This window comes from Brassica napus, chromosome C9 (assembly GCF_020379485.1).
Source record: "Brassica napus cultivar Da-Ae chromosome C9, Da-Ae, whole genome shotgun sequence".
NCBI classification, from domain to species: Eukaryota; Viridiplantae; Streptophyta; class Magnoliopsida; order Brassicales; family Brassicaceae; genus Brassica; species Brassica napus.
The window spans coordinates 40,078,995-40,147,790 of NC_063452.1; the positions used below are offsets into that span (position 1 = coordinate 40,078,995).

At 38.0% G+C, this 68,796-nt stretch overlaps 6 protein-coding genes across 6 annotated transcripts; 2 read left to right on the forward strand and 4 right to left on the reverse strand.

Annotated features, from left to right (window-relative positions):
• The first annotated feature begins 10,883 nt into the window (after positions 1 to 10,883).
• Positions 10,884 to 15,267, forward strand: LOC106347808 (homeobox-leucine zipper protein HDG7-like). The gene is made up of 8 exons (XM_048768459.1): positions 10,884 to 12,175; positions 12,269 to 12,386; positions 12,472 to 13,020; positions 13,102 to 13,203; positions 13,287 to 13,499; positions 13,899 to 14,061; positions 14,166 to 14,521; positions 14,595 to 15,267. The coding sequence occupies exons 1-8, from the start codon at positions 12,006 to 12,008 to the stop codon at positions 14,970 to 14,972; spliced, it is 2,049 nt and encodes a 682-aa protein (XP_048624416.1). The 5' UTR covers positions 10,884 to 12,005; the 3' UTR covers positions 14,973 to 15,267.
• On the reverse strand, positions 15,033 to 16,615 carry LOC106347809. The gene has a single exon (XM_013787409.3). It carries the CDS (start codon positions 16,509 to 16,511, stop codon positions 15,186 to 15,188), a length of 1,326 nt encoding a protein of 441 aa, XP_013642863.1. The 5' UTR covers positions 16,512 to 16,615; the 3' UTR covers positions 15,033 to 15,185.
• A 12,174-nt stretch (positions 16,616 to 28,789) lies between these two features.
• LOC106347810 (protein phosphatase inhibitor 2) lies at positions 28,790 to 30,709 on the reverse strand. Its single transcript, XM_013787410.3, has 4 exons — positions 30,565 to 30,709; positions 29,908 to 30,020; positions 29,348 to 29,536; positions 28,790 to 29,247 (listed from the first exon to the last, which is right to left on the reverse strand). Exons 1-4 carry the CDS (start codon positions 30,579 to 30,581, stop codon positions 29,039 to 29,041), a joined length of 528 nt encoding a protein of 175 aa, XP_013642864.1. The 5' UTR covers positions 30,582 to 30,709; the 3' UTR covers positions 28,790 to 29,038.
• A 13-nt stretch (positions 30,710 to 30,722) lies between these two features.
• Positions 30,723 to 32,616, forward strand: LOC106350366 (ADP-ribosylation factor-related protein 1-like). The gene is made up of 7 exons (XM_048767124.1): positions 30,723 to 30,900; positions 31,323 to 31,428; positions 31,513 to 31,653; positions 31,734 to 31,842; positions 31,921 to 31,982; positions 32,062 to 32,165; positions 32,245 to 32,616. Exons 2-7 carry the CDS (start codon positions 31,336 to 31,338, stop codon positions 32,351 to 32,353), a joined length of 618 nt encoding a protein of 205 aa, XP_048623081.1. The 5' UTR covers positions 30,723 to 30,900; positions 31,323 to 31,335; the 3' UTR covers positions 32,354 to 32,616.
• On the reverse strand, positions 32,503 to 33,299 carry LOC106347811 (putative uncharacterized protein DDB_G0287975). The gene is made up of 3 exons (XM_013787411.3): positions 33,096 to 33,299; positions 32,814 to 33,006; positions 32,503 to 32,723 (listed from the first exon to the last, which is right to left on the reverse strand). Exons 1-3 carry the CDS (start codon positions 33,246 to 33,248, stop codon positions 32,713 to 32,715), a joined length of 357 nt encoding a protein of 118 aa, XP_013642865.1. The 5' UTR covers positions 33,249 to 33,299; the 3' UTR covers positions 32,503 to 32,712.
• A 199-nt stretch (positions 33,300 to 33,498) lies between these two features.
• On the reverse strand, positions 33,499 to 36,684 carry LOC106347812 (methyl-CpG-binding domain-containing protein 13). Its single transcript, XM_013787412.3, has 5 exons — positions 36,196 to 36,684; positions 35,638 to 35,733; positions 35,418 to 35,564; positions 35,227 to 35,338; positions 33,499 to 35,155 (listed from the first exon to the last, which is right to left on the reverse strand). The coding sequence occupies exons 1-5, from the start codon at positions 36,271 to 36,273 to the stop codon at positions 33,735 to 33,737; spliced, it is 1,854 nt and encodes a 617-aa protein (XP_013642866.2). The 5' UTR covers positions 36,274 to 36,684; the 3' UTR covers positions 33,499 to 33,734.
• Positions 36,685 to 68,796: the final 32,112 nt, after the last annotated feature.

The window sequence follows — 68,796 nt, forward strand, 5'->3', positions numbered from 1 at the left end:
AAAGATTTATTCTTACGAAGAGCCCTGCAGAAGAAACACGAGACATCGGAGAAAGGCTCGAAAAAGGTCGCAAGCTCGGTCACCACGTAGCGACCGAGCACACGTCCCGCTCGGTCGCTACGTAGCGACCGAGCGTCCGTCCCGCTCGGTTTCTACGTAGTGACCGAGCTCGAACCAAGCTCGGTCGCTACATAGCGCTCAAGCCAAGCTCGGTCGCTACATAGCGACCGAGCGTCCGTCTCGCTCGGTCGCTACGTAGCGTCCGAGCATCCGTCCCGCTCGGTCGCTACGTAGGGAACGAGCATGCGTTCCGTTCAGTCGCTACGTAGCGACCGAGCTCTTGCGAAACGTCGATACGACACGAATCCATGCATTCTCGTCTACCCTTCGATGCTGTCTCCCGAAGACCGTAGCGAACCCATTTCATGTTTTCCGCCATTCGAAGTCATCAATCAAACTTTACGATAAAAACCGCGGAAAGTTCATATTTATCGAAAGAAGTCGTAATAAACGCTTCAAGTCGAAACACGGCCCAAAGGGACCTAAGGCATGACTCGAAGCCCACCTTACGATTTTTTAACCAGCAGCCCGTAAACCGTGGGACAGTTTACGCTTGGTTCGTAAGGAAAGATAAATGTCAAGTTACCGCAGATAAATACGAAATTTTGAAGATAATTACAAAGATCGGGAAAAATGGAATATCTCCATTTTTAGGCTATGACGGCTTAATGGCAGAAGGAGAAAAGCGTAAACCGACCTAGGAGCGAGTATATAAGGAGTCCTAGGCGAGAGGCATGAGGGACAACTTTTTAGACTCAGAACTCTCGGCACTTAGAAACTCTGAGGCATTATTCTCGACATGCTCTGTTTCCATGACTGGCACCCGATTACTAGACGAACGTGCACAAGCAGTTCGATCTCTTGGTTCACTCTTGAAATACGTTTGGCTTGATCCTCGAAAGGGGTACGTAGGCAGCCTTTCATAAGGTTCAGTCCGAAATCAATCAAAAACCTTTTCTGTATTTTCTTCGTCGTTTGTTATGGAGCTGCGAGTCAACTAGGTTTGAGCTTTTAGGCCGCTAGAACTAGGTAACACGTTTTCCGAAAACATTTCGGAAGGGTAGAACTTGTTCTCCCAAAAACCACAGAAAACCCCTAGGTTAATCGCGGAAAAAGGAGGAGCAACAAATCGATTACACAGCTCGGTCGCTACGAGCGACTGAGCAAGCACACGGCTCGGTTGCTACGTAGCGACCGAGCTCAAGCCAACTCTTCCATTCGCTATGTAGCGACCTGTCAGGCCTCGGAAAAGTCCTCCTTTGCGTTCTCTTTTGAATCCTCATCGAAAAGCTTTTCGTTTTGTCTCAATCGGAGTTTCCGTTGAGATTTTACGTCGAAAAGAAGTAGGACTCTTCTTGGCTTACTTCTACTCGCTACATAGCGAACTGTCAGACCTCCAGATTACTACATAGGGACCTGTCAGGCCTCAAAAAGCTCCTCCTTTGTGTTTTCTTTTGAATCCCGATCGAAACGCTTTTCGTTTCGTCTCAATCGGATTTTCCGTTGAGATTTTACGACGAAAACAAGTAAGACTCGTCTAAACTCCTTCGCTTGCTCCTACTCGACCTTACCTCCATCTTTGTGTTCTCTTTCAAATCTCGATCGAAATGTCTCTTGTTTCGTCTCGATTGGAGTTACCAGTGAAACTTTACGATAAAAAAAAAACCTGCAAAGACTAGTTTTCTCGCGTGGATTCAGATTAATCGTATAATACGGCAACGGTTAACTTAACACCTTAGCCGCCTCAACTATACGATTACGTTGAACCTTTTTATTGACTTCGTATCAGTCAAGTTCGGAAGATAAATGTCAAGTTTCAAAGGATAAACACCAATATCGAAAAAGACGAACATACACAACAAGAGGAAGGGGAAATGAGCAAGCAAAACTGAGAAGAGACAAAACTGCATACAATGCGATGTCTCGTCGAGAGAACTAAGGTATTTGCGACTTGAAATTTTTGAAATCAGACTTGGAGTTTTCGTAGAAAATTACTAAGAAATAAAAACGTCTTTGAGACTGCCTTAGAATTTTAGGGAACGTAAAACCTAGGTGGATAGTCTAGCGAACTAAGTCTTAGGTGATTTTTCCTGTCTCGATATATTGTCCCATAACTGTTCGTCCAGATCTTGCAAACCGATCTAAACTCTCCAAAAATCGAGAAACGATCGCCACGCATATCAAGCTCGCTTCCTAAGGAGAGAAAAAACTAGAGACATGAACGTCGTCTTAAAACCGATTTGTTTCTGGCAATTCTCTCGGAACTGACATATTACAAGTCTTCAACCTGGAAATAACCAAATCACTGTCCAAGCGTCGTCTTCAAACCGACTCGGACTGTCGATCATTCTATTCCTCGAGAAAAAAAAAGGACGGAGTAGGTGTGTATACTATACTCGTATACTCCCATACTTCAAAAACATATTCAAACAATACGATGTCTCGTCAAGATCAAGAAAACGCTTTCGACAAGAAAACGCTTTTGACAAAGCAAACTCTCGTAGAAATATGCGAAAAAATATTCATACAATGCGATGTCTCGTCAAGATCATCCTAAAAGCAAACGATAATCTGAGATTCGTCTAAACGCTAGGAACTGATCCAAACCATGTTGGAAAAAATCTCAAAGACTATACAGTATCTATCATCGCAATCATTCGTTTAGAAAACCTCTGCCAAACTTCAGAATGAAAGTCGATGATTTGCTGAAGTCATAAAGATCTTTTCCGATATGATAAAACGAGTTTTGTATAAGAATCATTATACGAGAAATCTTCGGGCATCAAACCATCACTCTCATTTTCCGTTGAACCAACCGACTCACGGAAAAACATCAAAAGCATTTGCAACAAAGCAAAATCAAGAACAAAAGTAACAGAAAATACGACAAAGAAAACATGTCCTCCCCGCTCGTCGACTAAGTCTATCGATGTTTAACTGATTCATTCAAGAAACTTGCGAAAACGTTTCGCGACTAGATCTCGGTGAAATAACATTTGGTAAAACTCCATGAGTGACTCAGAGAAACTTTCACCGAATAATAAAAACAAAAGCGAAAACGTTTCTCAAAAATCTGCGGAACCATCGTTATTTTGACATTTCCATATATCGCGTCAATTTAATAAATTCGTAAAAACCGGTCGCCCGTTACTTACGTAAAATATCCTTCGTATAATCAGATCATGTCATACGAAGTAACTTTCGAAAGTAAACGTAACAGGTTTTACGAAAAAGTATTTTCCTTATAGCAAAAAACCAAGTTGTATGATCCGACATTGGACGACCAATATAAACTTTACTTCCTCGCACCACGATCTGAAAGGTCTCATTCTTTAGCCCCGCGACTCACTGGCATCCGCTCTCATTCCGCTTGGTCACGTCCGAGCAGGAAATCACCCCGCAACTGACTCTGCACGGGCTCTGTATCGAGCTTCTTAGGCTTTATCTCCCTCGGAAACAAAGGAAACAACTTCCATACGAATAAAGGAAACATTATACGAAACTTTCATCGTATAAATTAACCCTAAAGTGGAAAAACGTTTTCTACCACCATGGGCATACTCGGCCAATCAATCTCGATAAACGCCATTCTTCACTCACCCAATTACGCCTTTCCTTTGAAGCCGAACTAGGTTACAGCATCCCCTTTAAGGACGATTCTAACCAACTTGACCTTATTGACAGCACAAAAGTGTCATGGTCTAATCATTTGGCAACAACGTCCTTGGCTATAAAGCTGAGCACGGCCTTCATGCAAAGCCAAAACAATTGAGCGACCACCGCTCCAATAACTTGACAGCTAAACTGTAATCCGGAATTTGTCTTGAAACGCCAAGTAACGATTACACAAACAATTATCGTACCACCCAAAAACGGGAATCATACGGTAAATTCGTCATAACAAAACTCAGTCCTAACAACCAAACAATTAACAGAAAGGTTCCACTTGTCAAAAATCGACCAAGTTCCATATACTACGATTCACTTTAAGCCCACTGTGTTTTACTCCTATAGCTATACGGAACATCCTCAAATAGACACAAAAGAAATCTCGGAAGACCAACACCACACAAAGCACGGTATAGGAGGATGCCTCTTTCCGGGGACAAATTTACGCGACCCCTTGGTCCTAACTCCTCGATCGCAAATCAAATACAAACAGGAACAACAATTCTGGCTGCGAACATCCGTAGTCAAACCAGAATGTTTCCCAAACGCAGGGCTAAGACTAATCCCTTGCAACATCACAAAACATCTTCAAGCCCACGAACATTTCAAGCACGAAACGCGGCATACGAAAGAATAACAAATCTTCAGCATCGCGAGACGTCGCAGACGCTTGAAGATTCGTTCTTCGAAGAAATTTTGTTCCTCGATAAAAACACTTTCTTGGAAGACCAGACAGTCATACGCACTAACATCTTCTCAAAACATATCCTTCGCGAAGACTCGAAACGGTAATTTTAACCATTAAGTTTGTTGCTGATCACAACAAACTCTTAACGTCCTAAACAGACTTAGCCATCTCGTAGAGATGACTCTCGTACATCCGACACAAGGATAATAGCGCTATAAAAGAAGCCCAAAATTTTTGGTCAGCACTTCCAGGAGGCTGAAAAATTGTCCTTGGAGAGATGCTCGGTTCCAACCATATAAGTCATATAAGCCGAGAACCTATCGCGGACTTTAAATCGGTATGGAATCAGAATGAAACTGAAACGGGATATGTAAGTCGAATTAGTCATCGCACCCTCTAAAACCAGGAGTAAACCTAGGTCTTGCCCTAAACCCAGCGCACTGGTCTCTAACATCTCTAGATCCCAAAATTTGTCTCTTTGCCAATATTCGAGCGTCTTCAGAAATCCCGCAAGTTTACACACTGCGGAAAACTCTCGAAACAGATCACGGATATAGCAGTTCACACATAGTTAGATTACGAGATGACAACTCGTAGTCTTCCTTCTACACCCATATAAAATGCCATCGGCAGCAACACGCCTGATAACCTCAACATAAAAACCAGACCGTAAAGGTCTCGCTGGAAAACTAGTCATACAAACCTTAACTCCAAGACAAACTACGAAAGACTTGATCCCTTCAACAAGGGTATGTAGGCAGCCGTCATAAGGCACAGCCCCAATCTTATCGCGTTCAACTTTTAGAAGAGCGAGAAGATCACTTACCACGGACTTTTTCGACCATAAATTCTGCCTAACTCACCTAACTTGCCTAACTTGCCAAGCCACTCGCTAGAACCTCACGCTAGAAGCTCATGGTTCTAACAAGCTGGGGGGCTAACCCTTGGGGTCAAAATCGGTCACGACGGAATCAATGTCTGAAAGTCCGTAAAAATTGGCATGAACGTTTTTACGAAAAATAAATCTTCGGAAAAGATTTATTCTTACGAAGAGCCCTGCGGAAGAAACACGAGACATCGCAGAAAAGCCCGAAAAAGGTCGCACGGTCGCTACGTAGCGACCAAGCTCGAGCCAAGCTCGGTCGCCACGTAGCGACCGAGCACATGTCCCGCTCGGTCGCTACGTAGCGACCGAGCTCTAGCCAAGCTCGGTCGCTACGTAGCGACCGAGCACAGGTCCCGCTCTGTCGCTACGTAGCGACCGAGCGTCCATCCCACTCGGTAGGTACATAGTGACCGAGCTCGAACCAAGCTCGGTCGCTACGTAGCGACCGAACATCCGTCCCGCTCGGTCGCTACATAACGCTCAAGCCAAGCCCGGTCGCTACGTAGCGACCCAGCGTCCGTCTCGCTCGGTCGCTACGTAGCGACCGAGCATCCGTCTCACTCGGTCGCTACGTAGCGACCGAGCTCGAGCCAAGCTCGAGCCAAGCTCAGTCGCTACGTAGCGACCGATCGTCCGTCTCGCTCGGTCCCTACGTAGCGACCGAGCTCGAGCCAAGCTCGGTCGTTACGTAGCGGCCGAGCGTCCATCCCGCTCCGTCGCTACGTAGCGACCGAGCTCGAGCCAAGATTGGTCACTACGTAGCGCCCGTCCCGCTCGGTCCCTACGTTGCGAACGAGCGTGCGTTCCGTTCAGTCGCTACGTAGCGACCGAGCTCTTCCGAAACGTCGATACGACACGAATACATGCATTCTCGTCTTCCCTTCGATGTTGTCTCCCAAAGACCGTAGCGAACCCATTTCAGGTTTTCCGCCATTCGAAGTCATCAATCAAACTTTACGATAAAAACCGCGGAAAGTTCTTTTTTATCGAAAGAAGTCGTAATAAACGCTTCAAGTCGAAAGACGGCCCAAAGGGACCTAAGCCATGACTCGAAGCCCACCTTACGATTTCTTAACCAGCAGCCCGTAAACCGTGGGACGGTTTACGCTTGGTTCGCAAGGAAAGATAAATGTCAAGTTTCCGCAGATAAATACGAAATTTTGAAGATAATTACGAAGATCGGAAAAAATGGAATATCTCCATTTTTAGGCTATGACGCCTTAAGGGCAGAAGGGGAAAAGCGTAAACCGACCTAGGAGCGAGTATATAAGGAGTCCTAGGCAAGAGGCATGAGGGACAAATTTTTAGACTCAGAACTCTCGGCACTTAGAAACTCTGAGGCATTATTCTCGACATGCTATGTTTCCATGACTGGCACCCGATTACCAGACGAACGTGCACAAGCAGTTCAATCTCTTGGTTCACTCTTGAACTACGTTCGGCTTTATCCTCGAAAGGGGTACGTAGGCAGCCTTTCATAAGGTTCAGTCCGAAATCAATCAAAAACCTTTTCTGTATTTTCTTCGTCTTTTGTTATCGAGCTGTGAGTCAACTAGGTTTGAGCTTTTAGACCGCTAGAACTAGGTAACTCGTTGACAGCCTTTGCGGCCAAAGCTTTTATGATCTCTTGTAATGATCGCAACGCTCTCACGCGGACTCGAAATAAGATCTACTCTTTTCTCTAAACTCGTTTGTTATCTTTTCATGATTTCCGCATATATTTGGTCACTTGCCGTTGGCTCTCACAGATATCCGGGACCTCTGGGAAATTAGGATTTTCCTAGTTTCCTAATTTAAACGTAAATCGACAGTGCGAATTTTGGTTCCCACAACGAAGATATGCAAACATAAAACTTTTGCATGCAATACTAAGTATTACTATATGCTGAGCGACTGAAATGAGAAGACAACTCAAACTCTTTATCTCAACGCGTTAACCATGACCATAGCGGTGATTCTAGTAAAATCCAAAAGTCCAATAAACAACATATAAGGCTAAGATTGAGACAACCAAAGGACTGACATAAAATGTCATCAGCAACATCATGCTTGAAAACCTTAACATGACACAGAACTAGGAAGGTCCCACGAATTCTGATTGAAAACAGGTCTTACAATCCTTAAATCCAAAACGAGCTATGAATTGTTGATCCCTTCAAAAAGGTATGTATGCACCCTTCATAAAGTGCAGCCCCAAGAAGGTATGTATGCAGCCTGCAAAACGCGAATTAAGTATTCATTATAAAAATAAATTTGATTTCTAATTGTACTAATATCTTTATTTTCTATTAAATTTTTTTATCAAAACAACAATATTTTTTTGATAAAAACGCACTATTTTTTCTATGAAATCCGCACTTGTCCCGCAAAAACCGCATGAACCGCAGTTGCACCGTACCGCTCTCTAATTCCGCACCGCTTATATTATCAAAACCGCTGTTACCATTCGGACCCTTAGTTCTAGGTGTTTTTTGGTCTAGCAAACCTACGATAGACTTGTTTCTGCTAAGCTTTATTTCTTTACTACTTGTATTTTATTTACTAGACGAACTTTGCGAAAGTAGTTTGTTCTCTTTCAAATCTGTGTAAATTGAACTACATTCGGCATGATCTTTGAAAGAGGTACATAAGCAGTTTTTCATAGGGTCCAGTCTCAAATCTATAAAACTCTTTTACATGTTTATCTTTTTTTATTTGTGTGTTTGCCGTGATTATCGCAGAAACTCCGGTTTCCCAAAAAGTTACGTTTTCTATTACAAATTTTGATTTTGCGAGTTGCAGCTCTCCCAACATGCAGAAGTTGATGTGCTTATATGGGTAATGCAGAATATGCTACATCACTCAAATGTTAGAACTTTGGTACATATTATTACGAGTTATATCAGTGATTTAAGATTCCGTTGAATAGCAAAACTTCTCAACAGAATTAAAGAAATTATTGAGAATAAGAGGACGCTTCATAATTTCTCTATCAGCTACATTCCTTGGGCAAATAACTCAGCAGCAAATTCGTTAGTAAAAATGAATAGATCTTTTCATAGAAAGCTTTGTTTTATTGATTTTTTTGTTCCGATTTGGTTACACATGCTACTTAAAATTTAAGTAACATAATAGTCTTCGGATGAAAGAAAATACACAATTTAAGGAAAAAAAAAACTGTTTTTGTATGTAATCCATGTAAATTTTTCATTTTACAATCTCAAATGATCTCCAATAAATTCTCTGATCGCCAAAAGAGTTATAAAAATAAACAAAACTTTAAACCCTTAATATCATGACAATTCCAAAAATTAAACCATATTTGATATTGAAAACAACTAAATTTAGTGTTTTGTTGTTCTAATATGTTTTTTTAATTCCATTCATAACACTAAAATTTACACTAAAATATTTTATATTAGAAAAAAATATTTTCAGTTACACAAAGGATACCCCACCATATGACTACACATCTGAACAAACTAATATGCCGAGAAGTACAAATTTTATCCTTCATATGACAACATCCTCGAACTATTGTGTGTTATGTCGCTAACACCATCAATATCTGATAGTTTTCTAAAAAATGTGTCGGATTTGGAATCTTCGAACAACTGATGAAAGTCTTGACAATCAAACTCTTAGAAACAAAACATAATGCACATATAAAAATCAATAAGCAAAATAAACAAATAAATTAATCATTCAAATTCAATTATATACAATCGAGAACATGTGAAAGATATGTCAAAACTTCATTAGAAGTTGCCGGTTTCCAAATTTAATATGTTTTTACCTCCTAGAATGATATTGTAGTGCTAGTAACATAACACATAGCAGTTCATGGATGTTATAATGTAAAGCATATAATTCGTTTAGTTTTCAATACAATACTTTTGTCCATATGTGTAGCCCATGTTACCTAGATCTCTACCTCTCCCTTCTCACAACGGTCATGAAGCTGAAGTAGAATAAGCAGTTGATAATCAAATGGAACAGAATGAGGCAGATCAGAATGAGGGAGGTCAAGAACATGAAGAAGTTCAGCAAGCTGAAGCCCCAGTACTCCCTGTTAACATTCACCCTATGCAAACCAGAGGGAAGGCTGGTATTCAGCGACCTAACACTTGCTATGCACTACTCACCTCGAAGTATACAGCTAAAGTTCCTAAGAACATTGCAGAGGCAATGGCACATCCTGGCTGGAACGAGTCTGTGTCAGATGAAATAGGAACAATACATATGTTGGATACATGGGACTTGGTACCAGCATCAGAAGACATGCATATTCTCAGTAGCAGATGGTTATTCACGATCAAGTTTTGGCCAGATGGTACTGTAAGAAAACTGAAATCTCGCTTGGTAGTAAAGGGGTATGAGCAAGAAGAGGGGTTAGACTACTTAGAGACGTTCAGTCCAGTGGCCGCACTACAACAATACTCTTGGTGTTGAACATAGCAGTCTCTGAAGGATGGAGTTTGAGGCAACTTGATGTTACGAATGCATTCTTACATGGAGAACTGGATGAACCGGTTTACATGTACCAACCTCCTGGATTTGTTGATCAAGAGAAGCCTAATCACGTCTGCAAGTTAACAAAAGCGTTATATGGGCTTAAACAAGCCCCCAGGGCATGGTTCAATACCTTTAGCCACTTTCTCATTGATTTTGGCTTCACTTGCAGTAAGGCAGATCCGTCTCTCTTCACTTATCATAAGGATGATCAGACACTGATGTTGCTTTTGTTTGTTGGCGATATCCTCTTAACTGGGAGCAGTGTAGCCCTCCTGGAAAGTCTACTACAAAAGTTAAACAACAGATTCTCCATGAAAGATCTTGGTAGTCCTGACTATTTCCTTGGAATTGAGATCCAACGCCACTCTGAAGGATTATTTCTTCATCAACGAGCCTACGCTGAAGACATATTACATCAAGAAACCATTACCTCAACGTGTTGACATTGTAGATGACACTCCCTTCTCGGAACCTACATACTTCAGGAGTCTAGCGGGTAAGCTTCAATACCTTACCATAACTCGACCTGACATACAATATGCAGTCAACTATGTATGTCCGCGAATGCATCAGCCTACTGTTGGCTTATTGAAAAGAGTATTGCGGTATGTTAAGGGAACTCTACATTATGGCTTTCATATCAAGAAAGATTCACAGCTGCTTATGTCTTCATACTGCGACAGTGATTAGGCGGGATGTAAATACACTAGGCGATCAACAACTGGATTCTGCATCCTAGTTGGCCCTAACCTGGTCTCTTGGTCAGCTAAACGTCAACCAACCGTGTCCAGGTCCTCAACAGAAACAGAATACAGAGCTCTTGGATCCTCAGCTCAAGAGATCACTTGGATCTCGACTCTTCAACGTGACCTCGGGGTATCTCAAGATCAAGCTACCGTTCTCATGTGTGATAACCTATCAGCGGTCTACTTGAGTGCCAATCCAGCACTACACAACAGATCAAAACACTTTGATACCGACTACAACTACATCAGAGAACAAGTTGCTTTGGGACTGATAGAAACTCGCCACATTCCAGCCTCTCAACAGTTGGCAGACATTTTTACAAAGTCACTGCCAAAAAGATCCTACACTGAACTAAGGAGCAAACTTGGTGTAGATACCTTCTTCTCCACAAGTTTGAGGGGGAATGAGAGTGATACAGACATGGGTCGAACGAAGGAGATTGAGATGAAGGCCCATCACGCTGAAACCCAACAAGAGAACCCTCTGTCTCCACAACGGTCACCTAAAGAAAGTAGAAAAACGACAAAACAAGTAAAGTGTACAACACAGGAGCTGAGACTCCAATACCGTTTCGATCCTATCCAGTCTATGTGTGATGTATAGCTCCCTTTCCAGCTGTGTGTCCACCTGTAGTAATAAGGATGCCAGATTATTCCAATGGGTCCTTATATAGCTAAATCATTGTAAACGTTTGAGGTTAAGTTGAAAGTATACAGTTTTCACAATATCTCTGTCTAATTCTTTCACTTTCATAAAAATGTTAATAACTCTTTTAGTCGGTTTTTTTGTCCGAAAATGTTTATAGCTTAAATTGATCGTATCTTCAAATTTATTTTATATATTTTATGTTACAGTAACTGATAGGTTAATAAAATAGTATATAAACTGGTGCGGAGTCAAAATAGATCTTTTTAGGCTTTTAGCTCGGGACATTTGCAAAAGTTGCCGTTTTTTTGTTTTTTTTTATTTTTTTAAAACAGCTTTGTTTCCATTTTGTCAAAATCTTGAGGGAAAATGACAAAATAAGTAACCAAATTGGTCAAATCTGAAGATATTCTTCGAAGAAAGAAGATGAAAAGGTCAAAGTTATAGCCTGATTTCTTGGGACCTTCTGAGTGAGACAAAAAAGGGACAAGTCATATGATATAACAAAGGAGACACCTTTCTCTTTCATTTTGCTGATCTCACTCTTACGTTAAGAAGACAACTTTTCTTGTCTAGTCACCAGAAAATCTTGAAAGGTACGAAACTTGATGAATATACTACACTGACAAGAGCTTTCGTGTAGTGTGTGAATGTGATGATGAGTTTCGATGGTTTGAATAGTACAAACAGTGATAATACAAAATATATGTCGATTCTTGCACTATCTTATCTTATGTCCTGCCATTGGTGACTTCTTTTTCAGTCTATAACTTATTGTTTTGGTCCTTTTTATCTTCTGTTGCAGAGAGTGAAAAAATGAATGGTGATTTTGATATTTCTAAAGGAGATGATGAGTTTGAGAGTGATAGCTTCGAAGCAATGTCTGGCGATGATGATGATAAACATGAACAACGCCCTAAAAAGAAGAAGAAGAAGATGTCAAAGTACCGTAGACACACTTCTTACCAGATTCAAGAACTCGAATCGTAAAAAGACTCTGTTTCTTCAGATATTTTATCGGTTATATGTTGATGATATAAACTAAACTATGTGTTTTGTTTGCTAATGTTGTGTTGTAGTTTCTTCAAAGTGTGTCCTCATCCTAATGAGAAGCAAAGGCTTGAACTTGGAAGCAAACTTTCTTTGGAGGGTAAGCAAATCAAGTTTTGGTTTCAGAACAGAAGAACACAAATGAAGGTACTAGAAAACTTGTGATTTATTATGGAACAAGAAGTTTTATTTTTTACAGAAAGAGTTTTTCATTTTTTTTCATTTTGACCAGACGCAACTAGAGAGGCATGAGAATGCGATTCTCAGACAAGAGAATGAAAAACTGCGTGTGGAAAACGGTATCCTTAAAGAAGCAATGAGAAGTCCTCCTACATGCAACAACTGTGGTGGAGCAGCTACACCTGGTGAGGTCTCACATGAGCAGCAGCAGCTTAGGATGGAGAACGCTAAGCTTAAGTACGAGCTCGACAAGCTTTGCGCTTTAGCAAACAGATTCATTGGCGGTTCTATCTCACTCGAGCAGCCTTCAAACGGTGGGGTTGCCTCACAGGATTTGTCTTTAGGACATGGTTTCACCAGAGGTAGTTCGACCTTTATGGATATTGCCGCGGTGGCTATGGATGAGGTGATAAGGCTAGCTGAAGTGGATAATCCTTTATGGACAAAATGTTCAAAGAGCGAGAGGGATTCAATGAAGCACGACCAGTATACAAGCATTTTTGCGGGAAGTAAGCATCCAGGTTTTGCAGCTGAAGGTTCAAGAGAAACTGGTTTAGTTCTCATCAATAGCTTGACTCTAGTGGAAACTCTAATGGACACGGTATGAGAAACTTGTATGCATGTCAATACACAAAAACACACGCTCACTAATAAACATATCTTGCTTTTGGGGTTTTTACAGAACCAATGGGCAGAGATGTTTGAGTGTATTGTAGCTGTTGCATCAACCGTTGAAGTGATATCTAACGGTAGTGGTGGATCTAGAAACGGCGCTCTTCAGTTGGTATGTTCGTCAATAACCATAAACGTTTATATTTTTTTGATTCATTGGTGATGACTCATGATGATTCTTTTTGTTTGGGACAGATGCAAGCAGAGTTTCAAGTGATGTCTCCATTGGTTCCAATCAGACAAGTAAAGTTTCTTAGGTATTGCAAGCAACATGGAGATGGTTTATGGGCGGTAGTGGATGTTTCTTATGATGTAAACAGAGAAAGTCAGGACTTGAAGTCTTTTGGTGGCTTAAAGAGGCTTCCCTCAGGATGCATCATACAAGACATAGGCAATGGTTGCTCCAAGGTAACTTGTTAATTTTCTTTCAACTTTTTCTAAGGTGTGAGAGTTAGTTGTAACTTGGATTTGTGTGAGTTTCTTTATTGAATTGTTTATATCAAAGATTAACAAATGAGTCGACAGTGAGCCTGAGAACCTGAAGCCTTTGTGTATATCTTATCATAAGAATCTTCTTTTTATTAAAATAAAATATCAACTCTGATCAAAGGCTTCATTTTTCAAGGCAAGCCTGGTTCTCGTCTGGGCTAGTTCTAGGCTACTATATAATTAATACAAAATATCTTGGGTCCGTTATTCATCTTGGGATTAATGAATCGGCTATGTAACTTTCCTTAGTAAAATGGGTTACTTTGTTATTAATTATTAGTTACTACATTTGGTTTAACACTTATACGAATTCAACAGGTGACGTGGACTGAACATTCAGAGTATGAAGGGAGTCATATCCATCCTCTTTACCAACAATTGCTCGGTTCTTCGGTTGGGTTAGGTGCAACCAAATGGCTTGCAACTCTGCAGAGACGATGTGAAAGCTACACAACCCTTTCGTCTTCTCCAGACCAAACAGGTTTTTCTTTCCCTCTCTCTGCTTTTTGAATCTTGAAATGTTCTGAGACTTTATAGAAAGAGTCATAGTAAGAAAGGATTGTTTTCTTTGATGTTTTCTGATAGATTTGTCACTTGCTGGCACCAAGAGCACACTAACACTCGCACAGCGTATGAGGAGCAACTTCTATTCAGGCATAACTGCATCGCCCATTCACAAATGGGAGAAGCTTGTCGCTGAGAACGTAGGGCAGGACACAAGGATACTGACCAGGAAGAGCCTTCAGCCTTCTGGCGTTGTCTTAAGCGCTGCAACGTCTATGTGGCTACCGGTGACTCAGCAGAGACTGTTTGAGTTTCTGTGTGATGGTAAATGCAGAAACCAGTGGGATATTTTGTGTAATGGTGCTTCAATGGAAAACATGCTTCTCATCCCACAAAGGCAAAGTGAAGGAAGATGCATCTCTCTTCTTCAACCTGCCGTGAGTCTTTAATCTAATGTTAATCTCACTACATAAGTACTTGAGTACTAATTAGACCACTTCTAATTTGCAGGGAAAGCATCAAAATGAGAGCAGTATGCTAATCCTGCAAGAGACATGGAGTGATGCTTCTGGTGCGCTTGTGGTTTATGCGCCCGTCGATGTGCCATCTATGAACATGGTAATGAGCGGTGGAGACTCAGCTAACGTTGCACTTCTTCCATCGGGGTTCTCTATATCGCCTGATGGGTCATCATGGTCGGATCAGATCGATACCAATGGACGTTTGGTGAACCATGAAAGCAAAGGATGTCTCCTGACAGTAGGGTTTCAGATCTTAGTGAACAGCGTACCGACCACAAAACTCAACATGGAATCTGTTCAAACTGTGAACAACCTCATCGCTTGCACCATTCACAAGATCAAAGCCGCTCTTAGTATACCTGCTTAGCTAAATTTCTAGAGACTTATTCTTGTTTCTCTTTCTGGAATATTTTGTGAGAGAGTAGAAGACAATAGAAATTCAGTAAACTTTGAGACAAGTAGTAAGTAGAACAAACAAACAAACAAACAAACAAATGGGCCAAAGTCGTGCAAAACTGATTCTTTGTTTTGTTACTGGCATTTTCCTCCGAATACATGAAAAAGATTCAGAAATTCCATCTCAAGAAACATATAAGACACCACGCCGATAGAAAACAAGACTTGCAGAAGCAAAAGCCGACCAAACAAAAAGAACCCACCAAGACATCAACAAACCAACTTGTCCCACGAACTCGCTGCAAGGCAAAGAACCACATACCAGTTGAGAAACAGCAAAGGAGCGTAGATCAATCTGAGACAATCCGAGGAAAATGATCACAAGAACGGACGGCGCCACAAACTGCAAAGCAACGAGGCACAAGTAGTGGTTATGAAGAAACATCTTCGCCCTGCTAAACTCCAAATCAGGAGTCTTACTCCCATGTAATCGCTGATACCAAGATAACACCGCTTCGTTCAAAAACATCTGAAGGTTAGGACGAACCGCCATAGCCTGTAGCAAACCGGACAGCAACAAACACAGAACACGAAACCTGCCGAAATCACTAGTCGAGAAGCCTACATTACCAACCAACCCACCAGCATTGCCGCTTCTCTTCACTAGAATCTCAGCCAAAGGATGGATCCAAAGCAACGAAGTGAAAACGGATACAATGTAGTTCACATAAAGAATCATTCTACCGAACCATCCACAAGATATGATCGAGAGATTACTCCTAATCTGATCAGTTCCAACCCAAAACGACCTCGCACTTCTCCCCGCAGGCATGTAGAGGAACCCAGCGATGCACGCCATGGAGAAGGAGATGAGTATACAGCAGAAGGCATCAACGGAGCCTAACTGAAAGTCAAACCCTTTAGGGAAGACACCAGCACTGATTATAATCCCGAAGACAAACCCTAACGCCCCGAAGATCAAGCTAAGTTTCTTCTCAGATCGCTTGGACGCAGATCTCTCGATCGAGATCTTAGCTAACGCAACGAAGACTTTGCACAAGGCGATGAATCCGAGAACAAGAGGGAACAAAAGGCCCTTATCATCTACGGAGAAGTACTTCTGGAGAAGGAAGGAGGAGAGAGATAGGAAGGATACAACGAAGAGGGAGTTGTACTCGGTGAAGTACATGCGGGATCTGAGGTGGTCTTCGTCGAGTTTGATTCGGAAGATCTGAGCGTTGGTTTCGTCGAATTCGGATTTGTCCTTGGATCTGTTTCTTCTTCTGAGTTCATTGTTGGGTTTGGGATCGTCTGTGTTTGAAGGACGTCGGATCGCGGCTCTGACTCCACTTCCGGCGCTGTTCTGGCCGAGATTCTCCGGTTGGATGTAGGTGCAGAGGCCGTAGAGGAAGATGATCGGGATTCTGAGGAAGTAGAGGATTAGGGTTAAGGAGAGGGATAGTAGGGTTTGGAGGATGAGGTTCCTGTAGGTCCCGAAGAGGTCGAGCATTGTTCTTTCCTGCTCTGCTCTGCTCTGCTCTGCTCGATCTCCTCTTTGATCTTTTTTTTTAAGTTACTCTCAGATGTAAACTAAAACGGTCTCTGCGAGTGTAATTTGGGAATAGGTGCCCAGTATGGAGAAGTTAAGTCGTTAATGGGCTATTAAATTGTCAAACTGGAAACCCATTCTTTTTAGCCTGGCCCAATATTCAAACCAATCAAACCTATCGTATTAACTATTAAGAAGGCGGAGGAGATAGGTTTTCAGCATTATGACCTAAACCCAGTTCGGATTTTGGCACTCTATGGATATGAGCAGTGCCGGTCCGGACCGAAAGGCCGCCTAAACCATATTTAAAAAATGGTGTCCCTAATATATTGTTAAATTTTTAATACATTTAAATATTAAATTATAATAGTATATAACTTTTTATTTTATTTTACAATCTATGTCTCTACCATCTTATATATACAAATAATCTTATCTTCAGTTTGTTTAATTATTTTCAAAAATCTGCATAAATACCTGAAATCAGAAAAATATAAGTGATTGAAAGACAATTATAATGTACACAGAAAGAGAAAAAAAATGCAATTTTAATTATCAATTCAAACTAACATTAACTTTAATGTGCATAATTTTATCTACTTTAATATTTTTCGGAAACATAACTTTATGATAATGTTATATTTGTTCAAATTCCATAAATCCTAATACAAATTATAAAAATTCTAATAAATGAATAAAGAACAAATAAAAAAAAAAGAAGAGGAAAAATTTAACATGAAATACTGGAAGATGCAACAATTCCAGTGAGCATCAACAATCAAATAATCATAGAGGATACAATTTTTTCAGAGAAAAGAAAAGAATCTGCTTGAGAAGAATTGAAAAAAGACCTGCAGCTGTAGGTTTTTTTCCAAGATAGTGTCTCTTTTATACTTTACATTTAATGTGTATATATAAACAAACTAAATTACTTAAATGACAGAAACTGAAATCTTGTAAAACAAAACCAACGTGTCATAACTCTTGACCCGTTGTTGTTATCAAATGATTGAATATATATATACATTTTAGCCCAAGCTGGAATCGAACGTGTTGTAACTTAGTCTGAAGCTCATTTATATTGTCCGCTAAAGCCACTAGACTAAAGAGACAATTGTGTTCAAAAAAAAAAAAAAAAAAAAAAAAAAAAAAAAAAAAGACTAAAGAGAATTAAGAATTTTGGCGCCCATAATTTATTTATTTATTTTGGCGCTCAAAGCCTTTGCTTTAGCTCAAGGCCGTGCCTGGATATGAGCTTTCTTTATTTTATCTAACTTATGTCACGAATTGTTTGATATTTGTGTTATTTACATTTTTAGAGCTATTATCGATTAATTTGTAATTCAACACAAATTTGTAATTCAACTGATGTGTCTTCTATCTGTGTAGTTACACCAGTATATTTAAAGTGTAATGGAATTTCTTCATAAAAGTTATAATTTTTTTTTATGTTGGACAGGTGCTAGGTTTCTTCTACTTCTCTAGTGTTTAATAATGTGTAATGAAAATGTGCATTTTACTAACAATATTTTTCGGGTAAGTGGATATACATAAATAGTTATGGTAGCAGACTGATAATATATTTGAATGGGGCGAACATAAATTCCGTATAGGTCAATTGCATCAAGATACGATATTTTATCATTTTAAGTTTCTCGCGGATAAACATTTTGTCATTAGATCGTTATACCTTGTCAGAGAAGCAAGTGCATGGATAGTCAATGGTTTGATTTTCATATTCTTGTAAACACAATTGTTTTTAGCAGCTTCGGACAGTATTGAAGATGATTGCATGACATGACGGGTGGTGGTTCTTGACGATTACGCCACTCTGGAGATGATATTTCCTTGAATGCCATGAGGGAGTTCTTCGAGGGTTGATATTTACTGATATGCATTCATTTTGTAAGCTATATGGTGGAAGAGATAGTTGTATTTTTGTGTGGGATATTTTGATTTATATATTGGGAAAATGCCATTTAATTATACGTTAACTCGTGGGCATGAGTTGTTATTAAAACGATATACCGACTAAGGTAATTTACTGGTTATGTTTGTAACGTTAGTCTGCCATTAATTTTTTTGGGTCTTAACTATAACCCTTGTATATTGGTAACGGATTGTAAATATATTTTTTGAAGGTTTACATGGAGTTGCCTTAATCCGCATGATATAGCAATACATTATACTGTCATTATTTTTTAAATAGTTTTAATTTTTTAATTTGTTTGTTTTTACTTTTGATTTTATAAATTAACTAGGGGGTGTCCACGCTTCGCGCAAAATATTATTTTATTGTTGTTAAGTATGATGTTTTTGGATGATGTAATTATGTGGTCACTATTTATTTGTGAAGAGTATGATTTAGTATTTTATTGTGCTATGCTGTATTAGGTTATAGGTTAATATATTATGTGTTTATCTTTTTAGTAAAGTGTTGTTGTGTGTATAGTAGTATTTGTTAGTGATGAGTTGAACTTCTGGTGTAAAGAATATTAAATTTCAATAAATTTGCATTTAAGCTTTTGTTAATTCTAACATTTACGGTTTCAGCGTCAAAATTGTATTTCATATTTTTATATTTTGATCATCATTCTTTTTTTTTTTTAACAGCGTCGAACATTATTCTCCTAAGATGTTTTTTTTTCGTCTCCGCATATTTTGACTTGAGCCGTCACCATCTATGTATTTTGTTAACATTTCCGGTGTGGGTGTTTCTTACCATCACTGGAAAAAGACTCACCTTCGTTTCTCTTGTTTTTCCTCGTCTTCTTCTCTTGTGAGATTATCTGAGATTTGTTGTAGATCAGGTTTATGAGTTCTTAGTTGTGCGGTTGTTTCTCATGATGTTGTACGCTGTTGTGGTCAATATTTGTCCTATTCTTCCTAAGATTTGGCTAATGTTAGGAACTACATCTCCTTGGGTTGGGTCAGAGTTTGGCTGTCTTTTATGTTGTCTTCCTCGTAGTTGGCTTGTCGTTGATAGTCCATGCTCGTCTTGGTTTTCAAGATCTGGTTTTTGGTGATCTGCTTTTATGTTCTCTTAATAACTCGAGGATGACTCCATAGTTTACTTATTTTGTGTAGTCTCCTTTTCTCTCTTTGTTTTCTCATCTTGTTGCACTTTTCATCGCTGGTTGCGTCTCTGGTGGCTCTCCATTTCGCTATGTTTGCCACTCCATGTTTGGATAGTGTTTTCCTTCATGTATGTTTTGTGGGCTTGGAAGATTATTTCTTGTCTCAAACTTGATCTTTGGTTTCTATGTGGTTGGCTTCCATTCTCCCTCCTTTAGGTTGTTTTTCTTCTTCTCATGCTTCCCCTGGTATAGGTGTTTGGAGTTAGTCTCTTGGAGCTTTCGTCTCTTCAATTCAGAGCTTTTTGGTTCTTCATTGGCATGACGCCTTGTATGTGGTTGTTTTGTTTGTGAACTGTTTCTTACCTCTTAGCTGGTGGTTGTGCTTTAGGCATGTGTTTTCCAGCTTCGGGATAACTTTGGTCTTCCGGTGATTATTTTTCCTCTGATCCGTTTTTTTGGTTTTTTAGGGTTGGTGTTTGATCGCATTCATTTGTGTTCCACAGTTTGCTGATTTTGTGTAGTCTCTTTTTCTCTCTTTGTTCTCTCATCTCGTTACACTTTTCATCGACGGTTGTATCCCTCGTGGCTTTCCATTTCGCCATGTTTGCCACTCCAGGGTTGGATAGTGTTTTCCTTCGTGTATGTTTTGTGGGTTTGGAAGATTATTTCTTGTCTCGAACTTGAGCTTTGGTTTCTATGTGGTTGGCTTCCATTCTCCCTCCCTTAGGTTATTTTTCTTCTTCTCATGCTTGCCTTGGTATAGGTATGTGGTTGTTTTGTTTGTGAGGTGGTTCTTACCTCTTAGTTGTGGTTGTGCTTTAGGCATGTGTTTTCCTGCTTCGTGGTGACTTTGGTCTTCCGTTGATTATTGTTCTTCTGATCAATTTTTTTTTTTGGATTGGTGCTTGATCGCGTTCATATGTGTTTCATACCTTTTTTGAGTTAGTGTTACTATAGTATTTTGCTTTTTCTTTGTGATGCGGGAGATTTAGGTTCAGAGACGTTTGTACCATGGACGCTACTTGAGAGGGCGGGGGTACAGAGACATACTGTACTAGCGACGCTACGTATTATATATCCATATGAGGAGATGTGGGGTGTATGGACTAGCTATATGCTATCATCGCATTGTTTGGTTTGTGTGATGCGCTAGGCGTCGTGTGTGTTCATGTTAGAGCTAAACTTCCATAGTGGGAGTTCTATTTACTCAAGTCAGTGGTTTGCGTGTTTAGCATCCAATACCTAACGGAGTAACTCCCCTGTTGCTCACCCCTCTTTCTTCCCTTGCAGGTGAGCTTGATGAGTAGTTGGATATCTGGACGGTTTGGTGTCTTTGGGATCATTGTATTTTATTTCGATTTTAATTAACTTTTCGATTTAAGGTACTTGGTTTTTAAATTATAAACTCGTTTTTATTTGGAAATTATTTGATTAAAAGGTTCGACATTTTATTTGATTTTATAAATCGGTTTAATTCGATATTTTACCGTAAGTAACACGCCGTTCTCCATATAGGAGGTGACGGGTTTTACAATTTGGTATCAGAGCGGGGTTCCGTCCCGGCTCTGACCCGGGACAGCGATTTATGGGACTCGGATTTCAGCGGTTTTCAATGTTTGTTGGGGATTGGGAATTTCAAAATAAAAGTGACACCCTTCTGTCCAGAATCATTCGTTTAGTAGTTAGCGTTTCTGACTTTTTCTTTTGGTGTGGATGAAAATCAAGTTTCTGTTTGTTTCCTTTTGTTTTCATCTCGTGTTCTTCTCTCCTTCGTATTCGTTGAAGTTTTTCTCGGGTTCCGTCCCGAATTCCGATTAAGTGGGGAAGAATTGTAACGACTGTGACCCAATGTGGGAAAGCCCATTTGTTTTTATTAATTAAAACCCAAAACCCTTCTTTTTATTTTGTCCCACATTGGAAGTTTAGAAAACCTACCTCCCTTCCCTTCTCTTATATAAGAAACTCTACCCTTTCTCTTTATTCTCATCAAGTCAAAGTATTTCTTTGCGTGTGACGAGTTGTTGTTGAATTATTCGACGACCAGTCACTAGTGAATTTTCCGGTGGGATTTCCGGGTGAGCTTCCGGCGGGATTTCTGGACGAGCTTCCGGCGGATTTTTCTAGTAAGTTTGTCGCCTCCTTACTTCTAGTTACAGAAATCTATTTTAGAAAGGTTGTTATTTTAGGAAAGTTTCTACTTTAGGAAAGTTTCTATTTTAGGAAAGTTTCCATTTTAGGAAAGGTTCCATTTTAGGAAAAGTTTCCATTTTAGGAAACTTTATTTTTGGAGAATCTGAGCCTAAGTCGTTGATTGTCGTGTTGCAGTTGACCTCAGTTGACAGCATCTTCCGTTGTTTATTTCCTGCCAGTGGCTAAGGTGAGGGTCTATTCCGTAAATCCCGTACCAGTGTAGAATTCTCTCTATCGTAGTTTAGATTTCGAATCATGATCCGTCTGTATGAATTGAGTCTGTTTGAGTCTTGATTGTTAGCCAGTTCGTTCATTGTAAACTGGAACTAGGGGTCTAGAGGATTCAACCTTTGATTGGATTGTGTGATGTTAAGAGATGCAATATATATATGTATGTATACATAGTTATTAGTAGGGACTATGTGCGCGGACGGGGGCTCAGAGATGTCTGGGCTAGCGACGCTACTTTGATTGTGCGGGCAGGGGTTCAGAGACGTCTGGACTTGCGATGCTACTGGTGCGGGCGTGTGGTGCAGAGACGTTTGTACCATGGACGCTACTTGAGAGGGCGGGGGTACAGAGACATACTGTACTAGCGACGCTACGTATTATATATCCATATGAGGAGATGTGGGGTGTATGGACTAGCTATATGCTATCATCGCATTGTTTGGTTTGTGTGATGCGCTAGGCGTCGTGTGTGTTCATGTTAGAGCTAAACTTCCATAGTGGGAGTTCTATTTACTCAAGTCAGTGGTTTGCGTGTTTAGCATCCCATACCTCACGGAGTAACTCCCCTGTTGCTCACCCCTCTTTCTTCCCTTGCAGGTGAGCTTGATGAGTAGTTGGATATCTGGACGGTTTGGTGTCTTTGGGATCATTGTATTTTATTTCGATTTTAATTAACTTTTCGATTTAAGGTACTTGGTTTTTAAATTATAAACTCGTTTTTATTTGGAAATTATTTGATTAAAAGGTTCGACATTTTATTTGATTTTATAAATCGGTTTAATTCGATATTTTACCGTAAGTAACACGCCGTTCTCCATATAGGAGGTGACGGGTTTTACACAAGCTATCAACCATACCAAAGTCAAAGTACAGTCACACTATCCTAAAAAAAATACAAGTTATTAAAGCAATAAGCGTTGCTCTTAGAGTTTAACGATACCATTGAGTGTAAGTTGTCTCAAATGTGTTTTCAGACCCAGCGACGTCGTGGAGTGGACGACCATTAGGAAGAAGAAGAAGATTATGTTGTATTTTGTATATCCATGGATATCTCAGTGTTGGGTTGGTGAGTTCACTAAGATGTACTTAGATGTTACTGTGACATATGTTTATTGTGAGTGAATCTTAGTGGTCTTTGACATGGTTGGAATGAAATACAAGAGTAGGCAGAAACTAATACTTGCCATTTTGGCATCTCCTTTGTCATCCCTATCTTCATCTTCATATTTCTCATGATTTTCTCTCAGGTCCTTTACTTATTATCTGACTTTTCTGCTAATTATCATTCTCCACAAATAAATATTTGTAATTCTCTCGGCAGTGAAGGAATGATGCTACTCCCATCTTCTTGACACAAGTATCAGAGATCAAACGAAATACTAAAGCTATCATACAAATACTGGACGCCATCGTTCAACTTTTTAGCAAACATATTAATACTTTTTCTAATGATTGATTTATAACCTTTCCAAAACTATGTAATTTCCAAAATATGGTCTCAGTTAGCTTTGACACTCAAAGTCGTTAGTTGTTATAGTTGAAGAAAAAGAGGGACATTGTAACCAACATAGATGAGTAAGTCTACAAAAGTTAATGTTGACTCTCTATCAACTTTATATATATATATAGAGAGAGAGATTTTAATTCTAAATAATTAAGTTTACATAAATTTAATTTAAAGAAATATAAAATAGTATTTGTCATTTTTAATTATAAAAAACTAGGTGTAGAAATATATTTAATTTTCTTATTTTCAAGGTTTGTTTTAATGTATGATAAATAATTTTGGTGAATAAATATTGTTTAATCTAAAGTTATAGTAAATTTTTATTTTTACATGTTATATATATAAAGAAAATTATTTAAATAATAATAAAATCTAATACATAAAACAAAAAGATTTTAAATAAAAATATACAATAAACTTCACTAAATATACAATAACTTAATTTTATGTGATAAATTTAATGTTAAAATTAATCAGTAATATTTATTTTGAGATTATTATATGTTATTTGGGGCATACAATTTATTTATTTTTTAAATATAATACCATATGAAATATTCAGTCAAATATGTTTCTAAATAGTAACAAATAATATTATGTTTTCATTATGCCTACCAAAATTTAAATAATATTCTTTTCTAATAGACCAACTATTCACTTTTCCATTATTTTAAAAGTGATTAAAATAAAAATTTTTCAAATTTATATAAGAGAAAATAATTATTTTTTCCGTATTGAACTTAACCATATTAATAAGAGACTCCATTAGAATAAGAATATAACAAATTTTAAAAACTGTAAAACATTTACAATTAAAAATTCTTTTATTTTTATGATAAAACATACTTATGATTTTTAATAAGAATATCAAAAACAAAATCATGTTTATGTTTTTAATTTAGATGCATACGAAGATGTGACAAAATTCTTACTAAATAAAAAACATAATAGAAATTAATGATAATATTATTTTCTAAAAAAACAAAATGATAATAATAAAAATAACTACATCAAAAAAATATATTTGATGCTAAATAAAAAATGTCACAAATATAAATAAACACTAAATATTAAACAAAAAAGTAAAATCATCCGCGCGAAGTGCGGTCATACCACTCGTATCTATCTATAATAATAAAGGAGAACATGCTCCCTTCTCATGCTGCCACCTCAGCAGTTGATGTTCCTTAGCATGACACGTGTCGTATTCTTCAAATCTACTATTCGCCAAACGTTTCAATGTCTAAGAAAAAAGATGGCTTTAATTCTTTGCAATCCACTGGGCCGTCTGTTTGCAATTTAGATATACAAAAGGCCAAAATATTACAAGATTTGTGCACCTATCTTCTAATCTACTTTATCGACGGGAAAAAGAGCAGCTTTCACTGTTGATTGATATTAAGGATCAGCCTTGACTGTTGATTTATATAACACTTCCAATCAACCAACGGCTTGAAGTGTTATATAAATCAACAGTCAAAGCTGATCCTTAATATCAATCAACAGTGAAGGCTGCTCCTTTTCGCGTCAATAAAGTAGATTAGAAGATAGATGCACAAATCTTGTGATATTGGGGCTTTTTGTATAACTAAATTGCAAACAGGCGGCCCAGTGGATTGCAAAGAATCAAAGTCATCTTTTTCTTAGACATTGAAACATTTGGCGAATAGTAGATTTGAAGAATACGACACGTGTCATGCTAAGGAACATCAACTACTGAGGTGGCAGCATGAGAAGGGAGTATGTCCTCCTTTATTATTATAGATAGATTGTATGTAGAAATGGAGTATTATGTTTTTTATCATAATGGAGTATTATATTATTAAGAAGTATATAGAAATATAATATTATTGGTCATTAGGTAAAATTAAAAGCATATGGAAATAACAAAAAAAATTCTACCACGGCTCACGGATTTTATAAATGAAAAAAATTCAACAGTTTGTCAATACTGTAATGACAAAATATACTAAGAGCATCCCCAAAATAAACTCTATAACTTCAAATATAGAGTTTTTTGCTCTCAAAAAAGAAACTTCAAAACTTCAAATTTAGAGTTTTAGTATTTGAAGTTTCACTACTCAAAACCCTAAATTTGAAGTTTCATCTTTTTATTTGCATCTTGGTCCTTATAATTAATTATATCTCACATTTATGATTTTTAAGTATTTTCTCGTTCATAATTTAAATCCTTAAAACTTTTGTATACTTTAAATATTTCAAATTTATTTAAATTTAAATTTTACACATAATTGTTTTACTAAAATTAAAATAAGATTTATAATATTTTAAATGTAGAATTAGACAACAGGAATATTACAAAAGAAACTTAATAGAAACATTTTTAAGAAGATATATGAAGACATAATTATTACATAAATTTAAATATTACAACAACATTAATAATCTAGTAAATTTTCTCCGGCACTTCTAAAATATGTTCCAAACAAATTTTGTGTAACCGAAAATGGAGCATTAAAAATATAATTTTATGTAATAATATAGTATTTTGCTTGTAGTTTAATATTTAATTATGTATTTCTATTTATAATTTTATATTTTAATATAAGATTTTATTAATTAGTATTACTATAATATTTTTATATATGTGCTAGTTATCTATAAAATTTTTATAGATTTATATTAATTATGCAAATATAAGGAGCATAGTGTAAATTACAAATAATTTTGAAGTTAAATTTGAAGTTTTACTTTTGGACAAGAACATCTTGAAACATCGGATATAGAGTTTTGCAAACTCTATAATAGAGAGTTTTTTTGGAGATGCTCTGAGCGAAGAACACATAAAATGGGTAAAATACTAAATATCTGAGGTTTTGTTTTTTCATCATCATATATCAGATTCAACCAAAGGTACATCCTTTGAAAGCCTAACATATATATATATATATATGAAAGTATTTATACCAGTGTATATCCGTCATATATGTTAAGAAAACAAATGGGAAAATGTTTACGTAAAATTTCTTGATTGCTTAAGTGGTGTGAAAGAGATCACCGTCTCAAGATCCATGGAGTAGTCTGCATAGAGATCCCTACATGGCTACATGTCACAAAAGAATAATTATTAAGTTTGATTAGTTATATAATATAATCTATGATGAATGATTACATTTTTACTCAGCCATACTACATATATGAAATGTATAACTTTCAGTTTCATCAAAGACTTACAAAGAATGCTGAACTGCTTCTTAGGCTGAGGTCATCGTATGAATCAAATCAAAACATTTCTATCGAGTATGGATAAAAAGAGCTTGTGCTATCTAATAAGCTTCTCTCATTGCTTTTCTAAGCATTTTTCTAATTATGAGCCTCCTTTATATTCATCCAAATAATTTGAGTCCACCAGATCCGTTAATCTCTCTACAATGGGTTTAATGTATTTAATAAAAAAATAAACACACGAATATATAAACAGTAGAATATACGACGGCTAGGCAGACGTACCACTCTTGAGAAGCTTTTCATCCATAGTTATTCATAGCTAAACTTCTGACGCATACGTGCGTACTACAAAAAGCTCTAAAATCACCAAAATTTTCCAAGACGTACCTAAACCTGAAAATACTCTAAAAGAGATTCTAAGCACATATAATAGACTCTAAATATGACCTATACCATTATCTAAATGTGGTAAAATCCATGGTATATCAACTCTTCCAGATTTACTCTTTTGTTTGTCCTAATGCAAAACATAGAATAGTCTCTGAAAAGAGGTTTCAAAAGAAGATCGACAGAAATGAGAGGGACACGGAGAAACCCTAGAGAGAGCTACACACACATCGACCTCATTTCACTTCGCTTTAACTCTTTTCTCTTATCGATCTCGTTTGTAACATCGGATCTCGTTTCTCTTATTGTATTCAATCTTATTCATCAATAAAATTCATCTTTGCCTACTGGAATCTGATTACATCGTTGTGTTATAAAGATATTGTTGCCCACATCATATTTTCTTCCCTAGATTAAACCTTCGATCACTATCAAATACTTAGTGTAGATTTTAGGATCTACAGTGTCCTTTTGGTAATTTTATTAATATAATTACATTAATTATCTTTCCATATTTCACTCAGTTTAACCATCTATATTACTAAAATTGAAGTACATTTTGGAACTGTTTGGAAACATAGATAACAGTATAAATGAGAATTGTTTAGAAACATGTATAGAAGTATAAATAAAAATTGTTTGGAAACATGGATAGTAATATATAAAAAGATGTATAGTGTCATTTTAGTAATTTCATTAATATAATTACATTAATTGTCTTTCCATATTTCAATCAATTTAACCATTTTTATTAATTATATTACCTTAACAATACCTCACATCATTAATTATATTACCATAATAATAATAGTGCAGATTTTTATTTATTAGTTAATCAACATTAATTTTGTGCCAATTATAAAATCAAAAATGTAAAATAATTAGGTTTTGCATATGGTTGAAAGTTCGGTTTAGTTTATTTTACTAAACCTTTTTATTTTATTTTAGTTTCAACCGGTGAAAAATTACTTAGCCAAAAACATAATTCAAAGACATATTTTTGTGAATAAAATAATAAGTTAAATCAAAATAATAAAAATGTATTATATTTATTGTCACTTAAATTTTCACTCCATATAATTATTTTACTAAATAAAAAAACTCTTTCTATTTCACTTAATTTAGCCAAACATATAGAACAATTTTTTTATTAGTTTATAAAATCAGTTAGGCATGAACGTTGACTATCCATTTAGGTATTGTTTGTTCTTTTTGGGGTATCATTTTTTTTTTTTGAAATTAGGCTCCGCTTGAATATTATAAATTTATGTGTGGGTTTTAAGTTGGGTCCTTCTAGGTTTAGATGATTTTTCTGATGTATAGAAACCTAAAAATATCTAAGCAACAAATGTATCTGAAACAGGTTCGGATATTTGAACCAAAAATAACTATATTATCTTATTCGGTCTAGGTCTTTTGAATACAATTAGTTATATTACGACACATCTAAAATATATACACTAATTATAAAAACAAATATCAATGTATAAAAATATAAAGCACTAATTATAAAAAAACAAATATCAATGTATAAAATATAAAGCGGATGCGCAGGTCAATCTCTTAGTTTTAATTAAAAGACAATAACACATCATTCATAGAGAAATTTTAAACGAAAACACAACCTTCAGAAATTGATAAAACAAAAAGTATTACGATGATACTGACGAATCAAAGTGATTTTAAAGCAATTGGACTCTCTTTCTTTTTGTTCAACAGCAATTGGCCTCTAAAATGCTATATAAAGACAAATAACTTAGAATGTTTTTTTGCTCTTTTTCTTTGTTGTTTTCTTTTTAGAAAGCTAAACATTAATGTAAACCCCAGCTTAATCAAGAAATCACTCCGTAAAACATGGAGGAGAGAGTACACATTTGACTGAGCAGAGGTTGATATCAACTCGAGGATCAAGCTGTCGTGGCTGCATCGACCTCTTTTTTAACGCCTTTAGTGTGACGTGAGGTAGTTGCCACTGTTTTACTGCCTTTTGCTCCATCATCTTCTTCCTCTTCTTCATAGAACGACCCTGAAGACCTCATTTCCTTCACCTTCCGAAACTCATCGTAATGTACTCTTCTGAGTTCGTTGAAACGTGCGTTTTTCTCACCATCCACATCTGTGTCATTTGCACAAAAACAGAAACATATGGAGATGAGATCAAACAAAAGAATAAAAACATGAAAGTTAATATTTTGTTTGGTTTCGAGGAGGAACACCTTCATCATCTTGATCCATTGGATCTGCTTCATCCTCCTCAGACGAGCTCCAGCCACCAGAACCAGACCCCTGGCTAGTATTCCTACTTGAGGAAGCTGCTGCCTCGTTGAGAACGTTCCTCAGTTCTTCCGTACGTTGCATATCATCAACGCATTCGTCAAACGACCTGCCTCTAGGAGACAGAGAACCTGGCACAATCAATCAGGAAACACCCACAAAGAGAAAAGACAAATGTTAAATTATGTTTCGCGGATTTAAAAATATCAGAACGATCTCGAGTTAAACATACACCTAGAAAGAAAAAATTTCAAATCAAGAAACCAATAGCGCAAGCACAAGTTTCCTCCAGAAAAGAGTAGTAATTGTTTAGCTTCCTAGATTCATATAATTGTCACTTACACATGCTTTAGATCTGATTAGGTTAAGTTGATGACAAGCATAAATACGCAAATTTGGCATAAGCATATGGATACTTAAAAGAGTAGCATAGTTCACAAATTGTGCACACACACACATATATAGACACAAACAGAAAGCAAAGAAAGAAAAGTAGAGAAACCATCATCATCGATCATAGGGTGGTAGGGTGTCTTAGGTTCAGTGATCTTCTGCCTAACAGGCTTGTTAGATTCAATTTCCACTATATTAGCTTCATCCCACTGCACACGCCCCCTGCCACAAAAATGAACATCTTTAATGCTGCAAACGAGAGACTAATATTCAGCAGAAAAACATTATACAAAGGTCATATCTTATTTAACAGAACAAGGCAGGAATATCTGAACGCCTATAACAGAAGACGAAAAAACTAACACAACTCTGAAATTAAGCTCACAGACGCTTATGCAAGGTAAGTTTCTGAATCAGCAAGCAATCAAGCATGGTTAGCTCTAATAAACACAAGCAAAAGAAGGAGAAACATACTTCATACTAAGCTGGTTGTACTCTATTTCCAGCTAATCAAGCGAATAAACAATCCAATCTGCTAACTTTTCAAGCTTAAATCATAAACCTCTTAAAGAGAATCGAGCAGTTCACACCATTTAGATTCAGAAAAGAGAGATTTATCACAGGAAACCACAAGGAGAAAGATTTGTAAGAAACCCTAGCTACCACTTATTAAATTAAAGATGGAATTGAAGAAGAGCAAAGAGAATGAAGTGCGAAACCGATCCATCCATCGAGCATAATAAATTCCAGAAAAGACGGAACTTACTTTTTTGAATCAGCCATCTTCTTCAACTTCAACTTCAACTTCTCGATCGCAAAGCAAAAGTTTTGAAGACTCCGGCGGGGGGTGTTGAAGACGCACAATTACCTAATAATCAAAAAGAGAAGCAGCCGTCCGTTTCTTTGACTTTTGACTATTATTGTTGCTCTTTAGATATCGCCACGTGTCACCCTTACAACTCGAGATGGAAACGCGTTGGAGTAAGGGTAGTTTTGGAATTCGGGATTCGAAGTTCTATCGAAGAAGACCAACAACAACACAGAGTTGAGTGCAAAACCAGATCTTTCTCTCCTTGTCCTTCTCCAGATCTTCCTCAGACATGTAAGGATCTTCTAATTTGCTTGTGTGGTTTTCAGATTCGAACGGGGAGAAGAATTCTGCTTTGCTGATTTTATCAATTTTAGGGAGCTTCTCTTTGTCCTGATCATGTTTCGATAATGCGACTGGGTGATAGTGTGATTCACCTTCTTTTTTTCTAGCGATCTACCCTTTTATTTTGTTTAGATTTGTGTTTGGACTCTGATCTAACTCTTCGTAATGATTGTGTCTGGTTTTGGTGGTTATTTGATGTCTCTTGCTACTTGGGGTAACTAGTGTAGCATTGTGTTTGTGTATTCTCTGACTTAGATCCATTTTCTTCTTGTGTTTATACTCTGATAAGGAAGCCAAGTTATGTTCTTGATTTCTCGGAGAATGATATGCTGATTCTTAGCTCCATTTTTCTATTTTTGGTTGGGTGAAAGATCAAAGGAAGTGATGTTTTCTCTAATGCATGGATTGTGGACTTACATGTTCAGCAAAACTGAGTTCCATGTCCTCATTCTTGGTATCGACAAAGCTGGCAAAACGGTATTTATTTTCTCCATTTTTTGTATCTCATCTTTCAAAAAAGGCTCATCTCTAATGCACATTTCTCGTATTTGGACTGTGTAGACGTTCCTGGAGAAGTTGAAAACGATATACTCAATCTCAGAAGGTCTCCCACATGATCGGATTGTTCCTACTGTTGGCCTTAATATTGGTCGTATTGAAGTCGCCAATGCTAAAATCGTCTTTTGGGACCTTGGAGGTCAGGTTAGTTGGAAATATTCAATCCCTTCAGTTTTGTCTTTGTAATCTAATAATAACCATGCCTTTTTTCTCCCTTATGGCAGCCTGGTTTGCGTTCGATTTGGGAGAAGTATTATGAAGAAGCACACGCATTGATATATTTGATCGACGCAGCTTGCCCATCCCGCTTTGAAGACTCAAAATCCGCTCTAGGTGAGTTTGCACATTCAAGTTGACTTCAAACAGCAATTATGAAGCTAATGTTAAAATATAAGTTTGCCTTTCCACCAGAAAAAGCACTGCGGCACGAGGATTTGCAAGGAGCGCCTCTTTTGATATTGGCAAACAAGCAAGTAAGAAACTGCATTGCCTCCTTTTGTTTGCTTAATATGTTGTTTCTGATAAGTCTTGAATCTGGTAACCGATGAGCAGGATCTCCCAAATGCTGTCTCAGCTGAGGAGCTAGACCGATACCTGGATCTAAAGAAACTAGACGAAAGGGTGTACATGTTTGAAGCAGCTTCTGGATATGATGGGTGAGTAAAAACTGACTTTAGCTACGCACAGGAACCTTGTAGCTCTGTTAGAGATGCTTAAATGTTATTGTTTGAGCAGGCGAGGAATCAAAGAGAGTATAGAATGGCTGGTGGGAGTGATGGAGAGAAGCAAAAGAACGGAAGCATTAAGAGCCCGTGCAGGATATGTTCCTGTCCCAACTTCCTAGACTTGGAAAGGAGCGCTCACAAACTCAATTCTCAAACCAACTAAACTGTTTTCTGTGAGAAACATTTGTAGATAAAAAAAAAAAAAAAAAAAAAAGGAATGGACCAGAATCGTGCAATGTTTTGTGTTAGCAGCAGATCACATGATAAGTAGGGCTAGTAATATCATTATTATATTGCCTTTACATCCTTGCTAATGCTATGATTCAGATTGAGACTTAAGGTAATAACTTCCCAAAAAGTAATAAATTTCCTTGAAAACAAAGAACAGAGTACATCAGTTTATCTCTTCCGTAGCTTACAAGACAGGAAACAGGCAGAACTAAGAAGCAATCCAGAGGTATCACTTTGCACTTGCAGCCTAATTTGTTCCTGAATCAAACAAGTAACTCAGAAATGTCAGAGCAAGTTTGAGGCTTAAAGTTTCAGAAAGCAAACAAGAACAGAAGAGAGAGGTTATACCTGAAAAGAGAGGCTTAGGTCTGGTCTTAAACAAGATCTTTGACCTTATAATCCCGACAACTTCCAGTTCCGTTTCTTTCTTTGAAGAACCATCTGTACCCTTTTGAAGCTTCTTCAAAACCAACAATGGTTTCTTCAGAGTCACCTTGGAGCCCGTGAGTTCATGGTAACCCACCGTGAACGTGTAGGTTTCCTGCAACCATCAACAGGATCTTCAATCTCCGGCTATTTCACAGTTCCGATTCGAGAAAATGCGAACTGAATTAAAAGACAAAAAAAAACCTGGGAGGAATCGGAGTGACAGAGATGACCGATCTCGAGATTCTGAACAGAACCTTGGAACGAAGACTGAGTTTCCACGACGCCTTGGAGTTCTACGATCATCCACTCGCTACACTCCTCTTCTCCACACCCACACTTCACTCGAATCTCCATCTTCTCCTCCCTTCTCCTTCTTCTTCTTCTTCTATACTGTTATATTACATTTTTGTATATATATATATGTTGTATTATAAACATTTTGGCGGCAAAACACTAGATCTTTCGCGGGCTTCTTTGTCCGTTTTAGTCTTTTAGATGACGTCACAATTATCTCTAGTAACAAGTCAAAGAAGCTTTTTTTTTTTTTTTTGGTCAAACAAGTCAAAGAAGCTATCTTTGAGAAGTTTCCATTGTTACATAGGAAGAGAAAAAAACAGGATATTAATAGCTTATATGAGTTTGCAGGTTCTGTCGATACATCAAAGTAATACATATTGTATATACAGAACACAAAGAAGCAGGCATTGCACATGGATGATGGATCTTTAAACTACTAGTGCAAAGAGAAAACAACCTAGTCCTCGGAGAAAAAGTTGTGGAAACCTTAGATCTCCCCCAGGTTTCCCCATGGCCTTGTTACTATACTGTTGAACTACATAATCACAGATGCTGCTTTTGCCTACCTTCATGTTCCTGTCTTGATGATGATGTCATCGTCATCCCTTCATGTTTTGGTCTTACAACCGGGTCATTTGACACTATAGGGATCGCCCCCGTCAGGGTTTTTATAGCAAAGTCGATACACGGGTCTTTCCACATATCCATACCCGGCGCTGATTCACTAGACACTCCTGGTTTGCCAGAGTATGCGTTAGCGTTTTGAGGCGTCTCTGGGAGAAATGTGACTCCTTTCTGCTTGGCATGATTGCTCTTTGGATCAGAAGAGATTGCGGCAGTGTTGTTGGGAAAACGAAGCGTGTCTCCGGTCAGTGTTTTGATAGCAAAGGCAATGCAAGGATCTTTCCAAAGATCTGCAAGAGTTGCTGCAGAGGAGGAGGAGAAGCTGTTGGTATTATTACTCATCTCCATCACTTCTGAGCATGTGCCTCTAACAACAGATGATTCAAATAAGTTGCTGCTTAGTTTATTTCTCCTCTGAGTGGAATTTCCGTTATCATAAGGATGCGTATGCGGATGCTCTTCTTTATTTGATGATGAGATCTCATTTGCTTTCGGACTAGTAACTTTATTAGCATTTGCACTCGACCGTCCCAATCTTTTGCCTCCTGCTGTCTTCTCACGCTTTGTTGCAGAAGTTTTGCAAGATAATGGTGACACTGGCGACATTTCTTCCTTCTGCTTGTAACCCTCAAGACGAAAAACTGGGTTCAGTTCCACCTGGGATGTCACCTGTGGCATCTTCATCTTCTTCTTGTCTCCAGAGACTTTACTGCCTCCTGGTTTACCCATCTTTTCTATCTGCATTTCCAATTCTAATTCTGCACTCACGCGATTCATGCTTGTAGAGGAAGCAGCAGCATTTGGTTTTGGAAATGAATGCTCAGTATTATAGCTTTTGGCTTCTTCCTTAGTGAGAGGTATATCCATCTTTTTCAATCCGCTGGTAACAGCAATAGGATCCACAGGTGGCTTGCACTTTCCGGCCGTGCCATCGTCATCATTATCAGGAGGTGCTACTCGTTGAGCTTTGGTTATTGTATCCAGTTCAGGGGTAGGTTCAAGCTCAATACCAGCTAATCGTTTTGATGCTCTTCTTGCTACACTATTAGCTAACTCATTCTTCTTCACTATAGCCTTACTCCTCGTGATCCCTTTTTCAGCAGAATCTCTTACATCTTCCTCCTTCATCACAGATCTCTTCTGTGGACTTTGTGAACTAGCACTTCTCAGTCTGGGTTTTACATGTACGTCTACTTCCTCAGTCTCATTTGCTTTAGTTTGGCTCCTAGTAACACGTTTTGCAATTGGCTGGTTCTCGACAGGATCATTCACATCTTTCTTCTTCCCCAAATCCTTGAGAACTTGTGAGATTACACTGCTCACTTCGGAATTCATTTTACCTGCAAGTATAGTAAAATGTTGACGTTTAACATTACTCACTGCATAAGAGAAAGAGAGCATTTGTGCTTACAATTCTCAGAATGTTCACCAGAAGAAGAAGATGAGTTTCTTCTCCGTTTACTATTATTAACATCAATGTTCTTCTCCTTTTCCAGTAAAGCATCAGCAGACTCCAGAAGAAGCTAAAACCGAATGACGAAAAAGGATCACAAAATCAACCATTCAACTATACAAAACCAAAGAAGGGAGAAAGTAACTGACAACGTTCTTGCCATTTCCGGAATCATTATCTTCAGTATCGCTTTCCTTGAACTTGCGTGCATAATGCCCAATATCGCCAGTCTCAACATAACGTGATGCAGCTCTGAAGGATGGGAAGATATACTCACTTTGAGGGTCAATGAAGAACTGCAAAAGAAAATGACATGAGAGGACTTTCAATGTAGAATAAAATGCTAAAAGACACACAGAGAGTACAGACTGGATCTCTTCTTTTACGGCCTGATCTGTTTGATATAACAAGCTTCTTGATCCATCCTTCAGGTAACCCTTCAGCTGCAGATTTCTCAACTATAACCTGTATCACTTAGACAGAGAGACTTTTTCCTTTAAAAAAACACGTATAAATGTCAAAATCTGAGGGATCTCAAAGAACAAAACAACATTGTTGTCTCCAAACATTTAAACAGCAGAAAACTTATGAATGCGAGAGAGGTAATAAAGTTTCACAACATAGCTACACAAGTACAAATCAACGGAGAAAATGTAGCTTCATTACAAAGCTTCAATCAAAGTCACCATCAAAGGTAAGAAACACCCTTTTAAGTTAAAATGATTCAGTAAAGCTAAAGCATTGCATGCAGGAGATGACAAAAGATTTCACATTTTGCCATGATTACATAATCATAATAACATCAGAAACTAAGAGTGAACGAGATTCAAAGAATTTGACACTTAAATAAGACACTGCAAAAGAGCTAAAATCAAAACAAAACATGCAGAAGACAGGTCAGAAAAAGGGTTTATCACTGAAAATCACCTTTCTCCCGTTCTTATTTACTCTGATTTCCACTTTCCTTTCCGCCGATAACCCATCAGAGATCCCTTCTCCATCCATCTCTTCTCGCCTGAAAACCACTTCCTTTTTTCTCTCTCTCTGGATTCGGAACAAAAGAAATTAACATAACCACCCCAGAATGGTTTCTCAACTCAAAACGCCAAAACCCATCACGAATTCACCGTAAATCAACGCCCTCGTCTTCAAGATCGGAACCTTTTATTCTCTCTGTGCCTCTCCACTAAGCTGAATAATAAGAAAATAGGTTTAATTGGGAGGAAGAAAGGAAAGGGTTTACACGTGTACAAGTGAAGAGATTCGATGGTGTGATTCCCGATTTGAGAGGAAAACCAAACTCAGTCCACCACCAGCATTGCGAGTCTTCTGGACAGAACATCCACTATTTTCTCTCTTCTCCTGCTAAATTTCTCAAATCCATTGTAAACTTTAGTTAGTTTTTTTTTTTTTTTATCTCTGTAAAGTTTTGTTATTTGTTCCCTTTTTCAACTGTCAGAAATGAATAAATCTAACACTAGATTTACATAAATAAATAGAAAATTTTGCTCAGTTTTGGATTTTTTTTCTGTCTTTGGTCAAAGATCAAATTTTGTTTACAAAATCCTATATAAATGTGTATTTAAAAATGCATTTTTAGATGTATATCTAGGAAGACCTTTATGAATATTGAGTCCTTTTTTCGTGCTACGTGTGGATTATGTGTGTTTAAATTTATTTTCAATTTTATTACTATGTAAATAATTTTGCTCTGCTTCTGTATTATTTTAATTTTATAATTTAATAGTTTAAAAAATAATTTTATTGTCTATTCTTCTAATGTATTTATCATTGTATTACACACTTAAAAATTAAGAAAATTACATTTTCTACCAATTTAAAATTATGATAAACTATGTGAGCTAAATTATTTTAGATTTTTGAGTTGATAATTTATTTTACTTATTATATTATAACAAATTATCGCATTAAGTATCAACAAAGATTTATAAATTGGTTTTGCAACTTAGTATTTACTGGTTATTATTAATTTATAAGTATGTGTCTTCATTAATGTTTTGATTAAATATCATTAATGTTCAGTAGTATATTGAAATTATTTTTTTGGCCAATCAACTGTAATTATCTTTCAGAACTGTTTATATTCTTTTTTCATTGCTAGCCAAAAAAATATATGAGCATATATTTTTATAATTATTTTATTCTCTTTTTTTTTTTTTTTTTTTTGTCACAACAAACAGACTCATATAGACTCTGCGAACCAATCTGGTAACTCCGCATCCATGTGAACGACGAAAGACGATTGTTTCCTGGCACATCGTGCTAGACTATCCGCCTTTTGATTTTCCGTCCGGGGTACATGAATAATCTCTGAGCTAGTAAAACGTGTCTTCAGTAGCTTTATGTCGTGCAGATAACTCTCAAACGCCGGCCATTCCTCTGGTTCCGAAACCATCTTCACCAATTGAGAACAATCTGTAGCAAAAGTAACCTGAAACTGATGTAAATTCCTCATACATTCCATAGCCCATATCAGTGCTTCCATCTCTGCATGAAGAGGTGAAATACATGCCCTAGAATTCCTTGCACCCATCAATCCCTGAAAGCCCTCGAGTATGCTATACCATCCTTGACCTGAATAAGATTCTTTATCTTTCCAGGAACCATCTATAAAGCACCAACGACCAACTCGCGGCTGACGATTCAAAACCTCGGTCTGTTGTGGTACCTGCTTAGTCTTCATCACCTGAGCCTCAGCCCAAAGTGTTGATTCAGTTTCTGCAAGCGTAAGTATATCTCTTGGGTCAATATCCAAATTACTAAAAACCTTATTATTCATTCCTTTCCAAATATACCATAATATCCACGCAAACTGATGATCTTCCATTTTCGGGAGTATCCTCCAAAAAAGATGATCCATATTCGTAAATAGAGAACTAGTGGGGAAGTAGGTTGGGTTAGACGGTATCTTTGACAAAGCCCAAACTTGACGCGCAGGAGGGCACTCAAAAAACACATGGTTTATTGATTCCTCCTCAGCTGCACATCTAACACAACAAATATCTCCCTTCATTCCTCTTGCTTGCAAATTCTTCTTAACAGCTATACATCCGGATACCATTTGCCATAAAAAGTGCTTAATCTTCGGAGGGCATCTCACCTCCCAGCAGAACGCTTTTAGAATATCCACTGTGGGACCATAAAACACTGATGGTTTTGCCTTGTCTGGATAGACCCGTTCTAACTGATATCCTGATTATATTCTCTTTTAAATGTAAATTCGGATAAATGCATAAAATCGAATTATATATACCTTAGAAGTTAAAATACATTGGGTAATTTAAATAAGCAAAACAAACATATGTCTTTCCAGTTAAAAAAAATTGAGGTTATAGATTTCTCAGCTTGGCTCGGCACAAACCCTAATTTCCCACAATATCCTACAATTTATATCTGTTTAAGTTGTTATATATTTGTTTGTGAACACATACATACTTTAAAAACTCTTATAAAACAATTAAAATCAGTAATTTGTAAAACTTACTAATTTACTGATGTCCAAAACTTTTAAAAATATAACATGTTAAATAAGTGGTAGATTTGTATAAGCCGCTGGACTTACCAAATCAAAATAATACTATTTTTGTTTTTATTTAACGCTTTGGAGTTGTGCACAAATATTAAAATATTTACTTTTATATATTTTATAAACAAAACATCATTTAACCATATTTCAGTCAAAACAAAAATAATATGGAAAATATAAAGTGTTATATAGCATAAAGAACAAAATTTTATATTGAAAAATAAAACTTCTTGTGATTTTTTTTTTTTAAACTTCAAAACGTCATCTATTAAAAAGAGTGTACAATAGAGATATATTTTACATATGTGGATATATATATTATCTTACATATGTCGATATATATTATCTTACATCTATTATAGAAATATTACATAGACAGTTCTATATTTGACAATGCTACCTAATTTATGAAAATTCATGTCTGGTTATGTGATCACTCTGAACTGTTCTATAAAATCCACGTCCGACAATACCTCATGCACCATGTCGAAAAGCTCGTTTAAAACCCTTTTTTTTTAGAAGGGGCTTAACCAGCTCGTTTAAAAAATTTCTCCGCTAATCTAAATAATTTGTCTTTTTCTTGGATTCGAAAATGGGACTTATGGTGTACAATTAGTTATTAATGAACCATTAGGAAACCACATGATAAAACCACTTCCACTTGTGGATATACTTTTTTATTCCTATTGGATTAAAGGGACATCCGTTTCTGGTGTGTAATATATATGTGTTGTTCATGCTTAATTCTGATGGAATTAAAATATGTATAGATGGCTTGGTCAGCTTGTAAAAACATTTATTACACTTAAGATTTTATTTGTTTGAATATGTCCATGATTTTACAAATGATGTAACATCTACATATTGTATCTGTGGTATAAACTAACGTACTTAATTTGCAAAATCACTTTCTTACTAAAGTGTTAAATTAATGTTAGGGTCCGACTGGCGTTACGGCTCTGAGTGCTTTGTGAGATTAGAAAGTTTCTAAAACTTCCTTTTTACCAATCAATTTTTTTTTTTTAAAAAAATAATAATTCTAAAGTATCTAAGGTGATTATAAATTTCTCTCTTATCTTTTGTGTTGTTTTTCTTAAAGCCTACATTATGTGACTTTTGCAACTTCATTTTTTTTCTCTTTGTAACTAAATCCTTTATTTAAGTTTGTAACAATTTTATTAAAATTTAAGATTGACAAATTAATCATTGAATTTTTTTCTTGTTCATTTGAGATCCATATTGTACTATTTTTACAATCATATATATTTAATTTTTTAATAGTAGTATAATTTTATTTTTTACATAAAATATTTTAAATATTATTCAAAACTTCTATAATTTTAACTACCAATTTAATTTTAATAAAATTTAAACTAACAGCCAAAGTTTTAACATCCAAATTTTCTATAGTTACTAATCGGATCCTTAATTTGTTATATGTGCAACTTCTAATTTCATTTATAAAGACGTGAAGAGTCAACAAAATCACAAATATTATCCGAATAGTAAAATAAATATGAATTACTTACTGCATCGCTAATTGTTGTATCATTAAAATATGTTGATCATTCCACATCACAAATCGTGTTATCTTTTTCTCAACCATCACATGCAGTAAAAACTAAAAAGAATATTTATTCACACAACACCAAAACAATTTATATTTTCTTCAGGTTATGAAAGAGACATATAATTTACATAAGATATCAGGGGTGTGACTGGTAACCATCAAAGAACATTAGGAATGATTAGGAAAAGAATGAATAGGAATAAAATTTTGGGAACGAGAGTTCCTTATCAAAATTAACAAAGAACAAATTTGCATTACAATTCTCTACAAAAATGGGAATGAGAAGGAATGAAGAGGAAAAAATATTCTTCACGAATGGTAACATTTTTGAGGAACATCAAGGAATGCATTGTTCCTCTTCGTTCCCTTGGTTACCATTCAAACCACAGATGTTTGAGATCAGGAAATAAAGAATTTGGTTGTGGCTTTTGCTTCCTCAGAGATTAATCTGTGTCTCTTTCCTTCAAAGTCATAACCTGCAATTCAACAGAGATATCAGAAATGGTTGTAGATTTGCCGATAAATCTGAGGTACGTGGATTTGCCGATAAATCTGAGGTACGTGGAGAACAGTACATCGATTCCAGTTCCAGCGGCGAGAGCTGCGTCCATTTTGCTGAATATTTTGTCAAATTGAACTCAGAAGTATTCGAAAGAAGATCATTCAACTCAGCATTGCTATTTGAGGAGAACTGAACATGAGTCATGACCATTCAGTTTCACAGAGAAACCTGGATCCATAATATTCTACACCAGATCCAAAACCGTCTTCCCTAATCCATGTTTCAAGTTAAGAATCGAGGAAACGCCATATGGTAAGAGTCTACGACACACACATAAACATATGACTTATTGCATATCACATAGTCTCACCCATTTAAATTGAGAAAACTTAAGTCGAGCTGGTCGATGTAACCAGTGACTCATTACCTCGAGCTGCTCACGGAGATGTTTGTGAACTTCCATTTTGTAGCCTTAGAACTTTTGTGATCTCAGTGCTCCTGGTAAAGGAAGAGTGAAAAACACATATAAGTAAGTGACCATATAACAATCAAATTTCTAAACAAATACGAAGAAAATATTTCAGGTTTGTTATGCAGTTAGATTTGATGCATTCGATCGATATCATCTTCTCTTGAGGTTCTTCTGTGAAAGAAAGAAACACGATTATACAAAGATACTACTGCCGAGCTGATTAATAGCTTCAACGAATGCCTCATGAAGTTCTCGTATCCCCACCTGTTCATCAAAACCCAAACCATTAACCCTCAAGAAAAATCTATGATATAGTAACTCCATTATGGAATCCCACAAGAAAAAACTTTATCCCCACCTGTCACGTATGATCCCCTTCTCTCTTTTGCCGTTTACACCTTCTGCGGTTCTTCTCCCTAACGTGTTCTTATTTCATATATAAACATTCCTCTTGTGGCTCTTGCCTCTTTGTAGTTCCAACTGGTACATTTCTGTTGCTTCATAATTTTTTTAGTAATCCATTTGGTCTCTGGTGTACTCTCTTTTTGTTGTCCTTCCATAAGTTGACTCATCGAGACTTCTATTGACAGAAAAATAAAAACGCTCAGATAGCAACATATATTGTATAATCAACATGAAAGAGATCATGAGTGCTTCGAGTGAGTGATTGTCAAACCTTGAGTCCTGCTGATGATCAGCCTTCTTTCCTCTTTATCAGTTTGGTTATGTTGGCTCCATGAGACTAAGCAATCTTGGTCCATGCACTGTGATTCATGATGCTGTACATAACTAAATATAACTCAATTTATCTTCTCCCCCCTGAACACACTGCATAACCTAATATACACAGCCATCAGAAACAAACAATAATAATAGACAGAAAAAATTTCTATATACAAATTCAATCAAAAATCAAATCATATAATCGACATAAGGCACAAAATATTGCACACTCCCACCTTTCGGGTGGATTTAGCAGACTTCATGGTTATAGCCCCTGTTCTAAAAATCGGCTGCCTAGCCGCCTAGGCAGCCGCTTGGGCGCTACGCGTCACTCTTCCGCCCCGATTTATGCCAAATCGGTTAAAAAAATCGGATATCTGATTTTCTCCGCCTAGACCACCTAAATGACCGCCTAGCCGCCTAGGTGGCCGCCTAATCTATTTTTTAATTATTTTTTTTTACTTTTTATTTTATTTTTAATAATATTTTTATTTATTTATTTGATCTAAAATTTATAAATATCATTTATATTCATAATTTTGATGAAAATTACACTATATTAAGTTTATATATTCTATTTGTATGTTTTATACGACCTTAAACATGAAAATGTATTAATGTTATACACAATTAAAGATTAACATGTTTTATAACATAGTAAACAATCTAAAAATTCCGCCCCGCATAATTTCCGATTAATCTTCGATTTTCTCTTTAGGCGCTAGGCCCAACCCGACCGTCCGACTAGCGCCTAGCGCCTTCCCAAACAGGGGTTATAGCGTGATCTCTTTCCGTGGAGGTTTCCAATTTTTCTGAATTTAGGTTTAGATTCAGTGATTTATATAGGAGGAGAATGAAGGGATTGAAGAGCATAATTGATTGATCAGGGGGTCTGTTACGACGATTAAGGGAAATGGAGACGTAGAAGACGAACTGGAAGAGTCATATTGATAGATGCTTAGGAGATAGACCTTTGGTAGTTGGGTTTTACATGGGCCATGATTTAATTTTTAGACACCACACGAAGGTCCAATTACTTGACGAAGTTGTTGTGATATGGCAAAATAATGTCTTCTGATTGGTCTGAATTTCCAATCCGACGTGGACAGTTTGAACATTGAGTATTAATAACTTTTAGTATTGTAAGATATATTTATGATTAACCCAAATATGAATTTATGTCTATTTAGTAGGATATTCTTGAATATGTGTAACATTTTTCTAAAGTTATGATATCTTTTTGAATTTGACTTATATTCATATCTAGAAAAATATTACTGAATATATAATATTTTCTAAGATTTACGAAATATTTCTAAATATGTATACGATATTTATGAAATTTAGGCAAACATTCATAAATGTTGTATAAATGAAAATCAAAATATGTAAATACATACTTTAGAAATTTTTAGAAATGATTTTCTAATATTTGGAAAGATGTCATAAACATTTACAAAGGTCTTCCTAAATAGACATATAAGTTACATCCAGGAAGCCTAATTATATATTTATGAAGACATTCTTTAATTTGAAAAAAGTTTCAAAAAATAACTTTGAAAAAATATGGGCAAATCTATTTTTGGTGATTTTGCCCCTTCACTACAAGAAAACATATTTTTTACTAGGGCAGTATTCGTTGTAAATTCGTCGTAAACGGGGTGTTACGACGAATTAACGTCGAAAGACGTTTCGTTGTTAAACGTCCATCGTAACGGAGGTTTCATCGTAAACGACTCGTTACGTTTACGACGAAATATATTCCTCGTAAAGCGCAGGAAAATGATTCGTCGTAAACGCCACGTAAGACTTCGTCGTAAATCCCACGTAATTATTTCGATGTAAAGCACACGTAAATACTTTCGTTGTAAATCACTCGTAAACATTTCGATGTAAAATCCTCGTAAATATTTCGATGTTAATCACTCGTAAACATTCGATGTAAACTCCATGTAATGTTTACGAGGAGTTTACATCGTTTCTTATTATATTATTATTAATTAGTATATAATAGATTTTAATTTATATTTAATATTCAGAATTTAAAATAATTTAAATTTTAAAACAAAATATGAAATTGGAAAACATATTTTTAAAAAGTCATACAATAATATTTAAATTCATAATACAAACAGAAAAAAAAAACTACATATTGTCGAAGTAGTTGGTGGGGTTGCTCGGCTGTTGACGGGTTGGATCGGACTCTTGGGGATCTCGTGGTGGCATTCCAAGAGCGGCTCGTCTCTCACTCAACATTCTCTGCATAACCGGGTTTCCCACGGCCATCACGTCTAGCAAATCCTCAAGAGAGTCTAAACGAACCTGCTGGCTATCCATTTGAGCCTTCTGGCTATCCATTTGAGCCTTCATCTGAGCAGTCTCTTCATCCCGTCTCGAAGTGTATGACGAAGTTGCCCTTGCAACTTCGTTAACAGAGCCTATACCGACTATCCGTCCCTTCTTTTTAGGAGCCACCTATAAAATCAAAACATATATTAATATAGTTAATTATGTTAAAATATTTAAAATAATGTAAACTAAAATTTTAAGTTACCTCTTCGAAGATTCTGTCGACCTCTTGGGTGGACAATGTGACTGGTAATCCATCGGGAGACTCCTGGGTTAGTTGCGTCTCCCGTTCTTCAATCCGACCAGCCACTGTTCGGAAGAGTTTCTCAGATGCAGGATCCACAAAAACTCCGTCGGATGTGGCGTGAGTCATCTTGAATAGGTCAGACAGAGAAGGTAAGACTCCCGTCTTCTCGAACTACAAAAAAAAATTAAATTAAATATTATAAATTATATTAATTGAATATTTTAAAATATATATTTAAAACAAAACTTACAGCTTCTAGACGGACTCCTGCATGAGGTTTTTGTCCGGTTCTGTGAAGCATGGGCAAATGACCATCTTTATCCTTCGTCCTTCGAGAAGCCGAGCACGAATTGGCCTTTCTGATCGAAGAGGGGTGCTCCCAATAGGCGATGAGGCCATCCCACACATCCGTCGTGAGCTCAGTGGGCTTTCCCTCATACCCGTAGATCTCCCACTTGTCCTTCCAATCAGAGACTGTGTTGCAGAGGCGTATCTTTGCCTTTGCAACGAATTCCGCCTTCACCCTCTCGGTGATTCCCAAAGACCAATGCCACTTTTGCTGAAACATAAAAATTTTGAAAAAATTACAATTAATAATAAATATTAAAAAAAATATATATATATTTAAAAGTGAAAATTTAATTAAATTTAAAAATCTTACCGCAAAACATTTAAACCACGTGATCTTAACGTGATTTGGTGTCTTGCTCCAGTTCGGGTATGCCCCGTCGTAGTAACCCTTAATCGTCGCCGAAACGCTCCGGCTAACACGGTTGTTAGCCCCAAACCTGAAAAAAAACAATTTAACCGTTACAAAATAAAAATTAATTAAATTTTAAAGTAATAAAAATTAATAACTTACCAATAAGTTCCTCGGGGTCTATCGGGGTCTAGAACATCCAAACCCTCCCGTCCAGGCTGGGCAAGCAAATCCTCCACCGTATATCTCGCGAAGGGAGCATATGAAGGCACACGCAAATCCGGATGAACTGCACCTTCTGGGACAGGCTCAGGTGCAGCCGCTGGAGGAGGAGGTGGAGGCATCTGCGGTGGAAGAGGAGGACTCGAAAAAACTCTCTGAGAAGTCTGAGAGTCTGGAACTGCATCGGAAGACGATGGACCGGAAGAAGATGTACCGGAACCATCGCCAAACAACTGGGCATAAGTAGGTGCTGCTGGTTTCCTTCTAGGAGCCATCTAAAAAAAATTTAAATAAATTTAATCAATTATGACGACATAATTAAAAAATTATTCCGTTACCTAACTAATCACCTAAACTATAGGATTCCGTCATCTAACTAATCACCTAAACTAATTATCTAAATAATCACCTAAACTAATTACCTAACTAATTAATAACCTAAACTAACTTTAAAAAAAAAAAAAGAAGGAGGGAAGATAATGTACATTAGGGAGAGGAGAGGAGTTTAGGAGGAATGGACGAGGCAGCCTCGTCTCGGCGTCCCAATATATAAAAAATGTTTCGTCGTAAACGCGACGTAACATTACGACGAAGTTACCAGGCCCGCGTTTTTTTATTTACGACGAAGATACCAGGCCCGCGTTTTTCGATTTACGACGAAATTACGTCGAAACGTCGGTTTACGACGAATTTACAAGGCCCACGTTTACGATGAAGTTACCAGGCCCGCGTTTTTTCATTTACGACGAAATTACGTGGAAACATCGGTTTACGACGATTTTACAACGCTTAACCCTAAACACCGAGAATGAAATCCCTAAACCCCAAAGTCACATATCATCTAACATCATATCTCTTCTTCTCTACTACTTTGTGCTCTTTCTCCAACTTAAACTCTAAAACCCTAAAACTCCAAATAATTTTTTAAAATTAACACAAATACATATTATATAAAACAACATTTGTTACACATACATTAGGATGGTAAAAAAACAATATTTCTTTAAACATACGTTACAATAGAGAAATACAACATCAGAGACATATATTACATCACTCTAAATCGTTTTCGTTCTCATCAATATTACATCACTCTAAATCGTTTTCGTTCTCATCACTATCATTACAATCATCATCGTCGCTTCTCTCGAACTCGTCTTCACGTGCTTCATCTGTCGCATCTTCGGGAATATCTTCATATTGAAAGTTTTGCGGGTCGATCAAAAGGATTTCATCAGTTGGTTGTTCTGGTACCTCAACTTCATTGATAGCGTCTTCTTCTTGCAAGGGCGGTTCTTCTCCAGCGACAATGCGTCCACGAGGTGTAATTTTGATAGCAGCTAACCAGTTTATCCCGGAAGTTCGAAGCCGAGGATAAGGAAGGAAGCTTACTTGCTCGGCTTGTGAAGCTAAAATGAAAGGCTCAAATTTGTTGTATCTTCTCCCAAAATTGACATCCACAACACCAAATTTGTTATACCGAATCCCTCGGTTCACAACAGGATCGAACCATTCACATTTGAAGAGGACGCATTTTAGCTTCAATAACCCCGGAAATTCCACTTCAATAATCTCCTGCAAGATCCCGTAAAAGTCCGTTTCACCTTTCACACATATTCCGTAGTTACTCGTTGCCCGATGTCTCCCATACTCGTATGTGTGAAAGGTAAATCCTCGTGTGAAATACATAGGTGATGTGGTGACCTTTGCAACTGGACCTTGAACCAATTCGTGAAACCATACGGGATAATAAGGATCGTCATAATCAACCTGCCAAAAGCAGTTATTCTTAATTAATATTGAAGTATCAAAACACTTACTTAATTAATCAATGTATGAGATATATTACGTACCTGTGATTTTAACCACTTGACAAAGTGCTTATCTTTACGTGTGTCCACATCAGTTGCAGATATTCCTGGTATTGCTTCTTCAACTTGAGATACAAACATGCTGCAAATTAAACAAATAATCAAGTCATACATAATTAACTGCAATTCATATAATTAACATTCACAAAAATATTTACCTTTCAAAGTAACGGGTCACTGCATCCTCGCAGTTGAGCAGAATATAAGTGTGGGCACTATGTTTATCCTCTTCACATGACCACCATACTTCTTTCGTTTTACCACCAAACCGTGCAATTTCGCAGAAAATGTCAGGAACACCATCAATTGGATATGATGTCGGTACTCCACCATCATCATATCTTCTAGGAACTCTTTTCCTCGTACGAACAGTTGGAGCAAAGTAGTATGATGTGAAGTTAGATGTTTCGGCTGTCAAACTTCCCGCAACTATTGAACCTTCCACCTTTGCAAGATTTCTTGCTTTCCCCTTCAAATGTTTCATCTGTCGCTCATACGGATACATCCATCCGTTGTGAACAGGTCCACGAAGCAATGCTTCATACGGTAGGTGGACAACTAGATGCTCCATGACGTCAAAAAATGAAGGAGGAAATATCTTCTCCAGGTTGCACAATATGATCGGAATGTTATGATGAAGTTGTTCGATGACTTCTTCCTTGAACGTACGTGTGCTGAGATCTCTGAAAAAAGCGCCGATGGCTGTATATTGCAAAAGTAATCAAATTAATAACATTTCATAACATATGTATATATATTAACGTTTTATAATTACCTGCAAGTGCTTCATGGACATTTGCTGGAAGGAGCTCGGCAAAAGCAAATGGAAGTAGTCGTTGCATAAACACATGACAATCATGACTCTTCATTCCGGAGAACTTTTGACCTCGTTCAACACATCTTGACAGATTTGAAACATAACCATCAGGAAACTTAACTTCTGATGCAACCCAGTCAAACAAGGTTGTTTTGGCTTCTGATGACAACCGGAAGATGGGAACAGGAACGTTTCCATTGCTCTTGATATGTAACTCACTTCTTGAGCAAATATCAGGTAAGTCCATCCTTGACTTTTTGTTATCTTTTGTCTTCCCAGGGACGTTAAGTAATGTATTCATGATGTTCTCAAAAAAGTTCTTCTCAATATGCATGACATCCAGATTGTGGCGTAAGAGAAGATCCTTCCAATAGGGTAGCTCCCAAAATATACTCTTCTTATGCCAATTGTGAGACACACCATATCCATCAGGCATATTTCCAGGAACATGCCAATTTCCTCCAACTTTAACTGTTTCCTGAGCTCCGTAATAATCAATGTCTGCTTCGATCTGCTGGCCGGTGAGATATGGAGGAGGACCGTCTCTGACAATTTTTTTGTGCCGAAACAATGTCTTATTTCTTCTGTACGGATGGGCAAGTGGAAGAAAGCGACGATGACAGTCAAACCAACAACTCTTCCTACCATTCTTCAGTTGAAAAGCATCCGTCGATCCAAGACAATATGGACAAGATAATCTTCCATGTGTTGTCCAGCCAGACAACATCCCATAAGCAGGGAAATCACTTATCGTCCACAGCAGAACTGCTCGCATCGTAAAATTGTTTTTCAAGGAACAATCGTACGTCCTCACCCCTTCTGACCACAATTGCTTTAGCTCTTCTATCAACGGTTGAAGAAAAACATCAAGAGACCGTTTTGGATGCTTCGGCCCAGGGATTAATATGGTCAAAAATAGAAATTCTTGTTCCATGCACATATCCGGCGGTAAATTGTACGGCGTAAGAATGACTGGCCACAAAGAATATTGTCTACCAGACATTCCAAATGGACTAAATCCATCGGTGCATAACCCAAGATAGACATTCCGAATATTTGTAGCAAAATCTGCGTGTACCTTGTTGAAATGTTTCCACGCTCTTGCGTCTGATGGATGTGCAACCTCACCATCTCTCTGGACATGTTCCGCATGCCACCTCATCGACGCAGCAGTCCTCTCAGATTGATAAAATCTTTTCAATATGTCTGTAACTGGTAGATACCACATCCTTTGGTACGGTACCCTATTCCTCCCACGGCCTTGCGGTTTGAATCGTGGTTTTTTGCAGAATCTTGGTTTTTTGCAGAATCGACACTCTTCTAACTTGTCATCTTCTTTCCAGTAGATCATGCAGTTGTCGATGCAAACATCAATCATCTCCGAAGGCAACCCAAGACTATAAATCAATTTCTGAATCTCATAATAAGATTCAGCAGACACGTTGTCTTCTGGCAAATACTTTTTAAACAACTCCGCCCATGCATCCATGCAATTCTCAGGTAAATTATGATCCGTTTTAATATTCATCATCCTAGCTGCTAGAGACAATTTAGAGAGACCTTCTCTACAACCAGTGTAGATTGGTTGATTTGCAGCATCTAGCATTTCATAAAACCTTTTTGCATCCAAATTAGGTTCTTCTACATTTCCAGTTCCATCAGCTATTGTTGTAGTTGTTTCTAAAAATGCATCACTAATCATATCTTGAACCCTATCATGATCTACCATCTGCTCATGATCTTGATGATAATTATATTCATTATGCAAATGATTCGGTTCTTCACTATGATGACCATCCTCAAAATTATTATTACTACTACTAGCTTCATATCCCCCATAACCCTCTCCATGTTGATACCAAATGTAGTACTGTGGTGTAAATCTTCTGTTTACTAAATGCTTCCATACAGTTTCACTACGTGCAAATTTTGAATTCTTGCATTTCCGACAGGGGCAGAACATCTTACCGCTTTCCTGTGTGATCGGTGTACAGCCCGCCTGGTGCATGAATGTCTCTAGTCCGCTCAGAAATGCGTTCGTCACCCTCCCGTCGGAATCTTTGTGCAAATACATTCAACTCCGTAACTCGTAAATACTACCGCCACCGGCCATTTTTTTCTTAGATTTTTTTTAGAAATCTTTTTTTTTTCGGATTTTTTTTTCTCCCGTTTGTGTGTTGTGAGGAAGAGAGTTGTGGGAAATGACATATATATAGAGAAATTTTCGAGTTGGGTAGTTGAAATATAACAACGATTTTACAAGGAATATTTTACATGGATTTTACATGGTTTTAACATATTATTTACAACGACTTTACGACGAAATTAGGTAAGTTAAAGCACATTTAATACACGTTTTCACCTAAATATAACGGTAACATGCTTCGTTGTAATGTCAATGTAATGATTACGACGTATTTCTCATTCCACGTACATTCGTCGTAAACTTACAAGGAATTTACGACGAAATCAGTTCGTCGTAAATTTACATGGCGTTTACGACGAAAGTTAGATTCCTCGTAATTTTGTTGTAAAGCCAATGTAAATTTACGACGAAATATTTTTGTCGTAAATGTTCGTTGTTATGGGCACGTTTTCTTGTAGTGCTTTAACTAAATCTATTTTAGTTATTTTGATACTTGTATGGTAGTTTGAGAATAAAAATATGTGTTGGAATTATTTGAGGCCATTGTTTAATAAGCTGAATGTCTTTGTCAATTATACATAAATAGTTATTTTTATGTTTTGTATAGCAAATAGTTTTACGAGAAAATAAATAGAGAGAAGGAAATATATTGAAACACACATATTTGAGATGAAAAATTGTTACCTAATATATGTACTAAATATTAGTTGATTATATTTTTAAAAATATGTATTTTACTTGATTATAATTAAGAGCTATTTAGGTAGTTATTCTACAAGAATGACGAAATTATCAAAAAGGAAACCATAGGAACAGATGTTGGATTTATAAGGTTGTAATGTGTCAAAATTACCAATATAATATTTGTAAATAACAAAATACCCTCGATAAAAAAAAATAACAACACGTTTCTATTTGGTTTCGGCGGCATTAAATGTAGAATCCTGTAAATATTTTGCGCATATACATATAGGTGTATACAAATATGCATGAGATATATGATGTATTGGCTACAGTTTATATAATACCTCAACATAACCGGCTGATGTATATCGCAGTTATTCCATAAGTTCGTGGACTTCTCCACTAACCTCGACTTAAAAAATAATTCGGTAAATAGCCTTTCCCATTTTAGAAGAACCGAAGGTATACTAGAAAATTTAGTTTAATACAAATTTTAGTTGTTTATGGTGATATCTTTGTTGAAGTTGAAACATTAAATAGCAACTAATTATTACGTCGTTTCTCAAAATCAATCTTGTTTGTTTATTTTCTTGATTCAAAAGTAAAAACTTTATGTTCACACATACAAGAAGCTAAGATGGTTTATATTTTCCAGATGGGGAAGCTTGTCGTCTATGGCGTAGTGACTGGGAAAAGGAGAGAAATGGTGACTGAGTTCTAGTAGCACACAAAGGTTTCGGCGTGATGATCACGGAGAACAAGTCATTTGATATGTTAATGAGTACTGTACGTATGTGTTATGTGTTGTAGGAGAGGAATCTGGTGGTCCTTAGTTATCAACTGGCCGAGTGTACGTTGGTCCCAGCGGGTAGAAAGACTCGCATCCGATAAGTGTTCAAACAACATCACATATTGCAGTCATGTTGACTGTCTTGTATTGGTCCAGTTAACTTAATTTGTGTGTCACTGTCGGTGCACATAGCGATGTTACATTTTGATAGCTGGGAGAACTCCATTGTTGGTAGGACGTCATTAACATTGATGGGGACCACATGAATATGGAAAACATGTGATGAAAGTAAGTTCATCTAACTATGAAAGCCACAAAATAGAGTATTTGTCCAAGATATTTAGTAACAAACATACGATTTACATGACATACAAAATCCCTGCAAGACTTATGAACGAAACCAGAATTTTTGTAGAATGAAGGTGTTGGAAGATATATTTAACGTGGAGGAAATGGTTATCTTGCTGATACCACTCAAATTACCTTGAAGAGTGATTTATACTCTCTCAAATACGATGTCGAGTTGTAATACTTAGGGATCGAATTCACATGAAGGTATGAAACCTAAGAAATCTAATATGATTTGTTAAGCATGATGTTTTAATGATTTAAATGTAAATTGCAGTTTTTATCAAGAAAGTGTTTGCTCAATTCATTGGTTGAGGTTTTGGTGCTTAAAATGAAATAGCTAGACTTAGAGTTTTTATTCAGGAAACTTGGGATTATAATCCTACAGATGCCTAATGAGTTGCATGCATGATAATGTAAAGCTCAACTACTTAATCAACAAGTCTATCAGCTTTCGCATGTTTGGACTTGTATATTAACTAGATCTAATGATCTCAACTATCGTTTGTCGATCAATTAGAAAATGTCGATCGATGATCCTATAGGGATATCGATCGATTCACCTTTCGCTCCGTCGATCGATTATTCAATAATGATATCGATCGACGCGCTTCTAGTTAAGCTTTATGCGCGGGTTGAATGGTAGCTTACTAAGACCATGTGCATCGCAGGGTCCTTAGAAGGATTTTCAGGCGTGGACCCCGCACAAAGGAAGAAAACCGGTAAGAAAACTATGAGATAAGGATCGACTTCTTTTGGGTTTTTGTGATTTTCGCGGGCCCCACTGACACGTGGCGGCCCGCGATTGATTCCTTTTTTTTTTTTTTTTTTAAGATAAAAAAAGAAAAAATTAAAAATCTGAAACCCCAAGTGGGGTTCCAGCGATGCACATGCCCTAAGGTCACTAGATCAGCTCTCGCCTTACTCATAGCAAGAAACTTAGCTCAGTTAGAATGTTTTCAGGATGAGAATGAAGCTCTCGCTTTTATCTATCAATCCTAGGGCAAATTCTAGGTAGCTAATCTAGAAACAAGCATTAATGAATTCTAATGACAATTACCACAACTCAGCAATCTATAGTTGGGGCTAATCCCTCGTAACCTATTTAAACCCTAAAATCTAACAATGAAACTACTCAGACATGGCTAAGCAATTCATAACAGCAATTAGGTAAGAAAACTTCATTAGAATAGTAAATAGATATTGATGGAGTTCCAATCACAGATTATAACTTTGGATCTTCTCTCCAATCTACCAAAATCCTAGAAAACCTTGCTGTGAAAATAATAAAACAAGAAAGCACATTTTGTCTCTAACATGGTGGCAAAGCTTATATAATTAGGTTAAAACTCGTCAGGGGTAATCTTGTAAATTGGTGAAGACTTGGGCTTCAAGTCGGATGTGACCAAACAGGCTTTATGCGCGTTTCGCTGTCGATCAATGTCAAGACATGAACATCGATCGATTATTCCTCTTCAATATTGACCGATGGTCGAGCTCGATGGTCATCTCGGGTGCTTGCTCCAAATATCTCCAAAATGCTCCAAAATCATCTCTTATCTCCAAATCAGTCATGATCCTATAAATATTCTAAATAGACTCTATAATATAGTAATTAGTAGTTAAAACACTTATAAACCATGGATAAAAGTGGGTCAAATCCATGGTCTATCAACTCCCCCAGACTTACCCTTTTGCTTGTCCTCAAGCAAAACAAACAGGCAGTCTCTCTGAAAGAGGTTTGAAAATATCAGGGACTCACATGATTTAAAACTTAGATCATCACCTCTACAATATTGCAATCCACATCTAAAAAGTCATAATCACAAAAGCACATTATACCATATCCTAGCTTAGCAACCAAATTCATCTAGCCAACAACTTAGCAAATCTTGTGTGACATTCCCCTCTACCAACCTCATTTCTTAGCATAAATAAAAGTGTATGCTTTACTTTGGGGGTATCGATGACATGATGCAAGGACTTTCAAATAGGTATCTGGACCTACAGGTAAACATTAGTTCCTATCATCTCTCTCTACTAATTTTCTCTCTTAGTCAAAGTCTGCTTATATTTGCAAAATCATTGACCAAGATTGGACAGACTTCGATGAATCAAGCCTTAATGGTGGTTGCCACCAAGTCCTGTTCACTTCTTTTTGACCTATATCCTTGGATTATTTGTGAAGCAAGCCTTAATGGTTGTAGCCACCAAGTCCTGTTCTAATCCTTTACCTATAGAATTCTTATGCAAGCCTTAATGGTCGTAGCCACCAAGTCCTGTTCGAATTTCTTCCTAATAAATCTCTAATAGATATATATTATAAATATTTTTTTTAATCTATCTATCTATTTATAATTCGAAAATAGAGAGAGAAAGGGTGATAAATCTATCTACACAAGGCTTTACCTTCTAGACTTGTTTGAAGAATCCGATCCAATGTATACCAAGCCCCAAGACAAGCAGTTGTGTCAAGTTTAGTGTTGGAGGTCAGCTTTGGTTCCTTCAAACAATCTCAGCAAGTGTGAATAGTTGACAAGTTGATCCACTTTAGTATCTTTAGTACTATCTGCAATCAGTAAGTCTAGAATGGTGCTAAAGAGTGGTTAGATAACAAGCAAAAATCTAAAAATTCATTATCCCCTTCTTGACTCAATAAAAACTTTTTGAAAAAAGTTTTAATAAGACTCATAAATAAATTACTATCAGTAAACCTCTCCCCAGACTTAAACTACACTGTCCCCAGTGTAAATTCAATCAGAATTATGGTGATAACTAAATCATAAGGACTCAATGTAACAAGTTAGAAGGATATACCAGACCGGAATGGATGTCGACCGATGTAAGGATGTTGATATCGGTCGTGGCAGGTAAGGCAATGTCGATCCATGTCGACAGCTTTTCGTCAGTCAATACTCACGCCAATCGTCTACTCGGATCTTTTTCTTATGACCTGCAATAATTAAAAACCAACATAAATAGTATATTAATAAAAACTAAATAAATATTACCTAATAGTGGGTGGTCTCCCACTCAGCGCTTTGTTATAGTCATTTAGCTTGACTTTTGGAGGTGATTGGGCTAGTAGTGTTTAAAACTGGAACTTGTTGGAAAACAAGTATCCATCTCTTCTCTGCGCTTGTTGAACCATGTACCAGTGAAATCTCTCATTGCTTCATCCCCTCTGCGCCATTTTTCCTTCATTGTTGCAGTTGTGTTTTCCATTCTCTGCAATCTATCTCCAAGACTCTCAAGGTTGAACTGGTGTCTTCTAAGTGTGGCGTAAGTGTCAGCTGAGATCTCTTCTCCATGGTAATGTGTGTCAGACATGTCTGATTTCACCTTTGGTACTAGCCGGCCTCGGTTTGTAGCTTCGTCGACCGATGTTTGTCTACAAATGTCGGTCGATATGTTGTTGCGTCTGTCGATCGATGCGGATGCTTCTGGTCGATGGGCAATGTAACTCTGAATCTCCACCAATTCCCCTTGTATAGCTTCAATCTTGGAAGTCAAAGCACTAATGCTAAGATCCACTGGGAAGTAGATGTCATCACATCTCCCATCTAGCCTCTCTTCTGTAGTATCCAGAGCTTTATAGATCTCTGCTACCAACTGATCTATCTCTTCTCTGGTGTGAAAATCTTGTTCAGACTTCATCGGAAGTGAGTGTGGTGGACTGGTGTCGACCGATGCTGGTAAGCGATGGTCGATCGATGTTGGTAAGGGATTATCGATCGATGCATGTTGTCTTCTGTCGATCGATGTATGGCAAGAAGCGTTTGGTCGCTTGCTGAATTTTGGCTATGTCTTGCCTCATCTCTTCCATGCATGTAGTTAACCAACCGATGCTATCATTCAGTGGTTGGTAGGCACCATCAAGCTTCATCTGGAAATCACCTTCATACTTCTCTTGGGCTCCACAGACTCCATAAAACATCTCATTGATCTCGTCCTTGGTGTAGATCTCTGGTACCAGCTTGGTCTGTGTGAATAAGCTAGCATGTTCAGGAAGACATATGTAGCTTGGCTCATAAGCTCTTTCCAGAAGTCTTCTGATATCTCTATTGTGAACACGAATGGTGCGTCCCTCTAGATATATGGCGTATCCCTGATCATCTATGTAGACTCCATACTTATTTTTCTCTTCCCAGTAGAAGTTCCTAGTACCGTAGAAATCAAAGCCCCTTCTGCCGAATTATGTACGTCTGTCGACCGATGTTGGGACGTCAACGTCGATCGATGGGCGAGTGGGATGGCGAGACCTTTGTTTGAAGCTTTTGTCTATGCCACCAGCTGTGTCATAGAACTCTTTTGTATCCTTCTGTTGGTATTCTGGAATGTTGCGTTGATGTACGAACAAATTTTCTACTCCATTCACTACAAGAAAACACATGCTTAACGAGGAAATTTAACGAGGAAAAACAATCCTCGTAAATTTACGTCGATTTTACGAGGAACTTACGTGGAAAACTAAAGTCATCGTTATTTCCTCGTAACGTAACGACAAAAGTGTTTCGTCGTAAAGTGGATGTAATTTGACGAGTATTTTATGAGGAAAAATATTTCCTCGTAAATACGACGTAAAATTTGCGTGTTATTTACGAGGAAATAGTTTACGTGTATTTAGCGAGGAAATTTTGAATCCACCAACTTTGTAGGTGTTACACGTTTTTTTTGCCACCTAATTAATTTTCGTCGTAAATTCATAGGAAAATTACAACTACCAGATTCGAAATTTCCTATAAATATGGATGTTTGAACATCATTTTAAACACACCAACAACAAAAAACGTGAAAGAAAAAAAAATGGCTGGCTCCGGGACTATTTACGAGTTGCGAAAGTGGATGTATATGCATAGAGATGCTAACGGGAGAGTGACGAAAGAATACCTTGCGGATCTGGAGACATTTATGCATCAAACAGATTCAACACCGCTCGCCCAAGAAAGTGGTAAGATGTTCTGTCCTTGTCGGAAATGCAACAATTCGAAACTGGCAAACCGTGAAAATGTTTGGAAGCATTTAATAAATAGAGGTTTCACGCCAAATTACTATATCTGGTTTCAACATGGAGAAGGTTTTAATTATGATCAGAATGAAGCTAGTAGTAGTAATAGCAATTTTCAGGAAAAAGAACCGGTTGATCATCATTTGCATAATGAACATAGTTACCATCAGGAGGAGATGGTAGATTATGATAGGGTTCATGATATGGTAGCTGATGCATTCGTAGCTCATGATGAAGATGAAGAACCTAATATAGATGCAAAAAAGTTTTACGAAATGTTAAACGCGGCGAATCAACCACTTTACAGTGGTTGTAGAGAAGGTCTCTCTAAATTGTCGTTAGCTGCTAGAATGATGAATATTAAAACTGATCACAATCTACCTGAAAGTTGCATGAACGAATGGGCGGACTTGTTTAAAGAGTATTTGCCGGAAGACAATGTGTCTGCTGATTCTTATTATGAGATTCAGAAACTGGTTTATAGTCTTGGGTTGCCTTCGGAGATGATAGATGTTTGCATCGACAACTGCATGATCTATTGGGGAGATGATGAGAAGCTAGAAGAATGTCGATTCTGCAAGAAGCCACGATTCAAGCCGCAAGGACGGGGACGTAATAGGGTACCGTACCAAAGGATGTGGTACCTACCAATTACAGACAGATTGAAAAGATTGTATCAATCAGAGCAGACTGCTGGAAAGATGAGATGGCATGCCGAGCATACTCAGACGGATGGTGAGATGACTCATCCATCAGATGCAAGAGCCTGGAAACATTTCAACAAAGTACATCCGGATTTCGCTAGCAATATCCGGAATGTGTATCTCGGACTATGCACAGATGGATTTAGTCCGTTCGGAATGTCAGGGAGACAATATTCATTGTGGCCAGTCTTTCTTACACCATACAACCTGCCACCGGAGATGTGCATGCAACGGGAGTTGCTATTCTTGACCATATTAATACCTGGTCCGAACCATCCAAAAAGGTCCCTGGATGTTTTCCTACAACCACTGATAAAAGAGTTGAAGGATTTGTGGTCAACAGGGGTGAGGACGTATGACTGTTCAACGAAGACGAATTTTACGATGCGAGCGATGCTTTTGTGGACCATAAGTGATTTTCCTGCCTATGGGATGTTGTCTGGATGGACTACACATGGGAGATTAGCTTGTCCATATTGTAATGGAACGACAGATGCGTTTCAACTGAAGAATGGTAGGAAGACAAGTTGGTTTGATTGTCACCGTCGATTTCTTCCCATTGGCCATCCTTACCGAAGAAACAAGAATTTGTTTAGGCACAAAAGGGTTGTGAGAGACACTCCTCCTCCATATCTAACTGGAGAACAAATTGAAGCGCAAATCGACTACTACGGAGCTAACGAAACAGTTCGTTGGGGTGGTAATTGGCATGTCCCTCGTAATATGCCTGATTCTTACGGTGTTCATCACAACTGGCACAAGAAGAGTATATTTTGGGAGTTGCCATATTGGAAGGATCTTCTTCTGCGCCACAACCTCGATGTGATGCATATAGAGAAGAATTTCTTTGAGAACATCATGAATACAATATTGAATGTCCCAGGGAAGACAAAAGACAACATAAAATCGAGGTTGGACTTGCCGGATATTTGCTCAAGAAGCGAGTTACATATTAAAAGCAATGGACAAGTTCCCGTTCCGATATTCAGATTATCTTCAGAAAAAAGTCGGTGTTGTTCAACTGGGTGGCATCAGAAGTGAAGTTCCCTGATGGGTATGTTTCGAATCTCTCTAGATGTGTTGAAAAGGGTCAAAAGTTCTCCGGGATGAAGAGTCATGATTGTCATGTCTTTATGCAACGACTACTGCCCTTTGCATTTGCGGAGCTACTTCCAACAAACGTACATGAAGCACTTGCAGGTACGTAGTGTATTATATCACAATAATTTACAAAATAATATATGACTAACAATGTGTTTAATTTTTTTTGGAATATAAAAGGCATTGGAGCATTTTTCAGGGATCTGAGCACACACACTCTTAAAGAAGAAGTTGTGGAACAGCTTCAGGAGAACATTCCCATCTTATTGTGCAACTTGGAGAAGATATTTCCTCCCGGATTTTTTGACGTCATGGAGCATCTAGCTGTCCACCTCCCATATGAGGCATTGCTTCGTGGACCTGTACATTACGGATGGATGTATCAGTATGAGCGAGCCATGAAATATTTGAAGGGAAAAGCAAAGAACCTCGCCAAAGTTGAAGGTTCTATAATTGCTGGAAGTTTGACGGAAGAAGTTTCTCACTTCACATCGTACTACTTTGCGTCAAAAGTACGTACCCGGAGAAGAGCTCCAAGAAGATATGATGATGGTGGTGTTGCGCCAACATATGCAGTTGCTGGTGTTCCAGACATCTTTAGCCAGATTGGGCGACTCGGTGGGAAGTCTAAAGAGGTTTGGTGGTCGAGTGAACAAGACGCTCATAGTGCACACACCTATATTCTACTCAATTGCGAAGATCCATTGATGCGTTATTTTGAAAGGTAACATATATTGACACTTCGAAACACATATAAGTATAATTAATTGTATAATTGCGAGAGATTCATTCCTATAAAATGTGATTTTACAGCCTATTTGTTTCTCAAGTCGAAGAAACATTTCCTGGTATATCCACAAGTGACGTAGACAAAAGGAAAGATCAACACTTCATTAAGTGGTTGCGGAATCAGGTATTAACTCAAACTCTTTTTTCATACATGATCTGTATTTCATTAACATTCTCTTTATTTTTGCAGGTTGATTATGACGACGACGATGCAGATTATCCTAAGTGGTTACACGAAGTAATTCAATCTCCACTTGTAAAGGTCACCACATCACAGATGTATTTCACACGAGGCTATACTTTTCATACATATGAGTATGGTAGACAGCGGGCGACCAGTAACTATGGAATATGTGTGAAAGGGGAAACAGATTTCTACGGGATCTTGACGGAGATTATTGAAGTCGAATTTCCAGGGATACTGAAGCTGAAATGCGTCCTCTTCAAATGTGAATGGTTCGACCCCGTCGTCAACAGAGGTGTTCGGTCTAACAAATTCGGTGTAGTTGATGTCAACGGTGGACGAAGGTACAACAAATTCGAGCCTTTCATCTTAGCTTCACAAGCAGACCAAGTTAGCTTCCTTCCATACCCTCGGATGAGAGATTCAGGTATAAATTGGTTAGCAGTGATCAAAGTTACACCTCGAGGACGAATCATCAGTGGAGAAGAACCACCATTGCAAGAAGAACAGATAAATGAAGTCGAGGAACCTGAACAAGAAATTGATGACATCCTTCTCATTGATCCGCATAATCACGAGTACGAAGATCTTACCGATAATGCCACAGACGAAGCTGTTGAAGACGAGTTTAATGAAAATGATGATGTTTCTAGTGATGACGAGAATGTCGATGTATCCGATTGATGTATTTGTTTTATGAATAAGATGAGGGAGTTTGTTTTATGAATAAGATAATGTGGGGTTTGTTTTATGAATAAGGTAATGTGGGAGTTTGTTTTATGAATAAGCAAATGTGGGAATTGTGGTTTGGAATGGAAATAAAGATGCAGTTTGGAATATATGAAGTAGAAAATAAGGAATATAGGGTTTGGGGTTTGGGGTTTCGGATTCTAGGGATTTAAACATAACACTCGTTAATTCCACGTAAGCACAAATCGTCGTTAAGGACTCGTAAGCCAACGAGGAAACAACGACGAAATATTAAAATAAAGAACGCAGGGCTCGTTAATTCCACGTAAGCACAAATCGTCGTAAAGACCACGTATAAGAAATCGTCGTAAATTCCACGTAAGCAAAAATCGTCGTAAATACCTCGTAAGCCAACGAGGAAATAACGACGAAATTTAAAAATAAAGATGGAGTTTGGAATATATGAAAATAAGGAATATGGAGTTTGGGGTTTGGGGTTTCAGGTTTGGGGTTTGGGGTTTGGAATATGGGGTTTGGGGTTTGGGGTTTCGGGTTTGGGGTTTGGGGTTTGGGGTTTGGGGTTTGGGGTTTAGAGGTTTTGGGGTTTGAGGTTTGGGGTTTGGGGTTTCAGGTTTGGGGTTTGGGGTTTGGGGTTTGGGGTTTGGGGTTTGGGGTTTAGGGTTTGGGGTTTGGGGTTTGGGGTTTGGGGTTTAGAGGTTTCGGATTTTAGGGATTTAAACATAATACTCGTTAATTCCACGTAAGCAGAAATCGTCGTAAACACCACATAAAAAGATTTAAACAAAACACTCGTTAATTCCACGTAAGCCCAAATCGTCGTAAAGACCACGTTGGATGAAATCGTCGTAAATACCACGTCAGCAGAAATCGTCGTAAATACCTCGTAGTGTAAAAACTAGAAAAAAAAGGAAAAGGAGAAAAATACCAGATTAACATGTGGCAAGACTTCCAGCAATTATAATACGTAAGTCTCGCCCACATGAATTCTAATATCTTCTCCTTTTCCTATTTTTTTCAAATATTTATAATTTGAATAGGATTTTGCTGAGGAATGTGATTTGAGATAGGGTGTGATTTGGGAGTTTGTGTGTGGTTTGAGAATGAGAGTTGTGGGTATATTTATAGGAAAGCAAGGCTCGTTAATTCCACGTAAGCAAAATCGTCGTTAATACCTCGTATATAAAAACACGGGCCTTTGTGATTCCTCGCAATTTCCTCGTATTGAAAAACATGGGCCTTTGTAACTGCTCGCTATTTCGTCGTAACCTTACGACGAATTTGCGACGATATGTAATCTTATATATACCCCGAGCGCTCACTCTTTCTTTCCTCTCTACTTCCTCTCCACTTCCTCTCCATTTCGTAGCAATGGTAAGCCTCTCTAATTCCTCTCTAATTTGGTTAGTTTAGGATAGATTAGGTGGTTAGTATAGGGAATTTAGATAGGTTTACGGATTTTATGTTATTTAGTGTTCATTAGGTGGATAATGTTGGGAAATATACTGTTGATGTTAATTTTAAAAATTTAATTTTTTTCTCAGGTTCGAAAAGGAAGACTTACTGCCCATTACAGAGAGATCTTCGGTGAGCCGGGTAGTCGTTTAGACCCGGCCTCTTCTTCAGCCCCCGGTTCTTCGGGTCAGGAGACTGTCCCCGAGACTCAGTACACTCAGAGAGTCTCTGGGTCTACTTCTTCTAGTGCACCATCGGCTCCTCATGTGCCTTCCCCGATGGCTCATCCGACGATGCCTCCTCCTGTGCCTCCTCCGATGGCACCTCCGATGGCCGCCGATATTCATCCCGATTTGATGGTGCCTCCGAGTGCTCCTTACTCGCAGTACACTGTAGAGGACATTCTCCGTCTGCCAGGCAGAGAAGGTTTACCAGTCATCGACCCCGACCGACCGGACGGAACTTTGTGGTATGTTGCATTAATTTTTTTTTAATTCGTTTAAAATTCTTTTATAACATTAAAAAATAATTTATATTTTAAATTTGTATTTTCCAGGTGGGGGGTTGACGGATGTCTTGCATCGGACGTAACCGACACGATCAAAGGTTACTTCTCCATGGCACATCCGAACTGGAGTAAGACGCCTCACTACGTCAGAAAGACGTGGTTCAAAATTTACGCTGTAAGTTTCTATTAATTAATTATATATACTTTAATTTTTTCATGATTTATATATATACTTTCTAAAAAACTAATTGTTAATTTATTTTTTCCAACAGCAAAAATATAATTGGGCCTTGGGGATCACTGAGAGGGTGAGGAAGAAGTTTAACGCGAAGGCGAAAGTTCGCTTGTTGGACACGGTCTCCAACTGGAAGGGTGACTGGATCGTGAAGGGGTATGAGCGTGGCAAACCCGCTGAGCTCACCACGGATGTGTGGGATGGCCTCATCCGTTATTGGCGCCTTCCTGATTCCATTAGAATCGCCCAGGCTTGCTCTAACTCCCGTAACACGGTCGATGAGCACGGAAACGGGCCGATGCTTCACACTACGGGCCAAAAACCCCACGCCGGTGTCCGTTTGGAAATGGTAATTAAATATTTTATTAAATAAATTTTTTAATATATATATTTTATTCTAACTTTCTTAAATTTTTTTAGGCCAAAGAGACGGGACATCTCCCGTCTCTTATGGAACTTTACGAGAGGACCCACAAGAACAAGGCGGGCGTATTTGTAGATGGCAAGTCCGAGCAAATCTACAACGACGTGGTTGCTCGGGTTGAAGACCGCCAGACTCAGCTGACCCAGCAGTCTACCGACGGATTACCCGTCACCTTATCCACACTTGAAGTGGATAAGATTTACGAGGAGGTAAATTTTCAAAAATTTTAATTTTTTATTATTCATTTAATATAACTTTAAATTTTTACTAACAATATTTATTTTTTGTTTTTAAGGTTGTCCCTAAAAAAAAGGGACGGACGTTGGGGATTGGTTCCGTCAACGATGTTCCGAGAGCGACATCGTCTTATGGTCAGCGACGGGATGATGAAGTCACTGAGCTGCGTAGAGAGTCCGCTCAGCTGCGTAACGAGTTGGCCGCGACAAAATCTCGTATGGGTGGAGTCGAGGGCTTCTTGGACGTTATAGCGGCCACAAATCCGGAATGGGAGTCCATGTTGAGGAACATGCGACAACAACATCCCATTCGAGGCGAGTCATCCGACGTACATAACGAGGCGGATGTTACGAGGAGGAGTGATGAATTCTACCAGGCGATGAACGACCCTTAGTTTTTTTTTCCGGTTGTTGTATTATAAATTCAAAACTTATTTATATATAAAATATTTTCATATTGATTTATTTTTATTTTAAATTTTAATTTTATTAATAAATTAAATAATTTTAATTATTTTTTAATTATATTTTTAAATTCTGTAAAATAATAAAAACGAAGTAAATTCGTAGCTAATGTACGACCTATTTACGTGGAAACCTTACGAGGAAATGACGAGAAATAATAAACGAGTATTTTACGAGAAAACATTTACGAGGAAATAACGAGGAAAGATAAACGAGTATTTTACGAGGAAATCCTTTCGTGGTCGTTACGTGTATTTTACGAGGAAACACTTTCAAGGTATTTACGTGTAGTTTACGAAGAAATTCGTTTCGAGGTATTTACGAGGAAATATAGCGACCTCCTTACGTGGAATATTGACGTGGTCTTTACGACGAAATGATCTACTTCGTCTTTACGACGAAATATATTCCTCGCTAAGTTACGACGAATTAGCGAGGAAATATGTGTTACGACAGATGAGTAACGAGCAAACGTGGTTCCTCGCTAATTCGTCGTAAAGCCTCTTTAACGACGAACTCACGAGGAAAACCGCCCTCGTTAAGATTATGTTTTCTTGTAGTGATTGGCTGTCTGAAGGATGTCTGCAATATCTTTTCGAGATATGTTCAGTATACGTCCGTCTATTGCTCTTGCGTAGCCATCTGGGTCCCTGAAAACACCAAATTCGTCTGGAGTTAGATAATCGTTATCAAATTTATCTTTTTCGCTTACAATGGTGTTTGGTTTAGAGCGGATATCGATCGATGTTGTATGAGCAACGTCGATCGATGTTGGAGGATTGATGTCGATCGATGGACGGCTTGCTCTGTCGATCGGATGGCTGGATCGTGTTCTTCCCCAAGCAGCTTCTGATCGAAGTTGATCTGTTTCATCGTGTGTTTGCATGTTGAGAAGTTCCTCATATGTGAAATCTTCATGTAGTTCGTCTTCTCCCGGCTCATACATTACTGTTTCTACAACATAGCTTTCGTGATGGTGATCATCTGCCCAACTGCCAATCAAGTAGTCTCCTTCTTGCACACGGTCGACTTCTGCGTCGATCGATGAGTAGTTGGCTATATCGGTCGATGCTCGTTTCTGGTTTATTTAATGAGGTTGAGTATTGATCGATGGTGAGCTTGTCACGTTGATCGATGGTGCATTCCTTTTCCAAGAGGAATGATGTAGAAGTGTATCTTCCTCATCAAGGAAGGCTTTGTACTCAGTAGCTCGTTCCTCCTCATAGTCCGCATCATACTCTTTTGTATGCGTGTTTTGTCTGGTGTACGCGGCAATAGTGGTGTTGTAGTAGTCGTTTTCCCAATCGTCTGGACTACTATAGACCGATTCTTCATGTGGTGTGTCGGTCGATTTCTGATGTCAACTGTCGATCGATGTTGCAGTGTGAGTTTCGATCGATGTCGAGTATTCTGTCTCGTATTCCACTCCACAGTGGCAAGCTACAATGATTCCTGGATCATTGATTCTCCTGGAGGACATCTGTGGCTTCTTGACTGGAATGGGGTCATAGCGGGTATGAGGATCTATGAGCGTCAAGCACAACTGATTGGATTGCAGGTTGCATACGGCTCCAACTGTTGACAAGAAGGCTCTCCCAAGCAATAGAGAAGAGTTCCAGTTTAGCTTGATGTCCAGGACATGGTAATCAACTGGAACTAGGGCATTACCAATCTGCACCTCTAGGTCTCTCACAATTCCTCTTGAATTCCTCTGAGTGAACAATTCGTTGGAAGGCTCCATCTGCAGACCCAGATGGTCTACCATAACCCTAGGTAGGATGCTGACTGATGCTCCTGTGTCGCACAAGGCATGTGGGAATCCAATACCCTTCACCATGCATGGTATTGCGAATTGCCCAAGATCACTCTTCTTCTTCAATGTAACCCTCTTCCTCATCTTTTTTCTAGCTTCACAAAACATTCTCTTGATGTCTTCTTCTTTCTCCCTTGTCTCTCTGAAGAACATCCACAATATGTGAGTATAATAAGCCTCCTCGAACGGCTTATTTATAGGAATCCTGAAGACTCTTTTTCGGAAACTTTCTTTTTCCTTATCTTTGGCCCCCTTCTTCAGATGCTTCTCCACTTTTTCCTTTCTTTTCCTTAGGGTTCTTCCCATAGGAACCCTATCGATGTCCATCGAATCTTCTCCATCATCTGAAGGTATCCTGGCGGTCTCTGGTGGGTTGTCTGAGGGTTTAGGTTTGGGCATGAGTGCATTAAGACATGCAACATCTATCTTTGGCATCTGCACTCGGTACATAATAGGTGCTCGTCGATCGTTGGATGCTGTCGGTTGTCGATCGATGTCGACATCTGTTTGTCGATCGATTGGGGTAGCAGCATGTCGAGCGATTCTTATGTTATCATGGTTGGGCGGATGTGGGTGTTTTGCTGCGAACTCCTCGTGAGTTAGAATCCTCACGACATTGCAAGATGCGGTTGACTCCGTAGGTGTCATCGATCGATGCTCTGGAGATCCTATCAATCGATTTGGACTGGGGACCGTCGATCGATGTTCATGGTCTGGCGTCGATCGACACCAGTGCGATCCGCCAAAGCTCATCAGACTTTCTACTTCGAAATCTCTTTCTTGCAGCTTCTATTTCTTCACCAATTGCCAGAAATCATTTCCAATGATGGCATTCACGTGGTGTTTCGTCACATCATCTCCTACCCCTCTTGTCAAGGCTTCCTGCCTCTTAACAACTTCTCCTGTCTGAACAACCTGCATCTCCAGCATCTTCACATGAGTGCTCAAAATTTCAAACTTTGTGTTTAGGTTGGTGTAGACAGAATCAATTTTCCCATTGAAGTCCACTGTCATGCGCTGCTGTGCCTCAAGAACCCTATCAAGCATCTCTTCAATCTTTCTCTCTTGAGTAGGCGGCGGTGGCTTCTGGTAGTAGGAATTTCCATAACTCATGTTATTGCTGTAGGGTTTCTGGTACTGCGAACTCTGGTTGAAATTACCCTTATTTCCATAAGAATTTCTGTTTCCACCCTTGTTTCCAGAACCTTGGAATCCAGTTCCACCAATGAAGTTCACATTTTCTTCTTCATCTGCTCTACCCTCTGTGTCTACAGCTTCTGCATCTTCAACCAAGCAGACATGCTTCCTAAGAAGCTTGTGAACACTATCCAGCTTTGCTTTCACCTCATCCATCTGATCATTCCCAAGGATGGTGGCAGACTTTTTCCTCTCAAAATCAGTATTCTTGGTGCTGTTGCTAGATGCTAGGTTTTCAATGACCTTCACTGCCTCCTCTGGATTCCTGGTGTTGAAGTTCCCATTGCTGGAAGCATCAAGAGCCATCTAGTACTGCACCGCGATGCCTCTGTAAAAAGTACTGAGCAGCTGTACTTCATTGAATCCATGGTGTGGACAGTCTCTCTGATAAGACTTGAATCTGATCCAAGAGCCTCTGAATGAGTCTGCAGGCTCCTGAGTGAATGTAGCAATCTTGCTCCTCAAGTCTTCAGCACGTGCTTCATTAAAGAAATTGCATAAGAATGCATTCTTGATGTCGCTCTAGGATGTGAGAGATCCTGGTGGTAACTGCTTAAGCCAATGCGAAGCTTCTCCAACAAGTGAGAACTTGAAGAACTTACATAGGAGATAATCCTCAGGGACTCCCTTGACTTTAATAGCAGATATCAGATCCTCGAACCTCTCCAGATGGTCCATAGGATGCTCGTGAGATAATCCATGGTAGGGTATCTGTCCCACGAGTGTGTAGTACTGCGCCTTCAACTCGAAATCCCTCTAAATAGTGGGAGGACGAATGGCTGATCTGTTGGTGTAGAACTGATCTTAACGGTTGTAGTCATCCAATGTTTTGGGTCGCGCAGCCTCATCTACAGGTAGAGTAGTTCTTATAGCATTAGCATCAGACTCATGGATTGCAGCCCCCTGAGCATTTATCCTCTGACCTGCTGCATTACGTAGATGACCTTCCTGGTCATGCAGGTCTCCTCTCTCATCTCATACAAGTATCAAAGTCGCAACCATGTCTCGCGTCTCAGTATCAGTCGATGTCCGGGCTGGAGTATCGATCGATGTCGGATGGACAATGTCGGTCGATGGAAGATGAGCGTCTTCGGTCGACGATGCTGAGCGAGTATCGGTCGACGGGACTAGTGTCTGAGACGACGGCGATTGAACGAAATCGAGCGACGAACATGTGTTGTTGTCGATCGATGAGGAGCGCGCTTCTTTGCGGATTGAACGCTCCAAATTTGCAGGATCTGGTGAGAATAGCAGTTGAGTTTCCTTGTTGCTTCTAGTACTGCTGGGCATGTACCTGAAAATCCAAGAAAAAAAAAATTTGTGTCAGAAACTTAACAAAAATTAGATTGAATAGGCGATCAAAGCTCCCCGGCAAGGGCGCCAAATTTGATACCAATCAAATTACCATAAAGAATGATTTATACTCTCTCAAATAAGAGGTTGAGATGTAGTACTTAGGGATCGAATTCACAAGGAGCTAGGGAACCTAAGAAATCTAATATGATGTGTTAAGGAGAATGTTTTAATGATTTAAATGTAAATTGTGTTGGGGTCAAAAACGGATACGGCGAAGTTAACATCCAAATATAGGTAAAAATCGACATTAACGCTTTTAAGAAAAAGTAATCTTCGTAAAGAAATCTTTACGAAGCACCTTGCGGTGAAATCTTGCACTAATCTCGGTTGATCCATCGAAACTAAACTCCCATAGTC

What these genes read in the sequence shown, in the direction of transcription:
- LOC106347811 (XM_013787411.3), bottom strand. Translation starts at nt 33,248, where the DNA reads ATGGAGATTCGAGTGAAGTGTGGGTGTGGAGAAGAGGAGTGTAGCGAG. An exon ending in GTCACTCCGATTCCTCCCAG is followed by an intron (nt 33,007 to 33,095) that starts GTTTTTTTTTGT and finishes TGATGGTTGCAG; the next exon opens with GAAACCTACACGTTCACGGT.
- LOC106347809 (XM_013787409.3), bottom strand. Translation starts at nt 16,511, where the DNA reads ATGCTCGACCTCTTCGGGACCTACAGGAACCTCATCCTCCAAACCCTA.
- LOC106347810 (XM_013787410.3), bottom strand. An exon ending in CCCTATGATCGATGATGATG is followed by an intron (nt 29,537 to 29,907) that starts GTTTCTCTACTT and finishes TGATTGTGCCAG; the next exon opens with GTTCTCTGTCTCCTAGAGGC. An exon ending in AATGGATCAAGATGATGAAG is followed by an intron (nt 29,248 to 29,347) that starts GTGTTCCTCCTC and finishes CAAATGACACAG; the next exon opens with ATGTGGATGGTGAGAAAAAC.
- LOC106347812 (XM_013787412.3), bottom strand. Translation starts at nt 36,273, where the DNA reads ATGGATGGAGAAGGGATCTCTGATGGGTTATCGGCGGAAAGGAAAGTG. An exon ending in TAAATAAGAACGGGAGAAAG is followed by an intron (nt 35,734 to 36,195) that starts GTGATTTTCAGT and finishes TAAGTGATACAG; the next exon opens with GTTATAGTTGAGAAATCTGC. An exon ending in CCGGAAATGGCAAGAACGTT is followed by an intron (nt 35,339 to 35,417) that starts GTCAGTTACTTT and finishes ATTCGGTTTTAG; the next exon opens with CTTCTTCTGGAGTCTGCTGA.
- LOC106350366 (XM_048767124.1), top strand. Translation starts at nt 31,336, where the DNA reads ATGTTTTCTCTAATGCATGGATTGTGGACTTACATGTTCAGCAAAACT. An exon ending in AGACTCAAAATCCGCTCTAG is followed by an intron (nt 31,843 to 31,920) that starts GTGAGTTTGCAC and finishes CCTTTCCACCAG; the next exon opens with AAAAAGCACTGCGGCACGAG. An exon ending in TGATATTGGCAAACAAGCAA is followed by an intron (nt 31,983 to 32,061) that starts GTAAGAAACTGC and finishes ACCGATGAGCAG; the next exon opens with GATCTCCCAAATGCTGTCTC.
- LOC106347808 (XM_048768459.1), top strand. Translation starts at nt 12,006, where the DNA reads ATGAATGGTGATTTTGATATTTCTAAAGGAGATGATGAGTTTGAGAGT. An exon ending in ACAGAAGAACACAAATGAAG is followed by an intron (nt 12,387 to 12,471) that starts GTACTAGAAAAC and finishes CATTTTGACCAG; the next exon opens with ACGCAACTAGAGAGGCATGA. An exon ending in TAGGCAATGGTTGCTCCAAG is followed by an intron (nt 13,500 to 13,898) that starts GTAACTTGTTAA and finishes CGAATTCAACAG; the next exon opens with GTGACGTGGACTGAACATTC.